At 47.1% G+C, this 72,089-nt stretch overlaps 1 protein-coding gene across 1 annotated transcript; it reads left to right on the top strand.

Annotated features, from left to right (window-relative positions):
• Positions 1-17,488: 17,488 nt before the first annotated feature.
• On the top strand, positions 17,489-48,852 carry PPID (peptidylprolyl isomerase D). Its single transcript, XM_063920471.1, has 10 exons — positions 17,489-18,023; positions 27,164-27,304; positions 27,458-27,564; positions 28,331-28,519; positions 29,870-29,992; positions 30,209-30,315; positions 46,032-46,173; positions 47,477-47,563; positions 47,651-47,693; positions 48,329-48,852. Exons 1-10 carry the CDS (start codon positions 17,939-17,941, stop codon positions 48,415-48,417), a joined length of 1,113 nt encoding a protein of 370 aa, XP_063776541.1. The 5' UTR covers positions 17,489-17,938; the 3' UTR covers positions 48,418-48,852.
• The last annotated feature ends 23,237 nt before the right edge of the window (positions 48,853-72,089 follow it).

Below are 72,089 nucleotides of genomic sequence, written 5' to 3' on the forward strand. Positions count from 1 at the left end.
TTCTTGGCCTCACACCACGCAACATATTTTCGCCAAATGCGGTGATAATGTTGTACAGTCACTTCCTTTCTAGCCTTAATCAAGGTAGGAATAACTTCCTCTGGAATGCCCTTTTCTTTTAGAATCCGGCGTTCAACCGCCATGCCGTCAAACGCAGACGCGGTAAGTCTTGGAACATACAAGGTCCCTGCTGAAGCAGATCCCTTCTTAGAGGTAGAGGCCACGGATCCTCCGTGAGCATCTCTTGAAGTTCCGGATACCAAGTTCTTCTTGGCCAGTCCGGAGCCACCAGTATTGTTCTTACTCCTCTTTTCCGTATAATTCTCAGTACCTTTGGTATGAGAGGCAGAGGAGGGAACACATACACTGACTGGTACACCCACGGTGTTACCAGAGCGTCCACAGCTATTGCCTGAGGGTCTCTTGACCTGGCGCAATATCTGTCCAATTTTTTGTTGAGGCGAGACGCCATCATGTCCACCTTTGGTCTTTCCCAACGGTTCACAATCATGTGGAAGACTTCTGGATGAAGTCCCCACTCTCCCGGGTGAAGGTCGTGTCTGCTGAGGAAGTCTGCTTCCCAGTTGTCCACTCCCGGGATGAACACTGCTGACAGTGCTATGACATGATTCTCCGCCCAGCGCAGAATCCTTGCAGCTTCTGTCATTGCTCTTCTGCTTCTCGTGCCGCCTTGTCGGTTTACGTGGGCGACTGCCGTGATGTTGTCCGACTGGATCAACACCGGCTGACCCTGAAGCAGCGATTTTGCCAGGCTTAGAGCATTGTAGATCGCTCTTAGCTCCAGTATATTTATGTGAAGGGACGTCTCCAGGTTTGACCACACGCCCTGGAAGTTTCTTCCCTGTGTGACTGCTCCCCAGCCTCGTAGGCTGGCATCCGTAGTCACCAGGACCCAGTCCTGTATGCCGAATCTGCGGCCCTCTAACAGATGGGCACTCTGCAACCACCACAGGAGAGACAACCTTGTTCTTGGTGACAGTGTTATCCGCTGATGCATGTCCAGATGCGATCCGGACCATTTGTCCAGCAGATCCCACTGAAATGTCCGTGCATGGAATCTGCCGAATGGAATCGCTTCGTAAGAAGCCACCATCTTTCCCAGGACTCTTGTGCATTGATGTACTGACACAGTTCCTGGTTTTAGGAGGTTCCTGACAAGTTCGGATAACTCCCTTGCTTTCTCCTCCGGGAGAAACACCTTTTTCTGAACCGTGTCCAGAATCATTCCCAGGAACAGCAGACGAGTTGTCGGGGTCAATTGAGATTTTGGAAGATTCAGAATCCACCCGTGTTGCTGAAGCACTACCTGGGTTAGTGCTACACCGACTTCCAGCTGTTCTCTGGACTTTGCCCTTATCAGGAGATCGTCCAAGTAAGGGATAATTAATACGCCTTTTCTTCGTAGAAGAACCATCATTTCGGTCATTACCTTGGTAAAGACCCGAGGGGCCGTGGACAAACCAAACGACAGCGTTTGAAACTGATAATGACAGTCTTGTATCACGAACCTGAGATACCCTTGGTGTGAGGGGTAAATTGGGACATGCAGATAAGCATCTTTTATGTCCAGGGACACCATGAAGTCCCCTTCTTCCAGATTCGCTATCACTGCTCTGAGTGACTCCATCTTGAACTTGAATTTCTGTATGTACAGGTTCAAGGATTTCAGGTTTAGAATAGGTCTTACCGAACCGTCCGGCTTCGGTACCACAAATAGTGTGGAATAATACCCCTTTCCCTGTTGTAGGAGGGGTACCTTGACTATCACCTGCTGAGAATACAGCTTGTGAATGGCTTCCAAAACCGACGTCCTTTCTGAGGGAGACGTTGGTAAAGCAGACTTTAGGAACCGGCGAGGGGGAGACCTTTCGAACTCCAACATGTAACCCTGAGATATTATCTGCAGGATCCATGGGTCCACTTGTGAGCGAGCCCACTGATTGCTGAAAATCTTGAGTCGACCCCCCACCGCTCCTGAGTCCGCTTGTAAAGCCCCAGCGTCATGCTGATGGCTTTGTAGAACCCGGGGCGGGCTTCTGGTCCTGGGCAGGGGCTGCTTGCTGCCCTCTCTTACCCTTTCCTCTGCCTCGCGGCAGATAAGACTGTCCTTTTGGTCGCTTGTTTTTATAGGAGCGAAAGGACTGCGGCTGAAAAGACGGTGTCTTTTTCTGTTGGGAGGGGGTCTGAGGTAAAAAAGTGGATTTGCCGGCAGTTGCCGTGGCCACCAGGTCCGAAAGACCGACCCCAAATAATTCCTCTCCTTTATATGGCAATACTTCCATATGCCTTTTGGAATCCGCATCACCTGACCACTGTCGCGTCCATAAACTTCTTCTGGCAGATATGGACATCGCGCTTACTCTTGATGCTAGAGTACAAATATCCCTCTGAGCATCTCGCATATAAAGAAAAGCATCCTTTAATTGCTCTAGAGTCAATAAAATACTGTCCCTATCCAGGGTATCAATATTTTCAGTCAGAGAATCCAACCACACTACCCCAGCACTGCACATCCAGGCTGAGGCTACTGCCGGTCGCAGTATAACACCAGTATGTGTGTATATACTCTTCAGTGTAGTTTCCAGCCTCCTATCTGCTGGATCCTTGAGGGCGGCCGTATCAGGAGACGGCAACGCCACTTGCTTTGATAAACGTGTGAGCGCCTTATCCACCCTAGGGGGTGTTTCCCAGCGCGCCCTAACCTCTGGTGGGAAAGGGTATAATGCCAATAACTTCTTGGAAATTAGCAGTTTTCTATCTGGGTTAACCCACGCTTCGTCACACACGTCATTCAATTCCTCTGATTCTGGAAAAGCTACAGGTAGTTTTTTCACCCCCCACATAATACCCCTTTTTGAGGTACCAGCAGTATCAGAGATCTGCAAAGCCTCCTTCATTGCCGTGATCATATAACGTGTGGCCCTATTGGAAAATACGTTTGTTTCTTCACCGTCGACACTAGATTCATCTGTGTCGGTACCCGTGTCGACTGACTGAGGTAAGGGACGTTTTACAGCCCCTGACGGTGTCTGAGACGCCTGAGCCGGTACTAACTGGTTTTCCGGCCGTCTCATTTCGTCAACTGACTTTTGTAATGTGCTAACATTATCACGTAATTCCATAACTAAAGCCATCCATTCCGGTGTCGACTCCCTAGGGGGTGACATCACCATTACCGGCAATTGCTCTGCCTCCACACCAACATCGTCCTCATACATGTCGACACACACGTACCGACACACAGCAGCCACACAGGGAATGCTCTAATCGAAGACAGGACCCTCTTAGCCCTTTGGGGAGACAGAGGGAGAGTTTGCCAGCACACACCAAAAGCGCTATAAATGTATATAAACAACCCTAGAAGGTGTTGTTTTTGATATAAGCGCTTTTAATATATCAATATCGCCAAATTATGCCCCCCTTCTCTTTGTTACCCTGTTTCTGTAGTGCAGTGCAGGGGAGAGTCCTGGGAGCCTTCCTCACCAGCGGAGCTGAGCAGGAAAATGGCGCTGAGTGCTGAGGAGAATAAGCTCCGCCCCTTTTTCGGCTGGCTTTTCTCCCGGGTTTTAAGAAAACTGGCCTGGGTTAAATACATACATATAGCCTTAATGGCTATATGTGATGTATTTATTTTGCCACTAAAGGTATTTAATATTGCTGCCCAGGGCGCCCCCAGCAGCGCCCTGCACCCTCCGTGACTGAATCAGTGAGACGTGTAGCAACAATGGCGCACAGCTGCAGTGCTGTGCGCTACCTTCATGAAGACTGAGGAGTCTTCTGCCGCCTGCTTTCCGGACCTCCGTCTTCAGCGTCTGTAAGGGGGATCGGCGGCGCGGCTCCGGGACGAACCCCAGGAGGACCTGTGTTCCGACTCCCTCTGGAGCTAAGTGTCCAGTAGCCTAAGACTCCAATCCATCCTGCACGCAGGTGAGTTGGAAATCTCTCCCCTAAGTCCCTCGATGCAGTGATCCTGTTGCCAGCAGGATTCACTGAGATTTAAACCTAAAAAAACTTTTTCTAAGCAGCTCTTTAGGAGAGCCACCTAGATTGCACCCTTCTCGGACGGGCACAAAAACCTAACTGAGGCTTGGAGGAGGGTCATAGGGGGAGGAGCCAGTACGCACCATGTGATCCTAAAAGCTTTATTTAGATGTGCCCTGTCTCCTGCGGAGCCCGCTATTCCCCATGGTCCTGACGGAGTCCCAGCATCCACTAGGACGTTAGAGAAAACTAGTCCTATAATAAGACTGCATAGGGGACCACAGATAGGTTGAACTCGATGGGCAATTGTCTTTTTTCAACCTTAGTTACTATGTTACTTTTATCCATTGTATCTAAATCCTCAAGTAACGTGCCTGACCACTTTATTATAGCTTTGGAAATTCATGCACAGGCAATAGTAGGACGTAGTATCGCCCCTGAAGCCGTGTATATGGATTTGAGCATAGTGTAAATTTTGCGATCAGCCGGTTCTTTTAAGGCGGTAGATCCTGGAACAGGTAAAACCACCTTTTTAGAAGTCTGGATACAGACGCGTCAACTATAGGTGGGTTTTCCCATTTTTTCCTATCCTCCTCAGGGAAGGGGAAAGCAACCAGAACCCTTCTAGGGATCTGGAATTTTTTTCTGGGTTTTCCCATGCTTTCTCAAATATAGCATTTAATTCTTTGGACGCAGGGAAGGTTAGCGAAGCTTTCTTATTGTCAGTGAAGTAAGCCTCCTCAACCTGCTCAGGTGTTGTATCAGCAATATTCAACACATCTCTAATAGCCTCTATCATCAACTTGCACCCCTTTTGCAAGAGATGCCGCCCCCCGCAGCACATCCCCGTCACCGCCTGCCGTGTCAGAATCGGTATCCGTGTCATCTTGCATAATCTGGGCAAGAGCACGTTTGTGGAAACATACAGTAGGGGGTCCTGAGGTAACAGAACCGGACCAAACTGCCATAGAGTTCTGTAAAACCTGAGTTGTAGATTCATTCTGTGCAACCCTAGTAGAAATCTGAGAAATCATAGTTTTTTTTTTTTTTTAAATATGTTTATTAGGAAAAAAATACAAGTGTAACACACACATTTTATACGATAACTGTATAGCAACAATAGCATCCATGACAATATCAGAGCTAAGGATGTATAGGAATGTATAACATTACATCTGCACAAAAGCAATCACATACAGTAGTAAGGGAATGATGGTAAAAGAAGATTGCGGATATCACAAAACATATAGCAGGGACTGGTCGTCTCGCGGTGCCATTAACAGTGTAAATACGCTAATTTAAGAGGGTGTTCCTGAAAACAATAAAGTTAAGGTTAGAAGGGTGGTGATCCCCTCGTAAGTATCTCTGTATTGTACCATGTAGTATATTTAACTACTTTACGCATGCTATCACGAATTGGTTGTGGCAGAGTTACCACATAGGGTAGCCATATTGTAAAGAACTTGGAAGAGTTGGATTCCGCTCTAAGAGAGCATTCAATCCAGTCCATTTGGTATAGATGTGTCAGTCTAGGAAGCAAGAGAGTTATGGGTATAGGGGTTTTGTGTATCCACTGAGACAGTATGGTCTTTTTCGAAGCTGCCGCTATCCGAGCTAATAATAATTTATTGCCTGTAGATACTGAACAACAATCAGAATCATACTGATTCCAAAAAGCCCAGAGTAAAGTAGGTGTGAGAGGAATATTTAAAGTCGTTGTAATGTAGTTACAGACATCTTTCCAAAATAGTTGTATTCAGGGCTTAAAGTGGTCCTGGAGAGGTGGGGGAACTCACCTCACCCGCAATGCCGCAGAAAGGGGTGTGGCCTCACACAGAAGGGGCGTGGCCACACAAAAGTAACACCAATTCAAAATAATGCTTCACAGTAGCACAATCTTATTCACATTGTCCGCCCCACATACTAATGCCCTTTACACACACAATAGCAGAGTCCCCCTTTTACACAGTACGGGAGGCGAAGCCCCCTTTTACACAGTACGGCAGACAGCTTCCCCTTTTACACAGTACGACAGGTAGAGCCCCTTCCAGCGCGCGCACACACACACTCTCTCTCTCTCTCTCTCTCTCTCTCTCTCTCAGAGTCTTGAAAGTGCAAAAAAAGACAAAAAGAGTGACATGGCAAGAGAGGGTGAGAGAGACATGGAGAGAGAGACATTGCAAGAGAGAGAGAGAGACATGGCAAAAGAGGGAGATGAGGGGGAGACATAGCAAAATAGAGTGACAGAGAGAGAGAGAGAGAGAGAAACATGGAGAGAGAGAGAGAGAGAATATCAGCAGCAGAAAGACTGGGCACCCAGAGCTGTGAATTGTGGCAGCAGTTACCTGGAGGTCTTCATGTGGAGGGCGAGTTGACTCTCCTGCCAGACGCCCAGGGGTGTGCCACGGTTAGGATAGGGCCTCGGACCATCATTCACTTGCAGACAGTGCTCCGGTGGAGGTGGGGAGGGCATTACAGGCCGCGGGTCACTAAGCTTAGGGGTAGGGTGGAATTTAAGCTGCTGCGCTGGCAGGGAGATGGGGAGTGGGCATGGGCATTACTGGCCGCTGCTCAGCGTCAGTTAAGTTAACTCCGGCGGCTGCGGGGGGTGGGGGGGTGGGATCGGGCGTTACAACCCGCGGCTCAGTCACACTCTGGCGGCTGTGGCAGCGGCGGAGGGGGGGAGAGACGGCACTTTGAACCTGGCGCCGGCTGTGCGTCATTCACGGCTCCTGGACCGCCAGCTAATGAGAAGCTGCCACTTGGCAGCTTCTCATTGGCTGGCGGTCTGCGAGCCGTGATTGGCTCACGCCAGATTTAAAAAAAAGCCTCATCTTCTTCTGATTGGTGCTGCAGCCGGTCCGCGAGCCGTGATTGGCTGGCGGCCGCTGCCACCTTTACTATGGAACAGTTAACTCCGGCGGCTGCGGGGGGATCGGGCGTTACAAACCGCGGCTCAGTCACACTCTGGCGGCTGTGGCAGCGGCGGAGGGGGGGAGAGACGGCACTTTGAACCTGGCGCCGGCTGTGCGCCATTCACGGCTCCTGGACCGCCAGCTAATGAGAAGCTGCCACTTGGCAGCTTCTCATTGGCTGGCGGTCTGCGAGCCGTGATTGGCTCACGCCAAAAAAGCCTCATCTTCTTCTGATTGGTGCTGCAGCCGGTCCGCGAGCCATGATTGGCTGGCGGCCGCTGCCACCTTTACTATGGAACAGGGACATGATGCTGTGGCCGGGCGGAGGCGGAACTGGTTCCGCCTGCAATTAGAGGTGACGGAACGCAGTTCCGCCCCGTTCCGGCCCACTTTAACCACTGGTTGTATTATAGGGCATGACCAAAGGCAAAGGATGATGTCTGCATCAGGTGAGGAGCACTTGAAGCAATGGGAATTATCAGAGATGCCCGTGAGATATCTGAGACGAGGAGTATAATATGCCCTATGTAAAATTTTTAAATGCATTTCAGCATAGGAAGAAGATACCAGATATTTATTAAGTAACAAGTGCCAGCGTATTATGGTCTGTAAAGGGATGCCTGGTAGAGTGGTCGTCCATTTAGCTAGGCCTGTGGTTTGACAATCTAAGTCAATCTGGCGTCTGGTGTGTGCATAAATAAACGATATAGGATAGGGAGACTGAGGGTTTAAGCGCAGTTGGACGTCTAGGAGAAAGTTATAGTCTGCTGGCCGTAGGCGTGTTATCAATTGTGTTGCAAAGCTGCGGATTTGAAAATATGCGAATAGTGGTATATGTAAGTTCGGAAATTTAAGTTTTAATTGAGACAGGGTGAGCACTTCGGTACAGGTGACATTTAAGAATTGATACACTAAACGTAAACCGTGAGAATACCAAGTCTTGATAATTACATCTGTGTCCCCGCCTTGAAAGTCTGGGTTATGCAGGAGTGGTTGGAATAGGGAGCAGGTAGTTGTCAGCCCTATGCGTTTTCGAAGGTGTTGCCACGCTTTGCACGGAGCGAGCAGCAAGGGGTTCGAGCGGATGGATGTCAGCGTGGAGGGATCTGGAGAATGTAATATGGTAGACAGAGTACCGTGGGGTAGCATAAGCTGTTCCAGAGATACATTAGTGTAGCTAGAGAAACCTCTCACCCAGTCAAGGGCATATCTATAGTTAGCGGCTAAAGAGTAGTCTTCTGGGCACGGTAAATTCACGCCACCCAACGTAGTCTGTTGTTTTAATTTAAAAAGGGCTATACGTGGACGCTTATTTGTCCAGTTGAAAGTATTAAGGGCCTTATTAATTGTTTGAACATCTCGTTTGGTCAGAAGAAATGGGAGCATTTGGATCGGATATAATAAACGGGGGAAGGAGATCATTTTGTACAAGTGGCATCTACCTAAATATGAGATTGGTACGCTTTGCCAGCGTGTAAAATCTTCAATCATTTTATTAATGGCGCGTGAAAAGTTCAGTGTATATAGTTCGGCTAGGGTAGGTGAAAAGCGTAAGCCCAAGTAGGTTATAAAACCAGTCGCCCATTTAAAGGGAAACCCGGAGCCCCAATTTCGTGCGGCTTTGGGGCCAAGAGCCAAAGCTTCTGTTTTATCAAAATTGATCAAAAAGCCCGATATCAAGTGGAAATCATGGAGCGTGGCCAGTAAAGAAGGGAACGCCTTTATGGGATCATTAAAATATAATAATAGGTCATCAGCAAAGGCTGAAACCTTCACTGGTTGTGTGCCAATTTTTATTCCTTCCCAGGCAACATTTTGCACGCAAGTGCGTATCAGTGGGTCTAGAGCTAGGTTAAAAAGTAAGGGAGATAGGGGGCATCCCTGGCGCGTACCTCTATGTAAAGAGAAGGCCGGTGTGTTCAATCCATTAATAGTTAGGTGAGCTTGTGGATTAGAGTAAAGCATACTGAAGACTTTAGTGAATCCTTCACCAAATTGTTGAGTGTGGAAAATTCTAAGTAGGTGCGTCCATGATACACGGTCAAACGCTTTGTCGGCATCACAGCTGACCACAAGTGCTTTAGATGTTGTGGAGTCTTTGACACTATGTATTGCTGCTATCAGGGTTCGTACATTATGTACTGACTTTCTAGTTTTAACAAACCCCGTTTGGGCAGGATGTAGAATACGTATTAGTATCGGTTGGAGGCGAGTGGCCAGTAATTTGGTGAATAGTTTTAGGTCCTGGTTGAGAAGGGATATGGGTCGATAAGACTGGACATATGAAGGGTCTTTACCCGGTTTAGGGAATACTACTATTCTAGCTTCGGTGAATCTCGGGGGCGGAGGGGATCCGTTCAGCAGTGAATTAAACAACGTCAATAAATATGGTATTATGTGAGGAGCTAGCATTTTATAGTACACTGCCCCAAACCCATCCGGGCCTGGTGATTTCCCATTATGAAGTGACTTAATCAAGAACAGCAGCTCTGTGTCTGTTACGGGGCACGTTAATGATTCCCGTTCTTCCTCTGTTAATGTGGGCAAGTCAGCTTTTTCCAGAAATTTCATACCCTCTGTGGGGCTATCCAAAGGTGCCGCGTATAAGTTTGTATAATATTGTAGGAAGGTGTTTGACATAATTTGTGAAGTTGGGTCGGTTTGTAAGCTAGTTATGCGAGAAGGGACAGTAGATGATCTCACTAAGTTGGCCAATAGTTTACCCGACTTATTACCCCCTCGGAAGAATTTATTCCGTTGGACATCATAGGAGAAACTAGCTCGCTCGGTGCAAAGCGCGTCATAAAGATGTTTCGCATCTGTGTAATTTTGTCTGTTGTCTGGGGAATCATTTAATGTCATTGCATTATACGCTGCAGTTAAAGCCTTGCTCAGATCACACAACTGGGTATTCAATTGTTTGCGTTTTCTGGAAACGTATTCTAATATTTGTCCACGGACAACTGGTTTAGAAGCCGACCACAACAAATTAATGTCGTTCTCATGAATCTTATTATCCTCAGTATAGTTAAGGAAGGCTCTAGTAAGAAATTGATTAAAGTCCTCGGAAGTTTCCAGATAAGCGGGGAAACGCCAATTATAGGATCTAGGCAAGGGGGTATCTAGGGTGATTGACATCCAAATCGGGGCATGATCTGAGAGTGAGATTGGTTCAATTTTAGTATCCACTATATGATGCAAAAGAGAATCAGTGATTAACCAATAGTCTAATCTAGAGGAGGAATGGTGTGGGTGGGAGTAGAAGGTATATTCGCGAGCGTCTGGGTTGCGAATTCTCCAAGGGTCGGACAGTCGTAGAGAAGAGGTGAGTAGTGTGAGGGTGGAGTGGTAATTGTAGGTGTACTGGACATAGATGTTTTATCAAGACCAGCTGACTGTACACAGTTAAAGTTTCCTCCCATGATAATTTCTCCCTCTGCCCAACCTTGCAAATTCTTGTAGATATCAGAGAAAAAAGATGCGTTAGGGCCATTAGGGGCATATATATTGGCTACCGTATAAAGCGTATTTAATATTTTTATTTTCAAGAACAGGAATCTACCCTCTTGGTCGACCAAACTATCTAAGATAGTGGCAGGGAGTGATTTATTGAGAATAGTTAGGACGCCTCTGCGTTTGGATGTGAAGGAGGCTGTTCTATACTCTCCCACCCACGTATCTCGTAGTACATTAGGATCTGAAATCCGCCAATGAGTTTCCTGCAATAACACTATATCAGGCTTTAGTCGTTTCAAATAGGTAAGGACCTTTTTCCGTTTAATGGGAGTATTAAGCCCATCTACGTTCCAGGACACTAACCGAAATCGTGACTGCACTATTGTGGGAGGATCATGGGTCGACGGCATTCAGCCGATACCAACCCTAGGCCAACATCGGGGAACAATATACCATAACAGTCGATCCCAGTCCGTCCCAGCGAGCGGACCGTTATGGATCAATAATGAGAAATAATAAATGTAAAACATCAGATACATTCCTATCACTATACGTAAACTATGTGTGTGTATAGTATCAATATTATGAACCAAGTTACAGAACCATTTTAACATTTTGCGAACCCATATGGGCGCCCTATTAAGCAATGTCAACCTCCAAATGGAGATCAATAAGACATTTGAGGAGGGTATCCTCCAACCTGGTAACCAGGGACACCATATTCCAAAACAGTATGACAAAAGATGAGAAAAGAGGGTGAGGGGAAAGGAAGATAACAAGAAAAAGAGTATCAGAGACAATTGCAAGGGGGAAAAGATGCACAAATAGAAAAATAGAAGAACATAACCAATATGGTACTGTCGCATCGTAGCCCTCTTCAAGCTCCAGCAGCGACAGCAAGCCATCTCCACAGTGCAGAGATACATTCTATTCAGCTTATCAAACAAAAAAGTATTACTTAAGAAGGATATATAGAGTCAATCAGCATCATCTGTACCCGATAGAAGAGCTGCATCCAAAGAGTTCACGAAATTTCTGGCCTCTTGTGCGGTCTCAAAAAAGTGGGTTTTTCCACCATAGGTGATTCTCAGCTTGGCCGGATACAACAACGCAAATCTGTGGCCCATCTCGAAGAGACGTTTGCAAACAGGTGAGAACTCTCGTCTTCTTGCAGCAACCAGATATGAGAAGTCTTGAAACAATAGAATCCTGGAGTCCTGGTATCGAAGATCTGTGTACTTCCTATAGGCCTCCAGCAAACTGACTTTATCGGCATAGTTGAGAATTCTCATGATGACCGGCCTGGGTCTATCTCTGCCGCACTGACGATCAGGACCAATCCGATGGACACGTTCCACTAGGATGGAACCCGTGGCAGGGACGCATCCCAGCTCTCTAGGCAACCACTGGGAGACCAGGGCCATGAGTTCGGAGAATTTCACAGATTCTGGCAAGCCCACCAGACGTATATTATTTCTTCTATTCCGATTTTCTAAATCTTCTAATTTGTCTTGCAGAGACACCATCAGCTTGTCGTGTTCCATCTGGGTTGTTTAGCTGCTGATAGATCATCCTCTAGATCAGAAATTCGTTGCTCTGCCTCGGAGATACGTTGATCATGGGCTGTGAGTTGTGCAAGCGCTGAATCCAGAGAGGTTTTTAGGGGTGCCAGTTTTTGATCTAGCAGAGATGAGAGTATATTCGTAATTTCACTCGTGGTGCAGGATTTGGATTGTTCCATAATTGGTGCGGGTTGGGGTTGCCCCCTAGGACTAGAGCCTTGACTATACGTCGGGGAAACAGGGGCACTGCTAGCGGGATTTTCACGATTTTTGCCTTTACCCGACTGAGCACCCCGTGGGTTACGTAATGATTTAGACATGAATTTGTCCATAGCAATAACAGACTCACTCCAATCCGCACTTCTAGCCTGCAGGGGATGTCAGGCTTATGCTTCCTCTGTGCGTTCCCTTTTTCCCCTCTCTGTTTCTCTCCTCCCCTATTTTTTTTTTTTTTGATGTATGTGGATATGGGAATGTATAGTATCCGGGGTGGGGGGGTCAGGTGGGGGAAGATATATTTAGTTGCTGGTGCTCCCGTAGCTGGCTAACCAGCATACAAACAAATAAGGCCCCAGGGTGAAAGGCCCTCCAGTGGGTGAATTGCAGGCCTAGGCTGAGGCTCCAACCACTACTGACCAACGCACCCCCAATTCAGGATACAGCCCTTATAGTCGCCCTCCCCCGCTGGGGCCCCTCAGATTGCAGATCTGGAAAGTGTACTCACTCCGGGGCCCAGCGGGAGAGATGCAGTAGAGATGCAGCAGCAGGGAGCCGTGGACGCACAGTTAGTATAGCCGCCGGTCGTCCCGCGGCCTCGTCCCGCGTCAGAAGCTCCAGCGTCCCCGGGCAGCAGAGGCAGGCAGCGGGTGGCGAGGTGGGTCTCCCAGCCGCGGCCAGCGGCAGCGCGGGTGTCTGATGTCCCGGAGAGGTTCACGGCCTGGTCCGGAAGTCCCCGAAGCCACCACCGGTACGGGGTTAAATCGAGGCCCCGGCTTATGGATGTCCCCTAGGCCGCAATCCGCGGGAGTAGTAATAACCACTCCGCGATTCCCCGGCTCGGACAGGGGTGCTGCAGGGGGGATAAGGGAGACAGGAGGGCTGCTAAGGGTTACATTGGAGCCCAGAGGTGGGCTATTTGAAGGTATAAGAGCCCCGTTTTGCAGGAGCTCTTGTGAAGAGTGTCAGTCTCCTTCAGCAGCCAGGCCACACCCCCGAGAAATCATAGTTTTAATAGAGGATAACCATTCAGGCTCCCTTGCTGGTATCTGCGCTAAGACAGTGCAATCCTGATTACATGGAATGGGATCATCCTGAGAGGACATATCCTCTGCAGCATATGACACAGAGTCCATGGACATAGCTTAATGGAGACCACAGACAGACACACACACACACACACACACACACACACACACACACACACACACACACACACACACGGGAGGACAGAGTTTCACCCCCCAAGAATGGCAAGAGAGACACAGAGATTGGAGCCAACCCACACACAGCGCTTTTAAGGTATAGGGAGACCCCCCGACCAGCGCTGATTGTGCACCTTAATAGGTTACACAGTCTTTACACAGCCTCCCCCCCCTTTTACAACCCCCTGGTACCGTAAGAGATAGCTGGAGCTGAATTGGAGGGACAGCTCTCACTGACAGCGCTTCTGCAGGCAGGAAAATGGTGCTGAACGCTGCTGGGTCCGCTCTGAGAAGCTCCGCCCTTCATGGCGCTGTCTTCCCGCTCTTCTGAAGATTATACTGGCCTGAGGAATTGTGCTGGCAGCGATCCTGGGACCCTGACAGGCTTGGAGGTCAGATTAGGGCACAGGTTCTCAGTTTGCAGAGTCCTGAATGTGATGCAAGAGCAAATCAATCTCACTTCTATGCATAGAATCTAAATCAGAGGTTCTCAAACTCGGTCCTCAGGACCCCACACGGTGCATGTTTTGCAGGTCTCCTCACAGAATCACAAGTGACATAATTAGCTCCACCTGTGGACCTTTTAAAATGTGTCAGTGAGTAATTAATACACCTGTGTACTTGCTGGGTTACCTGCAAAACATGCACTGTGTGGGGTCCTGAAGACCGAGTTTGAGAACCACTGGATTAGGGTGTAGGCGCTGGTTCAGGCCACCCCTCACAGCGCCGTACTATGGCCCTCATTCCGAGTTGTTCGCTCGCTAGCTGCTTTTAGCAGCGTTGCACACGCTAAGCCGCCGCCTACTGGGAGTAAATTTTAGCTTAGCAGAATTGCGAACGAAAGATTCGCATAATTGCGAATAGAAATTTCTTTGCAGTTTCTGAGTAGCTCGGGACTTACTCTGCCACTGCGATCAGTTCAGTCAGTTTCGTTCCTGGTTTGACGTCACAAACACACCCAGCGTTCGCCCAGACACTCCCTCGTTTCTCCAGCCACTCCCGCGTTTTTCCCAGAAACGGCAGCGTTTTTCCGCACACACCCATAAAACGGCCAGTTTCCGCCCAGAAACACCCACTTCCTGTCAATCACAGTACGATCACCAGAACGATGAAAAATCCTCGTAATGCCGTGAGTAAAATACCTAACTTTTGTGTAAAATAACTAAGCGCATGCGCTCTGCGAACCTTGCGCATGCGCAGTAAGCGACTAATCGCAATATAGCGAAACTCGGCAACGAGCGAACAACTCGGAATGAGGACCTATGTACCGTGGAGCCCCGGAGCGCAGTTAGTACTGCGCTCCATACCCTGTTGCCGCCATCTTCACACCGGCCCCCCGCTTGCTTGGGGGGCTGGTGACTAACTCGTCACCGATCTTCTGGCTCTGTAAGGGGTTGGCGGCATGCTGCAGGGGTGAGCGATCCCCTGTGGCGGGGAACGTTCGATCCCTTCAGGAGCTGTGTCCTGTCAGCGGAGATAGTGGCTCAGACCCCGCAGGGCGGACACTACTCCCCCCCTTAGTCCCACGAAGCAGGGAGGCTGTTGCCAGCAGCCTCCATGTAAAGTAATAAACTCTAAAAAACACTTTTTCTAAAGAAGCTCTGTAGAGCTTCCCTAGCTGTGACCGGCTCCTTCTGGCACATTTTCTAAACGGAGTCTGGTAGGAGGGGCATAGAGGGAGGAGCCAGCCCACACTCTCAAACTCTTAAAGTGCCAATGGCTCCTAGTGGACCCGTCTATACCCCATGGTACTAATGTGGACCCCAGCATCCTCTAGGACGTAAAAGAAAATAAAAAACAAAATAAATGCAGAAAACTCTCTAGGACCTTCCCAAGCGTGTCCGGGTCCTCTGGGCACATTTTCTAAACTGAGTCTGGTAGGAGGGGCATAGAGGGAGCAGCCAGCCCACACTATCAAATTCTTAAAGTGCCCATGGCTCCTGGTGGACTCATCTATACCCTATGGTACTATTATGGACCCCAGTATCCTCTAGGACGGGATCCGGTCTGAAGATCGACAGTGTTTAGGTCGACAATGTGTAGGTCGACCACTATAGGTCGACAGTCACTAGGTCGACATGGATGGAAGGTCGACAGGGTTTCTAGGTCGACATGAGTTTTTCACATTTTTTTGGGGGGGGGATTTTTTCATACTTAACGATTCACGTGGACTACGATTGGAACGGTAAAGTGTGCCGAGCGAAGCGAAGGCACCATGCGAGGGGACGCGGTGCACTAATTTGGGATCCCGGTCACTCTACGAAAAAAACAACACCAAAAAAATAAAAATCCTCATGTCGACCTTTAGACCTGTCGACCTAGCACATGTCGACCTAGAAACCCTGTCGACCTTCCATCCATGTCGAACAGAGATAGAAACCCTCCACATAGAATGGCGCACACATAAAATACTTATTAGTTTGATGGGTCTTTCAAGGGTCTTGTGTAACCTCAAAAAAACAACAAAAAATGCATATAGTGTTATATCTTTATAGCATTTCTACTAGGTCTTTATGAGGAAACTCGTACCCTTAAATTTGCCTATCAGATTAATGATAGACAAAGAAGCGTCTGAAACTCCAACTGATCACACGGGGTTCCTCCTCTTAATGGATCCTCCTTCTAAGCCTTCCAACAGTGACTCCTCAGGATATCACATGTGAAAACAGAAATTCACCACCATAGTGTAAAACCATAGATTTAGACAAAAACAGTTTAAAAGTGGCCAAGTTGTAAAATCTAGGTGAGGACCACTACCCAGGACGAAGGACTGTTTCCAGGGACGCCTGAGGTTTCTTCATTAATCCTGTGAAAAAGTCTATTTTTCAGAATAGACCATTCCATCTGGTAGGAGTCCAATATTTGCAGATTTTACAACTTGGCCACTTTTAAACTGTTTTTGTCTACCTGTCGATTAGTAGACCACCTATAAGGGTGGGAGGCTAATTTTTAATATTGTTTGTGAAAATAAATCTATGGTTTTACACTATGGTGGTGAATTTCTGTTTTCACATGTGATATCCTGAGGAGTCACTGTTGGAAGGCTCAGAAGGAGGATCCATTAAGAGGAGGAACCCCGTGTGATCAGTTGGAGTTTCAGACGCTTCTTTGTCTATCATTAATCTGATAGGCAAATTTAAGGGTACGAGTTTCCTCATAAAGACCTAGTAGAAATGCTATAAAGATATAACACTATATGCATTTTTTTTGTTTTTTTGAGGTTACACAAGACCCTTGAAAGACCCATCAAACTAATAAGTATTTTATGTGTGCGCCATTCTATGTGGAGGGTTTCTATCTCTGTTCGTCTATATCTGTGAAGTGTTGGTGGAACTTCATTCCCTCTACTAAGAAAAGCAGCCACGCGTGCGCAATTGTGACTGTCTATCAATTATTTGTCTAGTTTCCATCCATGTCGACCTAAACATTGTCGACCTAGACACTGTCGATTTGATGAACCACACCCCTCTAGGACGTAAGAGATTTTTTTTTAAAAACTCACGCTATAGCAAAGTGATGTTTAGTGATGACTAAACCCTAAATAATAAATTCTTTCTTGAACAGACCACTAACTGTAGCAGCGGGTGCGCCGCAGAGCTCCATTGGAAAAGCAGTAGTTACACTTGGATCCCGTTACTTATGTATTAACAGTTTCTTATATAATGCAGCAAATTCCGTTGTGCTTTACAATTGGAAACAATGATAAAATAAAACTGGGTAATAACAGTCACAGAGGTAGGAAGGCCCTGCTCGTTGTGACCAAACTGGTGCTGCAGCTGCTGTACATGCAGGTGCCCCTTCAGGGCTTGGAGCCCAGAGGTAGGCGTCTCCATCACCTCTCGGGGTTACACCCCTGCTTGTTATTTAAAAAAAGATTTAAAAATTTTTTTTGAATAAATGGATATGGAGCAATTGTTCACAAAAACTCTCCAAAAGCCATACATTCAGGTGATACTAAAATACTGTGAAAATAGTGTGATAACGCCCTTTTTCACATTATTATTATATTAAAAATAGTGTTCATCTGTCCCTAGAATAGAGGGACCACGGAGCAAGAGAGCAAGGGACGCGTGCCCGTCACGCGGACACTGTCTGACGAAAACGGGGAGGGGTGGCTCGCGGGAACGGTACTACCCACGAAACCACGCACCCTGCACGGCCACGCGCAAAGGTCCCGATCTGAACTACCAAAAGGCCGGGTCTATAAGATAAGTTGTGAATGCAGTGAGCGCAGGGCGACCCTTCCCCATCACGCACTGACTGCACTGCTGCGGGACACATGGTGACAACACAGCACACTGCTGCGGTACATGGGCGTGGTTCTCGCCGCCTGATCACAGATGGCTGCAGCAGGGCGCAGGCGTCCAGTAGGCGGCAGGTGACCCGGCGGCGGGTGTGCGGCTAGCTGGATGTACGTTTAGTGTGTATAGGAGGCTCAGGCCTCAGGCAGCTCAGCAGCGTCCCAGCCAGGGGGGGCGGGGGCCTGTAGCCGGATGTCCCGCCCCCGCCGCAGCGGAAGTGTGCTCAGGTGCCGAGAAGCCGGTTATCATCAGCAGCAGAGCACACCGCACGCCTGGGAGCCATGTCCCATCCTGCCCCCAGCCACAGGCCGTCCAGCTCCGTCAACCCTCTGGTGTTCTTCGATGTAGAGGTGGGAGGCGAGCAAGGTGAGCAGCGGCCGGAGCGGCGCGTGCATAGTAAGCGCGTACAGTCATGTGAGCAGTGAGCGTGCTGTATGGGGGCAGCTGGGCTGCTGCTGTCTGCGGGAGTCACTCCCGGGAGTGGCAGTGTGCATTGCAGCAGCTCACTGACAACTTTATAGACTCTGCATCATTGGTGGCAGCTACTGGCTCATGGGGGTGGCGGTGGTCAGGCACTGGTTTGCGTGGTGGCAAGTGGTGGGCTGCTGATAGGCGCTGGGGTGGCAGTGGGCATGTTTCTGGCCTGTTATTAGCATCAGGCACCATATGTCAGGTAGGTAGGCAGGAAGATAATGATGCTGTGGCAGGTGGCCTGGTACTGGACCTTGAATGGCGGGGGCATGCTTTAGCTTGTGGTTAGTGGTAGGCATGCACTGGCTCTAGTTGGTGGTCTGGCAAGCACCGCCTCAGTGGCTGGTAGGTGGGTATCCCCTGACATGTTTTTAGAGTGCAGTCTGTGTGTATTGGGAAGAGCGCGGTACGCTAAGTGTATGATTCTCATACAATATGTGTAAAACAGATGTACTACGATATACTGGCACTTGGGATCCCGGTGCCGGTATCCTGACCGCCGGAATGGCGGCAGGGGGGCAAGCACGAAAGAGCCCCTTGTGGGCACTGTGGCATGTTAGTCTCCCTCCAGGGGTGTCGTGGACACCCCAAGAGGGAGAATTGTTATGGGGATCCTGACAGCTGGGGTATCGAGTGCCTCCCATGTGAAAATGAGAATGTTTAGTTTAGATGTGAAGAGCCCCAGACATTGGCCTATTTGTGGTGAATCCTCCTCATGCGAGGGGTACGCACTGACTTTGGAGTAGGCAGTGGGCATGCTCTGGCTCTTGGGATAGCGGGCAGTCACGCTCTGGCCTGCAGATGGGCACTGGCTCACTAGTGGACATGCACACTATGGCTTAGGCTGTGAGCAGGGGAAGGTAGGTGGGCATTCTTTGGCATGTTGACTGAATTATTACATGCATTATGTATCTTTTAAAGGATGGGGTGAGTACATCCCCCATTATCCTACTACTAAAATAGCCTATGTGAGATGAGAATATTTAGTTGCTACTTAAAGATCTTCAGACACCCTAGCATTTTGTGGACTTGTTTCTTTGTGAATTGCCATGGTTTTAATGGTGTTACATATGTTCTTAAAATGTGTATTACATGAACTGTCATTCTCTTCCGGGGTAAGAAATGGAATTTTATATATCTGGTTGAATTGCTTATTTAACTGTATGTATGTGTATGTATATATATATATATATATATATATATATATATATATATATATATATATATATATATATATATAGTCCCGGCACTCCTCTGTAAAAGTGATAAAGCTGCGGTGCCCTCCCAAAGGTGTTGACCTCATAAACATGTAGAAAGAATGGAGGCCGCACTCACGCAGACTTTTGCAGGTGTAGAAAGGTCAGTTTAATGTACCGACATGTTTCGGGGACTAGCCCCGTCCTGGTTAAGGCCCTGAGGACGGGGCTAGTCCCCGAAACATTTCGGTACATTAAACTGACCTTTCTACACCTGCAAAAGTCTGCGTGAGTGCCGCCTCCATTCCTTCTACATATATGTATATATATATATATATATATATATATATATATATATATATATATATATATATATATATATATATATATATATATATATATTCTCAAAAAAATAAAGGGAACACTAAAATAACACACCCTAGATCTGAATGAATGAAATATTCTTATTAAATACTTTGTTCTTTACATAGTTGAATGTGCTGACAACAAAATCACACACAAATTATCAATGGAAATAAAATTTATTAACCCATGGAGGTCTGGATTTGAAGTGGAAAAACACACTACAGGCTGATCCAACTTTGATGTAATGTCCTTAAAACAAGTCAAAATGAGGCTCTAGTGTGTGTGGCCTCCATGTGCCTCTATGACCTCCCTACAACGCCTGGGCATGCTCCTGATGAAGTGGCGGATGGTCTCCTGAGGGATCTCCTCCCAGACCTGGACTAAAGCATCCGCCAACTCCTGGACAGTCTGTGTGTTGGTGGATGGAGCGAGACATGATGTCCCAGATGTGCTCAATTGGATTCAGATCTGGGGAACGGGCGGGCCAGTCCATAGCATCCAAGCCTTCATCTTGCAGGAACTGCTGACACACTCCAGCCACATGAGGTCTAGCATTAGGAGGAACCCAGGGCCAACCGCACCAGCATATGGTCTCACAAGGGGTCTGAGGATCTCATCTCGGTACCTAATGGCAGTCAGGCTACCTCTGGCGAGCACATGGAGGGCTGTGCGGCCCCCCAAAGAAATGCCACCCCACACCATTACTGACCCACTGCCAAACCGGTCATGCTGGAGGATGTTGCAGGCAGCAGAACGTTCTTCTTGGCGTCTCCAGACTCTGTCACACGTGCTCAGTGAGAACCTGCTTTCATCTGTGAAGAGCACAGGGCGCCAGTGGCGAATTTGCCAATCTTGGTGTTCTCTAGCCCAAACGTTCTGCACGGTGTTGGGCTGTAAGCACAACCCCCACCTGTGGACGTCAGGCCCTCATACCACCCTCATGGAGTCTGTTTCTGATCGTTTGAGTAGACACGTGCACATTTGTGGCTTGTTGGAGGTCATTTTGCAGGGCTCTGGCAGTGCTCCTCCTGTTCCTCCTTGCACAAAGGCGGAGGTAGCGGTCCTGCTGCTAGGTTGTTGCCCTCCTACGGCCTCCTCCACATCTCCTGATGTACTGGCCTGTCTCCTGGTAGCGCCTCCATGCTCTGGACACTACGCTGACAGACACCGCAAACCTTCTTGCCACAGCTCGCATTGATGTGCCATCCTGGATGAGCTGCACTACCTGAGCCACTTGTGTGGGTTGTAGGGAGGTCATACAGGCACGTGGAGGCCACACACACTACTGAGCCTCATTTTGACTTGTTTTAAGGACATTACATCAAAGTTGGATCAGCCTGTAGTGTGTTTTTCCACTTTAATTTGTGTGACTTCAAATCCAGACCTCCATGGGTTAATACATTTGATTTCCATTGATAATTTTTGAGTGGTTTTGTCAGCACATTCAACTATGTAAAGAACAAAGTATTTAATAAGAATATTTCATTCATTGAGATCTAGGATGTTATTTTAGTGTTCCCTTTTTTTTTTTTTGAGCAAAATATATATATATATATGTGTGTGTGTGTGTGTGTGTGTGTAGTGATGATAGTGTTTATTACACTGAAACGTTGCTGAAAGCGTGGTTTGGTTGTCTTTGTATTCAAGTTGAGTGCCGCACCTTCTCTGGGTATGTCTTTTTCTCTGACGTCCTAGTGGATGCTGGGTACTCCGTAAGGACCATGGGGAATAGACTGGCTCCGCAGGAGACTGGGCACTCTTTAAAGAAAGATTAGGTACTACATCTGGTGTGCACTGGCTCCTCCCTCTATACCCCTCCTCCAGACCTCAGTTGGAATCTGTGCCCGGCCAGAGCTGGATGCACTTAGTGGGCTCTCCTGAGTTCACTATAAAGAAAGTATTTGTTAGGTTTTTTATTTTCAGTGAGATCTGCTGGCAACAGACTCACTGCTACGTGGGACTTAGGGGAGAGAAGCAAACCTACCTGCTTGCAGCTAGCTTGTGCTTCTAAGGCTACTGGACACCATTAGCTCCAGAGGGATCGAACACAGGGCCCGACCTCGATCGTCCGTTCCCGGAGCCGCGCCGCCGTCCCCCTTGCAGAGCCAGAAGACGGAAGAAACCGGAGAAAATCGGCGGCTGAAGACTCCGGTCTTCAATAAGGTAGCGCACAGCACTGCAGCTGTGCGCCATTGCTCCCACAGCACTCCACACGCTCCGGTCACTGATGGGTGCAGGGCACTGGGGGGGGGGGGGGGCTGCAATTAGTATACCTTAATGGCAAACTGCACATAATGCAGTTCTAAACTGTATATGTGCCTAATCCCCCGCCATAATTTTCATTAAAAAAGCGGGAGAAGCCCGCCGCTGAAGGGGCGGGGCTATCTTCCTCAGCACAGCCAGCTCCATTTTTTCTTCACAGCTCCGCTGGAATGACGCTCCCCAGGCTCTCCCCTGCAGTATACACTACATAAAGGGTAAAAAAGAGGGGGGCACATAAATGTAGGCGCAAATTGTGATATAAGCAGCTATTGGGGGAAAATTCACTTTGTGTATAGTGTATATCCCTCTGTTATATAGCGCTCTGGTGTGTGCTGGCATACTCTCTCTCGGTCTCCCCAAAGGACTTTGTGGGGTCCTGTCCTCAGTCAGAGCATTCCCTGTGTGTGTGTGCGGTGTGTCGGTACGGCTGTGTCGACATGTTTGATGAGGACGCTTACGTGGAGGCGGAGCAGGTGCCGATAAGTGTGATGTCGCCCCCTGCGGGGCCGACACCTGAGTGGATGGATATGTGGAAGGTATTAACCAACAGTGTCAACTCCTTGCATAAAAGGTTCGATGACGCAGCTTTGGGACAGCCGGCATCTCAGCCCGCGCCTGCCCAGGCATCTCAGAGGCCATCAGGGGCTCAAAAACGCCCGCTACCTCAGATGGCAGACACAGATGTCGACACGGAGTCTGACTCCAGTGTCGACGAGGATGAGACAAATGTACAATCCACTAGGGCCATCCGATGCATGATTACGGCAATGAAAAATGTGTTGCACATTTCTGACATCAACCCGGTTACCACAAAAAAGGGTATTATGTTTGGGGAGAAAAAGCAGCCAGTGACTTTTCCCCCATCTGATGAGTTAAATGAATTGTGTGAAGAAGCGTGGGGTTCCCCAGATAAGAAACTAGTAATTTCTAAGCGGTTACTAATGGCGTACCCTTTCCCGCCAACGGATAGGTTACGCTGGGAGACATCCCCTAAGGTGGACAAGGCGCTCACACGCTTATCAAAAAAGGTGGCACTGCCTTAAAGGAGCCTGCAGATAGAAAGCAGGAGGCTATCCTGAAGTCTGTGTATACACACTCGGGTACTATACTGAGACCTGCTATTGCTTCAGCATGGATGTGTAGTGCTGCAGCAGCGTGGTCTGATTCCCTGTCTGATAACATTGATTCCCTTGACAGGGACACTATATTGCTAACCATAGAGCATATTAAAGACGTAGTCTTATATATGAGAGATGCACAGAGGGACATTTGCCGGCTGGCATCTAGAATTAATGCAATGTCCATTTCTGCCAGGAGAGTATTATGGACTCGGCAGTGGACAGGTGATGCTGATTCTAAAAGACACATGGAAATTTTGCCTTATAAGGGTGAGGAATTGTTTGGGGACGGTCTCTCGGACCTCGTATCCACAGCAAGAGCTGGGAAGTCGACTTTTTTACCTCAGGTTCCCTCACAGCCTAAGAAAGCACCGTATTATCAAGTACAGTCCTTACGGCCTCAGAAAGGCAAGCGGGTTAGAGGCGCCTCCTTTCTGCCCAGAGGCAGGGGTAGAGGGGAAAAGCTGCACCAGGCAGCCAGTTCCCAGGAACAAAAATCCTCCCCTGCTTCCACTAAGTCCACCGCATGACGCTGGGGCTCCACATGTGGAGCCAGGTGCGGTGGGGGCCCGTCTCCGGAACTTCAGCGACCAGTGGGTTCGCTCACAGGTGGATCTCTGGGTTCTACAAGTGGTATCTCAGGGATACAAGCTGGAGTTCGAGACGTCTCCCCCTCGCCGTTACCTCAAATCAGCCTTGCCAGCTACTCCCCAGGACAGGGAGGTAGTACTGGCGGCAATTCACAAGCTGTACCTCCAGTAGGTGATAATCAAAGTTCCCCTCCTTCAACAGGGACGGGGTTACTATTCCACAATGTTTGTGGTACCGAAACCAGACGGTTCGGTGAGACCCATTCTAAATTTGAAATCCTTGAACACTTATATAAGGAAGTTCAAGTTCAAAATGGAATAGCTCAGGGCGGTTATTGCAAGCCTGGAAGAGGGGGATTACATGGTATCACTGGACATCAAGGATGCTTACCTACATGTCCCCATTTACCCACCTCACTAGGTGTACCTCCGTTTTGTGGTACAGGACTGCCATTACCAATTCCAGACGTTGCCGTTTGGTCTGTCCACGGCACCGAGGGTATTTACCAAAGTAATGGCCGAAATGATGATACTCCTTCGAAAGAAGGGAGTTATAATTATCCCGTACTTGGACGATCTCCTTATAAAGGCGAGGTCCATGGAGCAGTTGTTGGTCGGAGTAGCACTATCTCAGGAAGTGCTACAACAGCACGGCTGGATTCTGAATATCCCAAAGTCGCAGCTGGTTCCTACGACGCGTCTGCTGTTCTTGGGTATGATTCTGGACACAGAACAGAAGAAGGTGTTTCACCCGGAGGAGAAGGCCAAGGAGTTGTCATCTCTGGTCAGAGACCTCCTGAAACCAAAACAGGTGTCGGTGCATCACTGCACGCGAGTCCTGGGAAAGATGGTAGCTTCTTACGAAGCGATTCCCTTCGGCAGGTTCCATGCAAGGATCTTTCAGTGGGATCTGTTGGACAAGTGGTCCAGATCGCATCTTCAGATGCATCGGCTGATCACCCTGTCCCCGAGGGCCAGGGTGTCTCTGCTGTGGTGGCTGCAGAGTGCTCATCTTCTCGAGGGCCGCAGATTTGGCATACAGGACTGGGTCCTGGTGACCACGGATGCAAGCCTCCGAGGTTGGGGGGCAGTCACTCAGGGAAGAAACTTCCAAGGACAATGGTCGAGTCAGGAGGCTTCCCTACACATAAATATTCTGGAACTAAGGGCCATTTACAATGCCCTAAGTCAAGCAAAACCCCTGCTTCAAAACCATCCGGTGCTGATTCAGTCAGACAACAACACGGCGGTCGCCCATGTAAACCGACAGGGCGGCACAAGAAGCAGGATGGCGATGGCAGAAGCCACAAGGATTCTCCGATGGGCGGAAAATCACGTGATAGCACTGTCAGCAGTGTTCATTCCGGGAGTGGACAACTGGGAAGCAGACTTCCTCAGCAGGCACGACCTCCACCCGGGAGAGTGGTGACTTCATCCAAAAGTCTTCCAGCTGATTGTAAATCGTTGGGAAAGGCCACAGGTGGACATGATGGCGTCCCGCCTCAACAAAAAGCTAAAAAGATATTGCGCCAGGTCAAGGGACCCTCAGGCGATAGCTGTGGACGCTCTAGTGACACCGTGGGTGTACCAGTCGGTTTGTGTTCCCTCCTCTTCCTCTCATACCAAAGGTACTGAGGATAATAAGAAAGAGAGGAGTAAGAACTATACTCATCGTTCCGGATTGGCCAAGAAGGACTTGGTACCCGGAACTACAAGAAATGATCTCAGAGGACCCTTGGCCTCTGCCGCTCCGACAGGACCTGCTACAGCAAAGGCCCTGTCTGTTCCAAGACTTACCGCGGCTGCGTTTGACGGCATGGCGGTTGAACGCCGGATCCTAATGGAAAAGGGCATTCCGGTTGAAGTCATTCCTACGCTGATAAAAGCTAGGAAGGATGTGACAGCAAAACATTATCACCGCATATGGCGAAAATATGTTGCTTGGTGTGAGGCTATGAAGGCCCCAACAGAAGAATTTCAGCTGGGTCGATTTCTGCACTTCCTACAGTCAGGTGTGACTATGGGCCTAAAATTGGGATCCATTAAAGTCCAGATTTCGGCCCTGTCTATTTTCTTTCAAAAAGAACTGGCTTCACTGCCTGAAGTTCAGACGTTTGTTAAGGGAGTGCTGCACATTCAGCCCCCTTTTGTGCCCCCGGTGGCACCGTGGGATCTCAACGTTGTGTTGGATTTCCTAAAATCGCATTGGTTTGAGCCACTTCAGACCGTGGCATTAAAATATCTCACGTGGAAAGTGGTCATGCTTTTGGCCTTGGCTTCGGCTAGGCGGGTGTCAGAATTGGCGGCTTTGTCCTGTAAAAGCCCCTATCTGATCTTCCATATGGACAGAGCAGAATTGAGGACGTGTCCCCAATTCCTCCCTAAGGTGGTATCAGCATTTCATTTGAACCAACCTATTGTGGTGCCTGCGGCTACTGGGGACTTGGAGGCCTCCAAGTTGCTGGTTGTAGTCCGGCCCCTGAAAATCTATGTTTCCAGGACGGCTAGAGTCAGAAAGACTGACTCGCTGTTTATCCTTCATGCACCCAACAAGCTGGGTGCTCCTGCTTCTAAGCAGACTATTGCTCGCTGGATCTGCTCCACGATTCAACTTGCACATTCTGCGGATGGACTGCCGCATCCTAAATCTGTGAAGGCCCATTCCACGAGGAAGGTGGGCTCTTCTTGGGCGGCTGCCCGAGGGGTCTCTGCTTTACAACTTTGCCGAGCTGCTACCTGGTCGGGATCAAACACATTTGCAAAATTCTACAAGTTTGATACCCTGGCTGAGGAGGACCTCGAGTTTGCTCATTCGGTGTTGCAGTGTCATCCACACTCTCCTGCCCGTTTGGGAGCTTTGGTATAATCCCCATGGTCCTTACGGAGTTCCCAGCATCCACTAGGACGTCAGAGAAAATAAGAATTTACTCACCGGTAATTCTATTTCTCGTAGTCCGTAGTGGATGCTGGGCGCCCATCCCAGGTGCGGATTGTCTGCAATACTTGTATATAGTTATTGCCTAACTAAAGGGTTATCGTTATGAGCCATCTGTTCAGTGAGGCTCAGTTGTTATTCATACTGTTAACTGAGTATAGTTATCACGAGTTGTACGGTGTGATTGGTGTGGCTGGTATGAGTCTTACCCGGGATTCCAAATCCTTTCCTTATTGTGTCAGCTCTTCCGGGCACAGTTTCCCTAACTGAGGTCTGGAGGAGGGGCATAGAGGGAGGAGCCAGTGCACACCAGTAGTCCTAATTCTTTCTTTAGAGTGCCCAGTCTCCTGCGGAGCCCGTCTATTCCCCATGGTCCTTACAGAGTACCCAGCATCCACTACGGACTACGAGAAATAGATTTACCGGTGAGTAAAATCTTATTACTGTGAGGGCACAGGCTGAAGTTTATTAACGGATTATTGGAGTGCCGGACCTTGGAGCTTTTATATTTATTTATTATTATTTTATTTATTTTTTCTTCTAATCTATCTATCTTTTATTCTTTTAGTTGGTCGCATTGTGTTGGAGTTATTTGCGGATGTGGTCCCCAAAACAGCAGAGAATTTCCGAGCGCTGTGCACTGGTGAAAAAGGTGTTGGACAGACAACCGGAAAGCCTCTACATTTTAAAGGATGTCCTTTCCATAGAAGTAAGCAGCCTTTCTGTGCTACTTTTTAAAAGCTTGTTATTTTTTAATTCATAGTCTAACGTAACTTGACGTTTATTTAGAAATCAAATAATTACGTTGAATTCTTTGGAACGATGGATAAAAGGCTTACATTTAACTTTGTTTTCTTTTTAGTAATCAAGAAATTCATGATCCAGGGTGGAGATTTCTCAAACCAAGATGGAACTGGGGGTGAAAGTATATATGGAGAGAAATTTGAGGATGAAAACTTCCATTACAAGGTATTTATGATTATAGTGGGTCTTTACTCATACTATATTATATATACCGTATATACTCGATTATAAGCCGACTTTTTCAGCACGTTTTCTTGTGCTGAAAAAGCCACCTCGGCTTATAATCGAGTCAGCGTTAGGAGGATCACGGAGAGCGCAGCGCGCGGCTCTCCTGTGTCCCTCCTGCATCTCCGGCGGTGTGTGTGTTAAAGGAAGTGCACTAACCGGCACTTCCTTTAACACACGCCGCGGACACAGGAGAGCTGCGCACTGCGCTCTCCGTGTCCCTCCTTCAGAAGACAGCGCGGGAGCGACGGAGGGTAAGTATCTGGCACTGTGGGGGCACATCTGGCACTGTGGGGGCACATCTGGCAGTATGAGGGCATATCTGGCACTGAGGGCTGTGTACGGCTAGAGCTGCATTTCCCACCATAGGCTTATACTCGAGTCAATAAGTTTTCCCAGGTTTTTGGGGTTAAATTAGGTGCCTCGGCTTATATTCGGGTCGACTTATACTCGAGTATATACGGTAATATAAATTTTTATTTTTTTTATTTTTATGATTCGTTAATGCTGCGCCCAGCTATATTTGGGAAGACAGGTGGTTTCATCCAAAGGATTCAGCAAACTTGATTTTGCCTCTTTAGTTGTATGAGTGTATATTATATATTCTGGAGCCTATACTGAAATGTTTTGTTTTCCCCCTAGGTTATACTGGCAGGAATGTTTTGTAATATTGTCTTCTGACTTATGTTTTGTTATCTTTTTGCAGCATGATAAGGAAGGTCTACTCAGTATGGCCAATGCGGGCCCAAACACTAATGGATCTCAGTTTTTCATCACAACAGTGCCCACACCCCATTTAGATGGGAAACATGTGGTATTTGGGATGGTTCTCAAAGGCTTTGGCATTGTTAAAATGTTGGAAAATGTCGAAATTAAGGGAGAAAAGCCTATAAAGGTAAGCTGCATGTCTACTTAAAAAAAAAAAAAAAAAAAAAAAAAATTGTATATATTTTTTTTTATTTTTTTTAAATTGGTCTGCTTAATTTGTGCTCTATAGAAAGAGCTGCCCGCTTTACATTACTTTAATATAGCAGCCGACAATCTGATATTTGAAAAGGTGCCCTGCAGGTAAGTGGATAAATGTCCATAATATACACATTTAAAAGTCGTGTAAAAACATAAGAGGAGGACTTTATATAAGTTGGAGCTTGGTTCATATTGATAATGCCAGGGGAACTTTTCACAGATATATTGGGTGGTATCAATTGTTAGTGCTACCAGCAGATTGCACCCAATGGAGCTATTCAATTGTAGCTCCATTTGCATGCCGGAGTCTGCATTTCAGCTCTCACCCCCCGGGGTTGGCAAGCTGAAATGCACAAAAGATGACCCGTTTGAGTGCTCAAACAGGACTGTTCACGTAGAGTGCTTGGAGGATTGCATTTTGAGAGCCTCTGATATAGCATAATAACATTAGCATTAGTAGTGTGTAACAGTATCAGCATAAGTGGTAGGGATAGGAACACATTCAGCCAATCAGAAGCGGCCATCATCATAGGACATATTTTATAACCTGGCTTAAGCATTAATAAGTGATCTCTTGTCCACATTTAAATGCCTCTAAAATCCTTGTCCTATTCCCCTTGGTGCAAGGGGTCGTATGCTTTTAAATGCTTCTCAGATGGCATAGCTATGTATGCCTATGAATTTTTGGTGCGTATGTGCAGTAAAATAATTTGCAGGGAAAAAGGAGCAAATAGTGTTTTGAGTCTTGCTACATGAGCCCCACAGTGTTTTTTTTTTGTGTTTTTTTTAACTATAAATAATGAGCACATTTTATGTATATGAAATGTGATCGCTCTCTCTCTCGCATTTTGCCCACAGAACTGCCACTCGCTTGTTTTGTGTACTAGTATTTAGTGACTATTCAATGAAAATCCAAGGAAATTCTCATTTTCTAAGATTCTAAACCCCTCCCTATCTTGCACCAATACCAACAGTCACTGAGATCCCCATTCTGCTTTGGTTAGAACAACTGAAACACTAAGAGTATATGCATATTTGTATTATGCTGTGTTGCTACACCATTTTTCATTTGAATATTTGCATTAATGGACAGGTGTACCTAATGTGACCATTCAGTGTATGTAATAACTGTGAGCAGCTGTGACATAACCATCCACGTGACTACACATGCTGTTTTGAATTAAGTTTTATAATATTTCTCTGCATTGGGGAATGAATAACATGCCATTATCCATGAACATTGAGTTCTCAGTATAACGCACTTTCGTTTTCTATGTAGCTGTGTGTAATAGCAGACTGCGGAGAGCTGAAAGATGGCGATGAGTGGGTCGTGGCGCCATTGGATGGCTCTGGCGACACCCACCCTGACTTCCCAGAGGACTCGGATGTTGAATTAAATGATGTAAGTAAGCCAGACACTTCTATATTCATTATAATTCTCCCTTTATAAAAACTATATACACTTGTGATCATTTTTTTCATTCCAAAGAATTTTTAAAACAACAAAGTGTACCCATTTCGCTCACCTAATGGATTTTAATGTGTATTATGTTCATGAATAGACTAGCTAGACTTGCCTGTATTATGAAATGTGTACTTCACTATGTCTGCTTAACAGGTTGAAAAAATTGTCGGTATAGCAGAAGATGTCAAAAACATTGGCAATACCTTCTTCAAATCTCAGAACTGGGAGATGGCTACAAAGAAGTACAACAAAGCTCTCAGGTGCGGTGCAATATGTAACATTGACATTCTGCATAATCTTGTCCATAAATGTCATCTGCTCTCGCTTTCTGAGTTGAGGGAACACCAAACACATAGTGACCATTGTTCATCTTCTAAAGAGGACACCATCGATATGAGGCAGCATTGTGGGCAGGTTTAAACAGCTAGAGGGGGACGTGTTGGACCTTACTGAGAGAGATAAAGGGGGTATTCAATTAAGTGCGCTTTGTCGACTAGTCGATAAAACTGCATTTTCGCCCATTTTTTTTAATCCATTTCCGCCCATGCCTTTTCACTTTTTTTTTTTTTTCTATTGAATCGGCATGGGTGATAACTGACCCAAAAATGGGCGAAAATGCCTGCAATTTTAACAAAACACTTGTATCGGCGGCAAATTCTCCAATCTATGTGGTTTTCGACAGAAATCGGCACGGACATTGAATAGGGCGAAGGTTTGATTAATTTCCTCTCATGTTTTCTAAAAGTCAAACCAGACTACAGGTTTAATACTAAGCAATGTTTGTCTTATGCTGTAGCTTTAAATCAAATATATTTTATCAATAAACAACTAAAATATTGACTGTTTCATGATCCTCTGAGACCAAAAGGAATTGGTAATAGTTTTTATCATTAAGTTACAGATTACCTTTTATCTCTGGCAGTCATTCTTGTTTGTTGCTGCCTAATCAGACTAGTAAAAATAAAACATGCTACTTGTATCCACTGTCCATGCTCTAGAACAGTGAGAAACCCTTGCATCTTTAAGATACAAGAGGCGCAGGGACCTTTTTGTTGCTGCTTGGCACGTCTGTAAGGGAAAACTGAGTGAAGTATGGGAATTAACTGCATCTGTTTCTCTTTCATCCACTAGGGGACACTGGAACAGTCTTATACAATAGGGGTGTGAAGCTTGCAACCGGAGGTGTGGCACAATCTAAAATTAGCATTGTCTGCACAGCCGGCTCCTCCCCCTTCACAGCCCTCCTCCCTCAGTTTGAAAAATTGTGCTAGGAGGAAAGAAGCACAATATGGGAGCTCTGCTCCATAAAGAAATTTCTTTTTATTTTTTGTCATTTATGACCAGCCCAATCCCTCCTAACTAAAATTAGGGTGCAGGTTTTTTTTCTTTAAAAAGAAGATGGTGCCCAATCCCTCCTAAATGAAAGGAGGGTGCAGGCGTTGCTACATGAAGATAAGTTCAACCCAATAAAATGGGGACAAATGTCTTCAGAATAGAGAGACAAGGACCCCAACTAAAGGGATCTACATCTCTCTCTCCAGGAAAATCCGAAGCATCAGGGCAACTGTGAGTACTGGTTGTAGTGTCACCATTTGATACTGGTGGCCGGGCAGACCCGCTCTCCCTCCCTCCACCGACTTCTTAAGCATGGCTCCGATCTCCCCTGCTGACAGCCGCAGCGCCCCTGCACTCCCTGAGCCGCTAGGTTATGACAGCGGCAGAGTCCTTCCAAGCACTCCCCCACACCGGGTTTGTCTTTCTACATTCGCGGCTGACAGCCGCAGCATCACCCGCTCCCCCTGCGCTGGCTCCGTGTTTCCGCGGCTAACAGCCGCAGCGTCCCTGCACTCCCTGAACCCACTGGGTTACTTAATAACAGCGCTAGTGGGAGACCTGAGCTGCGCTTACATAGTACGCGGCTCCTATCTCCCACACGCACCAGACAGTAGCGAGGGAAGCGGCAGGGGGACCCGGCGTGCGGGGGAAATGTAAAGAGACTAGTTAAGAGGGCTGCTTAACATAAGGGAGCTAGATGACTGAGGCGCTAGGGGAACATTAATGAAGTGTACTAAAATATCCAGTGGCGGCCATCTTTAAGATACAAGAGGCGCCAAGATGCTGTTCAGGGGAAACTATACGCCCCCTAGAGTGGAGCCATAAGTCCTCACCAGTTAGAACAGGGGGAGGTGTTTTAGTGTAGAGTATACTCCCTCTGCTGGTTGCTTGTAGATCTCTGATGCAGAGGATTTTCCATGTGTTATTAAACATAGTAGATGTACGCTTTATATTTTCAAAGGACATCTAATACAAAGATCCTGTGGAAATAAAGGGAATGGCTGGATATCAACCCCAACCTCACAACTGAATCACAGTGAGGCGTTGCAGGAGGCTGTTGTTTAGAAAAAATTTTCTTTTTCTTTCTCTAACGTCCTAGTGGATGCTGGGGACTCCGTAAGGACCATGGGGAATAGACGGGCTCCGCAGGAGACAGGGCACTCTAAGAAAGAATTAGGACTACTGGTGTGCACTGGCTCCTCCCTCTATGTCCCTCCTCCAGACCTCAGTGAGAATCTGTGCCCGGACAGAGTTGGGTGCACTTTAGTGAGCTTTCCTGAGCTTGCTGATGATAAAGTATTTTATTAGGATTTTTTATTTTCAGAGAGATCTGCTGGCAACAGACTCTCTGCTACGTGGGACTGAGGGGAGAGAAGCAAACCTACTAACTGCAGATAGGTAGCGCTTCTTAGGCTACTGGACACCATTAGCTCCAGAGGGATCGAACACAAGAACTCACCCTTGGTCGTCCGTTCCCGGAGCCGCGCCGCCGTCCCCCTCGCAGAGCCAGAAGACAGAAGCCGGAGAGAGAAGCAAGAAGACTTCAAAATCGGCGGCAGAAGACTCCTGTCTTCATATGAGGTAGCGCACAGCACTGCAGCTGTGCGCCATTGCTCCCACATTTAACCCGCACACTCCGGTCACTGCAGGGCGCAGGGGGGGGCGCCCTGGGCAGCAATTGAGTACCTCCTGGCATAATAGAGCATATATACAGCTGGGCACTGTATATATGCATGAGCCCCCGCCATTATTTTACACAAAATCGCGGGACAGAAGCCCGCTGCTGAGGGGGCGGGGCTTCTTCCTCAGCACTCACCAGCGCCATTTTCTCTCCAAAGCTCTGCTGAGAGGAAGCTCCCCAGGCTCTCCCCTGCAGAATCACGGTAGAAAGAGGGTAAAAAGAGAGGGGGGGCACATAAATTTAGCGCAAAATCACTAATACAGCAGCTACTGGGTAAACACTAAGTTACTGTGTAATTCCTGCGTTATATAGCGCTCTGGTGTGTGCTGGCATACTCTCTCTCTGTCTCTCCAAAAGGCCTTGTGGGGGTTCTGTCCTCAAATAGAGCATCCTCTGTGTGTGTGGTGTGTCGGTACGATTGTGTCGACATGTTTGACGAGGAAGGCTATGTGGAAGCAGAGCAGGTGCAGATGAATGTGGGGTCGCCGCCGACGGCGCCGACACCTGATTGGATGGATATGTGGAAGGTGTTAAATGATAATGTAAACTCCTTGCATAAAAGGTTGGATAAAGCTGAAGCCTTGGGACAGTCAGGGTCTCAACCCATGCCTGATCCTACAGCGCAGAGGCCGTCAGGGTCTCAGAAGCGCCCACTATCCCAGATTGTTGACACAGATATCGACACGGATTCTGACTCCAGTGTCGATGGCGATGATGCAAAGTTGCAGCCTAAAATGGCTAAAGCCATCCGCTACATGATTATAGCAATGAAGGATGTATTGCACATTTCAGAGGTAAACCCGGTCCCTGACAAGAGGGTTTATGGGGTATATGCAATTGCGGTCGAATTCCCGAAATTGTCGAATTTCGGGTCATTTTCGCCAAAAAAAAAAAAAAATCGTCAATGCAATTCAGTGCTTTCCGTCAAAAAAACGGACTTTCAAAATTCGACTTTTTGAAATTCGACTTTTTGCAAATTCGAATTTTCAGCAATGATACAAGTGCTGCAATTCGACAAAAGCATATTCAATTCAAGTTTGGAAATTCGACAGTAGTGCTTTTAGACAGTAAATTCGTCATTTTCAATCCGCCACACTTTGGAGGGTGAAAACAATAAAAAAAAATTTAAACATATTTTTTTTGGTGTGTTTTTTTTTTTTGGGGAATAGCATATCTATTTATATTAGAAGGGATTAGGTACTTTTTTTTTTTTTTTTTTTTTGGAGGCACAAGTATTATTTATATATTTTTTGAAATATATATATATATATATATATTTTTTTTTTTTTTTTTTTTTTTAGAGTGCTGGAACGGGAAAAATTTTTAAAAAAATGGCGTGGGGTCCCCCCTCCAAAGCATAACCAGCCTCGGGCTCTTCGAGCTGGTCCTGGTTCTAAAAATGCGGGGAAAAATTGGGCAGGGATCCCCCGTATTTTTAAAACCAGCACCGGGCTCTGCGCCTGGTGCGGGTGCAAAAAATACGGGGGACAAAACGAGCAGGGGTCCCCCGTATTTTTCACACCAGCATCGGGCTCCACTAGCTGGACAGATAATGCCACAGCCGGGGGTCACTTTTATACAGTGCCCTGCGGCCGTGGCATTAAATATCCAACTAGTCACCCCTGGCCGGGGTACCCTGGGGGAGTGGGGACCCCTTCAATCAAGGGGTCGTCCCCCCCCAGCCACCCAAGGGCCAGGGGTGAAGCCCGAGGCTGGTCCCCCCCCATCCAAGGGCTGCGGATGGGAGGCTGATAGCCTTGAGTAAAATGACAAGAATATTTGTTTTTTCCAGTAGTACTACAAGTCCCAGCAAGCCTCCCCCGCAAGCTGGTACTTGGAGAACCACAAGTACCAGCATGCGGGAGAAAAACGGGCCCGCTGGTACCTGTAGTTCTACTGGAAAAAAAATACCCAAATAAAAACAGGACACAGACACCGTGACAGTAAAACTTTATTACACACTGCCGACACACACATACTTACCTATGTTGACACGCCGACTGCCACGGTCTCCGACGATCCGAGGGTACCTGTGAAAAAAAATTATACTCACCTTCCAGCGTCCAGAGGTACATCCACGTCCAGAGATACAGCCACGTACTTGGCAAAAAAAGAAAACGGACACACGGACCACCGGACTGAAAGGGGTCCCATATTGACACATGAGACCCCTTACCCCGAATGCCGGGACACCACGTGACTCCTGTCACTGAAGTCCCTTCAGCCAATCAGGAAGCGCTACTTCCGTGGCGCTCACCTGATTGGCTGTTCGCTGTCTGTGCTGTGACAGCGCATCGCACATCTCCGTCCATTATATTCAATGGTGGGAACTTAGCGGCTAGCGGTGAGGTCACCCGCCGGTCAGCGGCTGACCGCGGGTAACCCCACCGCTGACTGCAAAGTTCCCACCATTGAAACTAATGGACCGAGCTGTGCGATACGCTGTCACAGCACAGACAGCGCACAGCCAATCAGGTGAGCGCCACGGAAGTAGCGCTTCCTGATTGGCTGAAGGGACTTCAGTGACAGGAGTCACGTGGTGTCCCGGCATTCGGGGTAAGGGGTCTCATGTGTCAATATGGGACCCCTTTCAGTCCGGCATGGTCGGTTATGCGGTTTGTTTTTTTAACAAGTACGTGGATTATACTCTGGACGTGGATTTATCTCTGGACGCTGGAAGGTGAGTATAATTTTTTTCACAGGTACCCTCGGATCGTCGGAGACCGTGGCAGTCGGTGTGTCAACATAGGTAAGTATGTGTGTGTCGGCAGTGTGTAATAAAGTTTTACTGTCACGGTGTCTGTGTCCTGTTTTTATTTGGGTATTTTTTTTCCAGTAGAACTACAGGTACCAGCGGGCCCGTTTTTCTCCCGCATGCTGGTACTTGTGGTTCTCCAAGTACCAGCTTGCGGGGGAGGCTTGCTGGGACTTGTAGTTCTTCTGGAAAAAACAATATTCTTGTCATTTTACTCTAGGCTATCAGCCTCCCATCCGCAGCCATTGGATGGGGGGGACAGCCTCGGGCTTCACCCCTGGCCCTTGGGTGGCTGGGGGGGGGGGGTGGACCCCTTGATTGAAGGGGTCCCCACTCCCCCAGGGTACCCCGGCCAGGGGTGACTAGTTGGATATTTAATGCCACGGCCGCAGGGCACTGTATAAAAGTGACCCCCGGCTGTGGCATTATCTGTCCAGCTAGTGGAGCCCGATGCTGGTGTAAAAAATACGGGGGACCCCTACTCTTTTTGTCCCCCGTATTTTTTGCACCAGCACCAGGCGCAGAGCCCGGTGCTGGTTTTAAAAAATACGGGGGATCCCTGCCCAATTTTTCCCCCGCATTTTTGGAACCAGGACCAGCTCGAAGAGCCCGAGGCTGGTTATGCTTTGGAGGGGGGACCCCACGCCATTTTTTTTTTCCGTTTTTTTTTTCCCGTTTTTTTAAATCGCGCCAAAATCCGGCAAATCGGCCGTTTTTCGCCCGCGGGACTGTCGAATCCGTTTTTCATTGAATATGGTGAATTCCGGCAGCCACCTGCCGGAATTCACCTGTCGAATTGTGTCGAATTTAAAAACGGCGATAATTTGCCGCGATTCGCCGTGAATTGCATATACCCCTATATGTTTGGGGAAAAAAGGCAAGAAGTGACTTTTCCCCCTTCACATGAGTTAAATGAGTTATGTGAAAAAGCTTGGGATTCTCCTGATAGGAAAGTGCAGATTTCCAAACTGTTACTTATGGCGTATCCTTTCCCGCCAACGAACAGGTTACGCTGGTAATCCTCCCCTAGGGTAGACAAAGCTTTGACACGCTTATCTAAGAAGGTGGCCCTGCCGTCACAGGATACGGCCTCCCTAAAAGATCCTGCGGATAGGAAGCAGGAAGGTATCCTGAAGTCCGTTTATACACATTCAGGTACCCTACTGAGGCCGGCAATTGCGTCGGCCTGGATGTGTAGTGCTGTAGCAGCATGGACAGATACTCTGTCTGAGGAACTTGATACCTTGGACAAGGATACTATATTACTGACCCTAGGGCATATAAAAGACGCTGTCCTATATATGAGGGATGCCCAGAGAGACATTTGCCTACTGGGCTGTAGAATAAATGAAATGTCAATTTCTGCCAGCAGGGTCCTGTGGACTCGGCAATGGACAGGTGATGCCGACTCAAAAAAGCACATGGAGGTTTTACCTTATAAGGGTGAGGAATTGTTTGGGGATGGTCTCTCGGACCTAGTTTCCACAGCTACGGCTGGGAAGTCAAATTTTTTGCCATATATTCCCTCACAACCTAAGAAAGCACCATATTACCAAATGCAGTCCTTTCGATCGCACAGAGTCAAAGTCCGAGGTGCGTCTTTTCTTGCCAGAGGCAGGGGTAGAGGAAAGAAGCTGCACAATACAGCTAGTTCCCAGGAACAGAAGTCCTCCCCGGCTTCCACAAAATCCACCGCATGACGCTGGGGCTCCACAGGTGGAGCCAGGAGCGGTGGGGGCGCGTCTCCGAAATTTCAGCCACCAGTGGGTTCGCTCACAGGTGGATCCCTGGGCTATACAGATTGTGTCTCAGGGATACAAGCTGGAATTCGAAGTGATGCCCCCTCACCGTTACCTCAAATCGGCCCTGCCAGCTTCCCCCATAGAAAGGGAAGTAGTGTTAGCGGCAATTCACAAATTATATCTCCAGCAGGTGGTGGTACAGGTTCCCCTCCCTCAACAGGGAAGGGGTTACTATTCCACAATGTTTGTGGTTGCAAAACCGGACGGTTCGGTCAGACCCATATTGAATTTAAAATCCCTGAACATTTACCTGAAAAGGTTCAAGTTCAAGATGGAATCGCTGAGAGCGGTCATCGCAAGCCTGGAAAAGGGGGATTTTATGGTGTCTCTGGACATAAAGGATGCTTACCTGCATGTCCCCATTTATCCACCTCATCAGGAGTACCTCAGATTTGTGGTACAGGACTGTCATTACCAATTCCAGACGTTGCCGTTTGGTCTGTCCACGGCACCGAGAATATTTACCAAGGTAATGGCGGAAATGATGGTGCTCCTGCGAAAGCAAGGAGTCACAATTATCCCATACTTGGACGATCTCCTCATAAAGGCGAAGTCCAGAGAGCAGTTGCTGATCAGCGTAGCACACTCTCGGGAGGTGTTACAACAGCACGGCTGGATTCTGAATATTCCAAAGTCGCAGCTGATTCCTACGACGAGACTGCCCTTCCTGGGCATGATTCTGGACACAGACCAGAAGAAGGTGTTTCTCCCGGAGAAGGCCCAGGAGCTCGTGACTCTGGTCAGAGACCTCTTAAAACTAAAACCGGTGTCGGTGCATCAATGCACGCGAGTCCTGGGAAAGATGGTGGCGTCATACGAAGCCATTCCCTTCGGCAGGTTCCATGCAAGGAACTTTCAGTGGGATCTGTTGGACAAGTGGTCCGGATCGCATCTTCAGATGCATCGGCTGATCACCCTATCCCCCAGGGCCAGGGTGTCTCTTCTGTGGTGGCTGCAGAGTGCTCACCTTCTCGAGGGCCGCAGGTTCGGCATACAGGACTGGGTCCTGGTGACCACGGATGCAAGCCTCCGAGGGTGGGGGGCAGTCACTCAGGGAAGAAACTTCAAAGGGCTGTGGTCAAGTCAGGAGGCTTGTCTGCACATCAATATCCTGGAACTAAGGGCCATATACAACGCCCTGAGTCAAGCGGAGCCTCTGCTTCGCAACCAACCGGTGCTGATTCAATCAGACAACATCACCGCAGTGGCTCATGTAAACCGCCAGGGCGGCACAAGAAGCAGGGTGGCGATGGCAGAAGCCACCAGGATTCTTCGTTGGGCGGAGAATCACGTGCAAGCACTGTCAGCAGTGTTCATTCCGGGAGTGGACAACTGGGAAGCAGACTTCCTCAGCAGGCACGACCTCCACCCGGGAGAGTGGGGACTTCATCAAGAAGTCTTTACACAGATAACATATCGATGGGAACTGCCACAGGTGGACATGATGGCATCCCGCCTCAACAAAAAGCTACAAAAGTATTGCGCCAGGTCAAGAGACCCTCAGGCGATAGCTGTGGACGCACTAGTAACACCGTGGTTGTTCCAGTCGGTCTATGTGTTTCCTCCTCTTCCTCTCATACCCAAGGTGCTGAGAATCGTAAGAAAAAGAGGAGTGAGAACAATACTCATTGTTCCGGATTGGCCAAGAAGGACTTTGTACCCGGAACTGCAAGAAATGCTCACAGAGGACCAATGGCCTCTGCCTTTCAGACAGGATCTGTTGCAACAGGGGCCCTGTCTGTTCCAAGACTTACCGCGGCATTCCGGATGAAGTTTATTCCTACGCTGATAAAGGCTAGGAAGGACGTGACCGCAAAACATTATCACCGTATATGGCGAAAATATGTTGCTTGGTGTGAGGCCAGGAAGGCCCCTACAGAGGAATTCCAGCTGGGCCGGTTCCTTCACTTCCTACAGTCGGGAGTGACTATGGGCTTAAAATTAGGGTCCATAAAGGTCCAGAATTCGGCCCTATCCATTTTCTTTCAAAAGGAACTGGCTTCTCTTCCTGAGGTTGACGTTTGTAAAGGGAGTGCGGCATATTCAGCCCCCTTTTGTGCTACCAGTGGCACCTTGGGATCTTACCGTGGTGTTGAGTTTCCTGAAATCTCACTGGTGTGAGCCACTTAAGACCATGGAGTTAAAGTATCTCACGTGGAAAGTGGTCATGCTATTGGCCTTAGCTGCGGCTAGGCGTGTGTCAGAATTGGCGGCTTTGTCATGTAAAAGCCCCTATCTGGTTTTCCATATGGACAGGGCAGAATTACGGACTCGTCCGCAATTTCTGCCGAAGGTGGTGTCATCTTTTCATTTGAACCAACCTATTGTGCCTGCGGCTACTCGTGACTTGGAGGATTCCAAGTTACTAGATGTAGTCAGGGCTTTGAAGATTTATGTAGCCAGAACGGCTGGAGTCAGGAAAACTGACTCGCTGTTTATCCTGTATGCTTCCAACAAGCTGGGTGCTCCTGCTTCAAAGCAAACTATTGCTCGCTGGATCTGTAACACGATTCAGCAGGCTCATTCTGCGGCTGGATTGCCGCCTCCAAAATCGGTAAAAGCCCATTCCACAAGGAAGGTGGGCTCTTCTTGGGCGGCTGCCCGAGGGGTCTCGGCATTACAGCTTTGCCGAGCAGCTACCTGGTCGGGTTCAAACACGTTTGCAAAATTCTACAAGTTTGATACCCTGGCTGAGGAGGACCTTGTGTTTGCTCATTCGGTGCTGCAGAGTCATCCGCACTCTCCCGCCCGTTTGGGAGCTTTGGTATAATCCCCATGGTCCTTACGGAGTCCCCAGCATCCACTAGGACGTTGGAGAAAATAAGATTTTACTTACCGGTAAATCTATTTCTCGTAGTCCGTAGTGGATGCTGGGCGCCCGTCCCAAGTGCGGACTTCTTCTGCAATACTTGTATATAGTTATTGCTTAAATAAGGGTTATGTTATGTTATGTTATGTTTGCGTCAGGTTGTCTGATGCTCTGTTGTTGTTCATACTGTTAACTGGGTAAGTTATCACAAGTTATACGGTGTGGCTGGTATGAGTCTTACCCTGGATTCCAAAATCCTTTCCTTGTACTGTCCGCTCTACCGGGCACAGTTTCCTTAACTGAGGTCTGGAGGAGGTGCATAGAGGGAGGAGCCAGTGCACACCAGTAGTCCTAATTCTTTCTTAGAGTGCCCTGTCTCCTGCGGAGCCAGTCTATTCCCCATGGTCCTTACAGAGTCCCCAGCATCCACTACGGACTACGAGAAATAGATTTACCGGTAAGTAAAATCTTATTATTTTTATCAGTGAATCCAGCCAGGTGAATCCAGTGTACATTTGTTCCCGTCATCCGCTGCGGTATGCCGTTGTCTATTATAAAATGTATTCTGTGGGGGTGCATTTTCATCATCACATGCACAAGACAAGAATACTAAGACTTATTACCAGCACAGTAACTCCAGTGTACATCTACTTATATATTTATATACGCATAATTCTTTCAACAGACGCTGCTGACAGGTCGGCGGAGGAGGGAGCATCAGATATGGTCTCCCAATTCACTTCTATCTGTGTCAACAGTTGGTGGTCTGGTGGGTGTTGGTTGAAGGAGTATTTATATTAATTATATATTTTCTTCTAGAAAGAAAGATTTCCAGCTATTTCAAAATACTCTTCCGAGCTCCAAATATGTCTACGGCCTTTTTCCTTCTATGCTAATAGGTGAAAGTCCGGCTGAGTAGTATGTACATATTTATCTAAGGTAAATGGTTGCTCAAATAAATGGGCACTAAGGTTAACAGCCCTGGGGTGTGCGACTGTTGAGAACGGGCACACTACCAGGGGACAGTGTCTGTCAAGGTTCGGAAGGCATAACCTGACATATATTTCAACAATTGAGGGTGGGCTGCAAACCCATCCGAAATAGGGAGAAATTCATAGTTAAAATGACTCCATCCACAAGAGTATAACATAATAGCCTAAAACGGAAATGTGATCCCTGATGCTGACTCTCGAAACGGTGGCGAACTACCTAGAAGTGATCATTACATACTTCCAAAATTCCCAAATCAAAATTTTGACTAGCGGGGCATATCCGAGAGTTAACCACATGTTTTATCACGCTGCTATGGAAGTTAGCTTCCAGATCTCAACTATATCTCTCAATGTTTTCTGTGACAACAGAATCTCGGATCCCACAGAAGGGGAAAGGATCCCATAACGATGGTGGCTCATCCCTGCCTAGTCTGTTAAAGAAGATTCTTACTTATTACAGTCCCACTGCAAAACAGGGGTCACATGTAGGTTGGAATTGACAGGGAAATCCAAACCTCTAGTGGCAAGACCATCTCAAACGGACATGGGAGGTTCTTGTGTCAATAAAGAGCAGTCACCGGGTTGGAGGGCTATTTCCCTTGGAAGCACAGCCTTCCTTGGTCCAATAAATTTAAAAATGGTAATCAATTTGAAGTGTTTGACCCAGTTTCTACCGGCCTAAAGATTCAAGAGGGAATCAATCCGACCGGTCACTGCAGGCCTAGACCCGGGGGAATTCATAGTGTCTTGGGACATAAGGGATACATTCCTTCATAACCCGATTTGGACTCCTCATCAAGCAAACTTTGAATTCATACTGATCAAAGATCAGTACCAGTTGGGACCTTACCATTCCGTCTATCATCAGCCACGAGAATTTTATAAAAAGATAAGGGTCACCAGTTTGAGACTGTTAAGGGTCACGATCATGCCTTATATAAATGATCTGCTGATCTAGGCCACCTTCCGGGAACAGCTGATCGAAGAGAACGACTCCTCAAATTCTCACACATCTTCTGCCTACCTGGTATTATAGAACTAGACCAATAGGCAGTAGCCGTTACTCTGGTCCATTATCCAACTAGTTTGGTTCTCAGTCTCGTACTGAAGAAGCCTCGGGTAACAGGGACTATTCCCACTAGCCACTAATCCGGTCTCTACACAGATTTACTGTGGCCCTCCTATGGGGGGTAAGGGTTGGAAAGGTCTAGAGAGACCGGGTCCGAGACTTGAGAATTATATATCAACAGGGTTTGTCTCTCTATATTGAATATAGATGTTGACAATGCCTAAGCTGTCATTCCGTTCTAAGGCGTAGACATTACTGACGACAATTCGGAAATTGATACACATATCCCTACTCTTCAGAAGAAATGGGGTTCTTTTCGAATCCTTTTTTGTCATGCCCACAGACGGTCACACTTAACATAGGTGAATTGTGATTACAGAAATCCAACCTAATGCCAATTCAAGGGATTCCATTTCTAGGTATCCTCTTCGACACTGTACAATTGAGGATAGTCCTACTAGAGACATACAGAGGCTGGTGACTCGGGTGCTACAGGCACAGACGGTTTCTCTACACCTCGGTGTACATCTATTCGGCATTTGGGATTGGAGGATCCTCCCAACGGATGCCAGTCTCAAAGGTTGGAGTGCCGTCCTCGAGGAAAGACGGACGTCACGAGAGAACGGTATACCCATAAACATTCTCAAGCGGAGTGCAGTTACAATATAACTTCTCTTAGCCGAAGACCTAGTAATGGGCCAACACATGATGATGCAGTTGGACAATATCACAATGACATTATGCATAGACCGTCAAGTAGGGGCAAGATAACATTAAAAGTTCGTCCTTTTCGGTGTAGTTCATTCCAAGACTGGAAAACTGAGAAGCAATTATCTCAGTCGCCAGGACATGCATCCGGGAATGGAGATGGTAGTAAGGAGATGGGGCCGACCTCAAGTAGACCTGATGGCCTTTAAAAAAAAAAAAAAAAAAAGAGAGATTCAGCTGTCCAGGTAGTGGCAAGCACGAGAGATACAGCAGCGAACGGAGTGGACGCATTGACACTTCCTTGGTCTTACAGAAGTGTTTAATTTTACTGCCGTTTCTTCTCCTACCCTTGGTACTAAAGAAGGCAAAACGGAACAGAGTGTTGGCAATTCTCATTACACCAGCCTGGTCCCACAGAAATAGGCACTCGGACTTGAGTGGGCTCGTTGCGAAAGATCCCTAGTGGCCACCTTTCAGAGAGACTGCCTGTGATCACAGGGACAGTTCCGCCTCCCAGACCTGAACAGGTTTGGTTAACTGCGTGGCTACTCACACCAGGATCGTGAGAAGGAGAGGGATACCATAGGCGGCTGTTCATACAATGAAAGCGGCTAGAAAGCCGGTCACGGCCATGCACTACTAAAGAATATGGAAGAAAACATGGACTAGTGTCTGGAACGGAGGTTGGATTCCAGGAGCTTCCACCTGTCTAGGTTTTTTCGTTTTCTCCAGGCCGTTTTACATAGAAGCCTAAGTTTAGACTCCTTGAAGGTACAGATTTCGTCTCTCTCCATCCTCTGTCAGCAGCGCTTAGCATCTTTACAGGCAGTTCAGATTTTCTTCCGGGAAGTTCTGAGGATACAACCTTCTTTTCCGTCCTCCCACAGAGTCGTGGGACCTAAAGTTGATGTTGGAGTATTTAAATTCAACCACCTTTGAGCCTTTAGAGGGAGCAGGATTGAAATATATCTCCAGGAAAGTCACGCTGGTCCTTAACTTAGCTTCTACCTGATGGGTCTCTGATTGGGGAGCCTTATTGTGTCAGTCCTTTTTTTCTAATTTTCCAGGAAAATAGGGCAGTCCTCCGTACGGGGGCAGAGATTCTCCCAAGTGTATTTTCTGGGTTTCACGTAAACCAGCCAATTCTAGTTCAGTCTTTTCAAGAATATAGAGATGGTGTCTTTGGAGGTTGTCAGCACTTTACGGATATACGTGCAGGTTCCGTCGTTCTATAGAGAGTAGGACCATTTGTTCATTGTGATAGTCCAAAGAAGGGTTGGCCAGCAGCTAAACAAGGTCTGGCGGTTTTGGGGTTTCACGTTAACCAGCCAGTTGTGGTCCCATCTTTCCAGGGTTTCGCTGATGGGGACATGTCCTTGGATGGTGTCCGAGCTTTACGAGTAAGCGTACAAGTTACGTCGTCCTTCAGAAAGTCGGACCATTTGTTTGCAAGAGAAGGGTTGGCCAACATCTAAGCAGTATTTGTCTAGATGGATTAGCCTTGCCATTCGGCAAGCTTATCTTTCCTGTGGTAAACAGGTTCTGGTTCAGACGGGTGCTCATACCACCCGATCAGTGGGTGCCTCATGGGCGGCTGCCAGAGGTGCTTCCACTACTCAACTTTGCAGAGCGGCGACGTGGTCCTCAGCCCACACATTCGCGTAACTTTACAAGTTTGATACCTTTTGCGTCCGGAGACTCTACGTTCGGACGTTTGGTTTTGCAGGCCACCGACAGCACTCCCTCCCTGGGGGATAACTTTGGGACGTCCCCTATTGTATAAGACTGTTCCAGTGTCCCCTAGTGGATGAAAGAGAAAAGAGGATTTTGGTACTTACCGATAAATCCATTTCTCTGAATCCTCTAGGGGACACTGGACGCCCGCCTCGGTGCTGTCAACCTGCTGTGTTCAAAGTTCTTGTTAGAACAATTCGTGCAAACAGCGTTGGTTTTCGGATAAGAATTCTTGGATGCTGTTCGATATGTTGTACGGTTCGGTTCCTCGCCAAGTGCTATAGTATCATGTCCTATTCTCTCAGTCAAATTTTTCAAATTGAGGGAGGAGGGCTGTGAAGGGGGAGGAGCCGGCTGTGCAGACAATGCTAATTTTAGATTGTGCCACACCTCCGGTTGCAAGCTTCACACACCTATTGTATAAGACTGTTCCAGTGTCCCCTAGAGGATTCAGAGAAATGGATTTATCGGTAAGTACCAAAATCCTCTTATTTCTGCTGCAAACTTTGAATAACCAGGAAAAAAAAAAAACACCTGTCATAAACAAATATGTAGCTTTCAAGTGTTGTAATCTAAGAATTTTGTATGAGACTCTCGTTCTGTATAGCAGAGGCTCTCAAGCGGTACTCAAGGCATCCCAACGGTCCAAGTGTTACATTTGTCCATGCTTGGCCAAAGGTTACTTAATTAGCAACTCGGTCTTTTTGATTTAACCATCTGTGCTGAGCCATGGATATATGTAAACCCTGGTCCTCTGAGGGGTCTTGATCACCGTGTTTGAGAACCTCTGCTGTATAGTTTGTAAAAGATCTGGTTGCTTAAACCAGGGGTTGCCATCATGATCCTCATGGCACCATAACAGTCCAGGTTTAAAAGATATCCATGATTAAGCACAGGTGATGTAATTAGTACCTCAATCAGTTTGATTATACCAACTGTACAAGCATGGATGTAGGTAAACCCTGGACTGTTAGGGTACCTTGTAGGCAGAGTTTGGGAACCTCTGGCTTAGACCATGTATGAGATTAAGCAGGAATGCCAGTTGAACCAATAACTTGTTTTATTACTGTGAACTCTTTCATGTTTTCCAGATATGCAGAAAGCTGCAAAGATGTCACTGGAGATGACAACATATCAAAGTTAAATCCTATTGCTGTTAGCTGTAATCTGAATATTGCTGCATGTAAACTGAAAATGTGTGACTTCAGAGCAGCCATTGAGAGCTGTCATGAGGTAAAGCTACTGAACTTTCCTGGCAAAAACAAGTCCTTAAAAATTAGATCTGATTTAGGTACTTCCATATCCAAATTATATTCTGTCTGTCTAAATGATTCCAAGTACAGTGCCCTCCAAAATCACCTTAAGCTGTGTACACACGGTGAGATCCTTGATATGCCCGATTTTGAGACTGATTTCCTTTGAACTCCCCCAGAGCCCAGATAGTACAGATTTTGTCTATGTACAATATTGACTATACTTTGTACTAGATAATCAAGATTGACTTGCCGTAACAGCCCATCTAGCCTTGCGATACCGACCCCACGGGAGTGCTCATTGGGATCGAATCTGTATTGCAAGCTGCTTGACACCATGAGATGTGCACTAACTTTCCTTAAGATTTATCTCACCGTGTGTGTGTATGTACAGGTTGAGTATCCCATATCCAAATATTCCGAAATACGGAATATTCCGAAATACGGACTTTTTTGAGTGAGATAGTGAAACCTTTGTTTTTTGATGGCTCAATGTACACAAACTTTGTTTAATACACAGTTATTAATAATATTGTATTAAATTACCTTCAGGCTGTGTATATAAGGTGTATATGAAACATAAATGAAATGTGTGAATGTAGACACACTTTGTTTAATGCACAAAGTTATAAAAAATATTGGCTAAAATTACCTTCAGGCTGTGTGTATAAGGTGTATATGTAACATAAATGCATTCTGTGCTTAGATTTAGGTCCCATCATCATAAGATCTCATTATGGTATGCAATTATTCCAAAATACGGAAAAATCCGATATCCAAAATACCTCCGGTCCCAAGCATTTTGGATAAGGGATACTCAACCTGTATAACTAGTAGTAAATGTGACCTTTCTCTCTGTTTCCAACAACATTTTGCATTTAACAAAAAAAAATTGTGTAAAGCCACAACGGCTGAGTTATTGGATCATTTTATATAAAAGTACCTAGAGATTATAACTACTCTTCTGTACTCGGTAAAGAGCAGGGTGCACTCAGTATATGAGGTGTTTGGTACTTAAGACGCTGCTTACTGTGTTTATTAATGATTATTAACTACATTGTAATCCACTAAAAGCAGTGGAGGTAAAAACCCCATCTGGTTGCCCAGTTTGTACATAACCTAGTGTGTCTAAGAACAGGGAGCAGAAGAAGCTGGAAGGGACTAGCTCCTAAATAACACAGCTGTTATTTTGACTTCACTTCTAGTAGTACAAAAGAAATGGTGAATTATTTAGATGAGTGTGTGGTGCTCAGTAACTAAACCTTTTTTCCTTTTCCTGATAGGCTCTGGAAATTGATCCGTCTAACACAAAAGCACTTTACAGACGGGCCCAGGGCTGGCAGGGTTTGAAAGATTATGAACAAGCATTGGTAAATTACTTTTCAGAGCTCATATTGCATTTTTCTTACGGGTTTACTTTGTGTATAGTGAGTAATTGTTTTCTGTTTTTATGGTAGGAGGATCTTAAAAAGGCTCATGAGTTAGCGCCTGAGGAAAAAGGTAAGTCTGTCTACTGAGAAGAAGGTAGTGGACTGTTGTGTAGATAAATCTGTGGCAAAGCATGTGGATGGCCATATTACAAGGACTGCCAAATGCACATCTTGAATGGGGCACAATATCTTTCCACCCGATTATAGTACATGATCCAGTTCATTTTTAAACCGATTGATCATCAAAATCGCGTGCATCTGCTTTAGGGTTCCTGCTAACATCTGATAACAATCCTAATGGTATGGATTATGTTGGACAGTTACAGGATTTATTGGTAACGACAGCATATTTCCTCAGATACATGAAATTAGCGAGGAAGCGGCATAGTGTGCATGTGGTACGTACATCTTGACATCTGCAGAATGTATTTAAGAGCTCCCTTTTCCATCTACTACATCAATAATTTGATCCCATAGTCTTAGTTCGTTGCTTAATATAGCACAAACGGACGTCTCAAACTACTTACAGTTTTAAACAATTGCTAAGAACACAGTTGCACACTTACATAAATGAGTGATTCACTGTTCATCACTATAACATAATCTGGTTGGGAAATGTTGTTGTGCTCCATAATGGATTGCTGCAATCATCCTGGGGGTAACAGTATGTCCTGTCCATTTACCTGATCATCTTACTGATTGCAGCTATCAGCAGTGAAATCCTTCGAGTCAAGCACAGAATTAAAGAACAGAAGGAAAAGGAGAAAGCTGTATATGCAAAAATGTTTGCATAAGTGTTTACAATGAAATGGGCATGCAGTGTATGGAGAACTACGACATCTGGGCGCAAAGGATCTGCAAGAAGACTTGCTTACAGATATTAAACCAAAAAGATTTTCGTAGGTTTCAACCCAGGTGTCTCATGTTTACAATTTTTTTTTTTTTTTTTTAGTTATGACCTCCTTTCTTTTATTGTCCTTTGTGACACTGCATGAACTATGCAACAAGTGGAATGTGCAGTGTGTTTGTTTTTGTTTTTTTCATATGCGAGTTAGCTTCTGTTAGTTTCCAGCAGTGAAGCCACTAATGCTTGCTTGTTTTATTCTCTGTAACCGCGAAAGGATGGTGCTTATTGCTTCCTGTGTAACATTTTGGAGAACATAGCGGTTCTGTTTTATTGTGTGTTCTTTCTTAAACCTGAGAGAATAAACGGTTTACTGTCCTTCCTACTTAAGTCTGTTACTGTGGAAAGTGCTTTGTGTGTTGTGTACTAAAGTCTCTGAGCATAATGGTTCACAAAATATTGTTAATGTTCAGGTTTGGAGTAATCCCCGCTGTCATGCTATTTGAGCGGTAGCTGCTAAACCATGCACTAGAAGCAGGGGTTGTCCAGAGAAGTGAATTCTCCAGTCTGACAACTGAGGATCCTAATGGATATCTAGAGCTTCTAGGCTCTACACCGCAGGGATGGGGAACCTTCGGCCCTCCAGCTGTTGTTGAACTACACATCCCAGCATGCCCTGCAACAGTTTTAGCATGGCCAAGTAGCAAAACTGTAGCATGGCATGCTGGTATGTGTAGTTCAACAACAGCTGGAGGGCCAAAGGTTCCCCATCCCCTGCTCTACAGCATTTCTTTGGACACCTCTGCTCATTATGGAGACGCATGGCTGGTGTGCTATGTTTGGGAAAATAGCTTGTATCCTATGGGTATTAGGACCTATGGCCTGTATGACATATTGGTCATTTTGGCTGCCTGATCTAATTTTTCAAATTTATGGGAAGTGTATACTGCTAGGTTAGTCTGCTATCCAATAGACCAGTGGTTCCCAGCTTCGGTCCTCAAATACCCCCAACAGTTCATGTTTTGCAGGTCACCAAGCAGTTGAACAGGTGTATTCATTACCCACTGACACATTTTTAAAGACCCACAGGTGGAGCAAATTACTTAAATTACAAATTATGTCACATACAAGGCCATCTCTAATTGCTCCCTACATCTCCAACCTCCTCTCCCTTCATACTCTCTCCCGCCCCCTACGGTCAACCAATGACCGTCGCCTCTCCACCGCCCTGGTCACTGCTTCCCAAGCTCGAGTTCAAGACTGCCCGTGCTGCACCCCTTTAATGGAGCGGGAGAGTGCGTTCCACTGGACTCTCCCCGACCTTGCAAAGCTTCAAACGGGCACTGAAAACCCAACTATTCATCAAAGCATACCCTCCCGACGCATAACCTAGTCCTGAGGCCTCATGCCTTGAACATCTTAGCTTTGCTTAAATACTGCCATCAGGCTACCTCCCGCTTGCACCTCATGTCGTCTGTCGACCCTTCCCACTAGATTGTTAGCTCTTCACAGCAGCTCTCCCCTACTCAGCGACCATCTTTACCCGTTTTTTCTCCTGCTGGTAAAGGCTCATCTCCATTTATGGCCACCAGCCCCTAGTAGTACAATGATCACTCCCTCACTACTTACATCTTAGCTGTATTATGTCTTGAATTGTGGTGTTCTTTGTTACCTGTACTCTATTTCTGTTATTTATTTACTGTAATGCTAAGTTTTGTCTCCCTGTACTGTCCTTTGTACAATGCTGCAAAACCTTTGTGGCGCCTTATAAATAAAATGTAATACAGGTTGAGTATCCCATATCCAAATATTCCGAAATACGGAATTTTCCGAAATACGGACTTTTTTGAGTGCGAGTGAGATAGTGAAACCTTTGTTTTTTGATGACTCAATGTACACAAACTTTGTTTAATACACAAAGTTATTAAAAATATTGTATTAAATGACCTTCAGGCTGTGTGTATAAGGTGTATATGAAACATAAATGAATCGTGTGAATGTACACACACTTTGTTTAATGCACAAAGTTATAAAAAATATTGGCTAAAATGACCTTCAGGCTGTGTGTATAAGGTGCATATAAAACATAAATGCAGTCTGTGCTTAGACTTAGGACCCGTCACCATAATATCTCATTATGGTATGCAATTATTCCAAAATACGGAAACCTCCGATATCCAAAATACCTCTGGTCCCAAGCATTTTGGATAAGGGATACTCAACCTGTAATAATAATCCTGTGCGGAGACCTGGAAAATATGAACTGTTGTGGGTACTTGAGGACCGTGGTTGGAAACCACTGCAATAGACTATTACTTGCTGCAGCATTTGAGTGTGTAAAGCCATCACCTCTGTGACCTGTACAATTTTGCTCATGTTCTTTAAAGAATGGTGCAAGTGCTCACCCCCTGTAAACCACATTAATAGACAATTTAGGTAATATGCCAATGTAACAAATTTTAACTACTATTGCATTAACAAGTAAATATCCAAATCAGGTTTATCCAAACACTCTGCAGCAGATGGCCTCATTGTATCAACGAGTCTTGGAAATAATCCTCCATTATAAAGGTAGCTCTGAGATAACAAACTTTGACCATGGAACTATTTTCAATGGAGGAAAAAAGTTCTTGCACATCAATAATGCAATAGCAATGTATATTGAAACAAGATTGCACTGCAGGTCACCAAGCAGTACAACTCTACTATTTAACCCAAGCAGGCATAAACAGATTGTGTACAGACATTTGTGGTCACCTGGGCGCCTACGTAATGCTTGGATAGTCTTAAGGGGAAGGGGGCAATTAATGCTTAGAACTTTTTGTCAATTGAAGGGCTCGGTCAGGGTATAGGTTTTGCCGTGTGGTGTATTTATAAATCACCTAGTCATCTACAGAAACTATAATATATACATTCTTGGAAGACCTGCTTTTTGCCATGAAATATGTGGGCAAGATCCTCTGATGCAAGCCTTAATTCTGACCGCACACTATTGTACATACATGTCACTATGTACAAGTTTGCTTTCAATTCAAGTATTTCACTGCAACAATGAATGCTTCTACTTCTCTCCCCTTTTTTGTTTTTCATTTAGAAAATAACACTTGCAGTTAAGTGATGGTTTTCCGAGACAATATACATGTGAAGCTTGTATATTTAATCTGATCCAGCAATAATAGGATTTTGGTACTTACCAGATAAATCCTTTTCTTTGAATCCACAGGGGGCACTGGAGTACTCTTGGGATATGGACGGGGCGTTAGCAGGGATAGGCATATTTAAATTAGTAACCCTCCACCCCCTCCATACTCCCTAGGTACCTCTGTGTTTCTCTTTCATCCATCTGGGGGACGCTGCGCACTTACAAATGGGGTTAGAGTGTGTGGGATGGGAGTTTGGCACAGAGACTATAAAAACTAAATCCTCCCCCCTCTAACCCCTCCCATCTCCAGCCTGACCAGCAGATTACCTCAGTTTTAGTTTTGTGCCTTGGAGGACAGGCACAGTTTCCTTTGCTCTTAGATTTTAGTAGGTTTTTGTTTCCTATCTGTTTTGATTTTATGCTTAGTCCCTGTATACAGGCGACAAGCATATTGTGAGTGGGGTTAGGTTATATAGAAGGCGGCTGTGTGCCTTATTTCTCACTCACCCAGCCTCTAGAAAGTCACCATGCCAGAGGTCTCTGGGGCTTTCTGTTACCGGACACAGCACCGAGGAGGCACTGTATCAGGTAGGACAGGCAACTTGCCCTGGCAGTGTTGGACAGTGTCCCATTATTGCTATTTCCCATTTTACTACCCACTCCCTCTGTATCAGCGCTGTCTGAACTGGGAACGCTGCACAACACACTGAGGAGATTATCTGACAGAAACCTGACTCTTAGCACTGTCGCAGTGTTCATTCCGGGAGTGGACAACTGGGAAGCAGACTTCCTCAGCAAACACGACCTACACCCGGGAGAGTGGGGACTTCATCCAGAAGTCTTCCAACTGTTGGAAAACCGTTGGGAAAGGCCACAGGTGGACATGATGGCGTCCCGCCTAAACAAAAAACTAGATATTGCGCCAGGTCAAGGGACCCTCAGGCAATAGCTGTGGACGCTCTAGTGACACCGTGGGTGTACCAGTCGGTTTATGTATTCCCTCCTCTGCCTCTCATACCAAAGGTACTGAGAATAATAAGAAAACGAGGAGTAAGAACGATACTCGTGGTTCCGGATGGGCCAAGAAGAGCTTGGTACCCAGAACTTCAAGAAATGATATCAGAGGACCCATGGCCTCTACCGCTCAGACAGGATCTGCTACAGCAGGGGCCCTGTCTGTTCCAAGACTTGCTGCGTTTGACGGCATGGCGGTTGAATTCCGGATCCTAAAGGAAAAGGTCATTCCTACGCTGATAAAAGCCAGGAAAGAAGTAACTGCAAACCATTATCACCGTACTTGGCGAAAATATGTTGCGTGGTGTGAGGCCAGGAAGGCCCCAACAGAGGAATTTCAGCTGGGTCGTTTTCTGCACTTCCTACAGTCAGGAGTGACTATGGGCCTAAACTTGGGTTCCATTAAGGTCCAGATTTCGGCTCTGTAGATTTTCTTCCAGAAAGAACTGGCTTCACTGCCTGGAGTTCAGACATTTGTAAAGGGAGTGCTATATATTCAGCCCCCTTTTGTGCCTCCTGTGGCACCTTGGGATCTCAACGTGGTGTTGAGTTTCTTAAAATCACATTGGTTTGAGCCACTTAAAACTGTGGATTTGAAATATCTCACGTGGAAAGTGGTCATGTTATTGGCCTTGGCTTCGGCCAGGCGTGTGTCAGAATTGGCGGCTTTGTCATGTAAAAGCCCTTATCTGATTTTCCATATGGATAGGGCAGAATTGAGGACTCTTCCCCAGTTTCTCCCTAAGGTGGTATCAGCTTTTCACTTGAACCAACCTATTGTAGTGCCTGCGGCTACTAGGGACTTGGAAGATTCCAAGTTACTGGACGTAGTCAGGGCCTTAAAAATTTATATTTCCAGGACGGCTGGAGTCAGGAAAACTGACTCGCTTTTTATCCTGTAGGCACCCAACAAAATAGGTGCTCCTGCTTCTAAGCAGACTATTGCTCGCTGAATTTGTAGCACAATTCAGCTGGAGCATTCTGCGGCTGGATTGCCGCATCCTAAATCAGTAAAAGCCCATTCCACGAGGAAAGTGGGCTCATCTTGGGCGGCTGCCCGAGGGGTCTCGGCTTTACAACTTTGCCAAGCTGCAACTTGGTCAGGGGCAAACACGTTTGCTAAATTCTACAAATTTGATACCCTGGCTGAGGAGGACCTTGTGTTCTCTCATTCGGTGCTGCAGAGTCATCCGCACTCTCCCGCCTGTTTGGGAGCTTTGGTATAATCCCCATGGTCCTTACGGAGTTCCCAGCATCCACTAGGACGTCAGAGAAAAAAAGATTTTACTCACCGCTAAATCTATTTCTCGTAGTCCGTAGTGGATGCTGGGCGCCCATCCCAAGTGCGGATTGTCTGCAATACTTGTTTGTAGTTATTGCCTAACTAAGGGTTATTGTTGAGCCATCTGTTGGGAGGCTCAGTTATATTTCATACTGTTAACTGGGTATAGTATCACGAGTTATACGGTGTGATTGGTGTGGCTGGTATGAGTCTTACCCGGGATTCAAAATCCTTCCTTATTGTGTCAGCTCTTCCGGGCACAGTATCCTAACTGAGGTCTGGAGGAGGGTCATGGTGGGAGGAGCCAGTGCACACCAGATAGTACCTAATCTTTCTTTTAGAGTGCCCAGTCTCCTGCGGAGCCCGTCTATTCCCCATGGTCCTTACGGAGTTCCCAGCATCCACTAAGGACTACGAGAAATAGATTTACCGGTGAGTAAAATCTTATTTTTACTACCCACTCCCTCTGTATCAGCGCTGTCTGAACAGAGAACGCTGCACAACACACTGAGGAGATTATCTGACAGAAACCTGACTCACCCTGTTATTATACAGGCGGGGATCAGAAAATACAAGTGTTAGTGGGTTAAATCAGAAATCTGCATCACCCAATTTTATTTCTTGTCTGCCTATATATCGGTAGTTTCACTGTAATAAAGTTATTTTTATCTCACCCTGTTTATTACACAGGCGGGGATCATTTCTTAACTAGTGTTGTACTATTCTAACATAAACAGTTGTTTACCTGTTTACAAACATCATGTTTATAAAAGGAACTGTTATAGCTCAACCGGTAGAGCTGGACCACAGCACACAGAGTCAAGACATTATTGTGTGCTTTGGTTGTGGCATTGTATATTCCATGGTCTGTAAACCAGCAAATCTCCTAAAGGAACGGCAAGTTCAGTAGTTTACCACACAGGAGCTCCAATAGCTTTGTGGGCTAGTGCTGTGTATTGGTAAGATAGAGTACACAGGTTTGATTCCCATATACATTTAATTGCATGTTTCCAATGTGGCTCCAGACTTCCTAAAGGTAGCAAGGACCCAGGTACCCCATGCTCCAGGACACCAGTTGCGGAGCAGCCGGGAGGTTCCAGGGATCAGTTTATGCCTCTGTGGGCCAGACACACCCCAATCCAGAATAATACGGATGGTGTAGTGGTTAGCATAGCTGCCTCACAGCACTGAGGCCATGAGTTTGTTTACATAGAAGTTTATGCATATACCAAGCAGGTTTTAAATTGCTCTACAGTCTTAGCCTCTACCACCTCTCATGGGAGGCTATTCCACTTATCCACTACCCCTTCTGTGAAGAAATTTTTCCTTAAAATTCCCCTGAACCTGCTTCCCTCCAGTTCAGTGTATGCCCCTAACTGTGTGAAGATAGATAGATTATATATATATATATATATATATATATATATATATATATATATAAATATAAAATCTATTTCTCTAACGTCCTAAGTGGATGCTGGGGACTCCGTAAGGACCATGGGGAATAGCGGCTCTGCAGGAGACTGGGCACATCTAAAGAAAGCTTTAGGACTATCTGGTGTGCACTGGCTCCTCCCCCCATGATCCTCCTCCAAGCCTCAGATCTCTGTGCCCGAACGAGAAGGGTGCACACTAGGGGCTCTCCTGCGCTTCTTAGTGAAAGTTTTAGTTTAGGTTTTTTATTTTCAGTGAGACCTGCTGGCAACAGGCTCACTGCATCGAGGGACTAAGGGGAGAAGAAGCGAACTCACCTGCGTGCAGAGTGGATTGGGCTTCTTAGGCTACTGGACATTAGCTCCAGAGGGACGATCACAGGCCCAGCTTGGATGGGTCCCAGAGCCGCGCCGCCGGCCCCCTTACAGAGCCAGAAGGCAGAAGAGGTCCGGAAAATCGGCGGCAGAAGACGTCCTGTCTTCAACAAGGTAGCGCACAGCACTGCAGCTGTGCGCCATTGCTCTCAGCACACTTCACACTCCGGTCACTGAGTGTGCAGGGCGCTGGGGGGGGCGCCCTGAGACGCAATAATAAACACCTTGGATGGCAAAAAATGCATCACATATAGCTCCTGGGCTATATGGATGCATTTAACCCCTGCCAAAATACATAAAAAAACGGGAGATAGGCTCCGCCCCCTTATCGGCGGCCTTATCTCCTCAGCAACCTGGCGCCATTTTCCCTCACCGCTCCGTTGGAGGGAAGCTCCCTGGCTCTCCCCTGCAGTCACTACACTACAGAAAGGGTTAAAAAAGAGAGGGGGGCACAAATTAGGCGCAGTATTAACTATACAGCAGCTATAAGGGGAAAAACACTTATATAAGGTTATCCCTGTATATATATATATATATATATATATATATAGCGCTCTGGTGTGTGCTGGCAAACTCTCCCTCTGTCTCCCCAAAGGGCTAGTGGGGTCCTGTCCTCTATCAGAGCATTCCCTGTGTGTGTGCTGTATGTCGGTACTTTTGTGTCGACATGTATGAGGAGAAAAATGATGTGGAGACGGAGCAGATTGCCTGTAATAGTGATGTCACCCCCTAGGGGGTCGACACCTGAGTGGATGAACTGTTGGAAGAAATTACGTGACAGTGTCAGCTCTGTATAAAAGACAGTAGTTGACATGAGACAGCCGGCTACTCAGCTTGTGCCTGTCCAGACGTCTCATAGGCCGTCAGGGGCTCTAAAGCGCCCGTTACCTCAGATGGCAGATATAGACGCCGACACGGATACTGACTCCAGTGTTGACGGTGAAGAGACAAATGTGACTTCCAGTAGGGCCACACGTTACATGATTGAGGCAATGAAAAATGTTTTACACATTTCTGATAATACGAGTACCACCAAAAAGGGGTATTATGTTCGGTGAGGAAAAACTACCTGTAGTTTTCCTGAATCTGAGAAATTAAATGAGGTGTGTGATGATGCGTGGGTTTCCCCCGATAACAACTGATAATTTCTAAAATGTTATTGGCATTATATCCTTTCCCGCCAGAGGTTAGGGTGCGTTGGGAAACACCCCCTAGGGTGGATAAAGCGCTCACACGCTTGTAAGGGCTCTATCCTCTCCTGAGATGGCCGCCCTTAAGGATCCTGCTGATAGAAAGCAGGAGGGTATCCTAAAATGTATTTACACACATACTGGTGTTATACTGCGACCAGCAATCGCCTCAGCCTGGATGTGCAGTGCTGGGTTGGCGTGGTCGGATTCCCTGACTGAAAATATTGATACCCTAGATAGGGACAGTATATTTTTGCCTATAAAGCATTTGAAAGATGCATTTCTATATATGCGTGATGCACAGCGGAATATTTGCCGACTGGCATCAAGTCTAAGTGCGTTGTCCATTTCTACCAGTAGAGGGTTATGGACACGTCAGTGGTCAGGTGATGCGTATTCCAAACGGCATTTGGAAGTATTGCCTTATTAAGGGGAGGAGTTATTTGGGGTCGGTCTTTCAGACCTGGTGGCCACGGCAACAGCTGGGAAATCCACGTTTGTACCCCAGGTCGCCTCTCAACATGAGAAGACGCCGTATTATCAGGCGCAGTCTTTTCGTGTATAAGCGGGCAAAAGGTTCCTCATTTCTGCCCCGTGACAGAGGGAGAGGAAAAAGGCTGCAGAAATCAGCCAGTTCCCAGGAACAGAAACCCTCTCCCGCCTCTGCCAAGCCCTCAGTATACGCTGGGGCTTTACAAGCAGAATCAGGCACGGTGGGGGGCCCGTCTCAATGAATTTCAGCGCGCAGTGGGCTCACTTGCAAGTAGACCCCTGGATCCTTCAGGTGATATCTCAGGGGTACAAATTAGAATTCGAGACGTCTCCCCCTCGCCGTTTCCTAAAGTCGGCTTTACTGATGTCTCCTGACAGGGAGACAGTTTTGGAAGCCATTCACAAGCTGTATTCCCAGCAGGTGATAATCAAGATACCCCTCCTGCAACAGGGAACGGGGTATTATTCCACACTGTTGTGGTACCGAAGCCGGACGGCTCGGTGAGACCGATTCTAAATCTAAAATCTTTGAACACTTACATACAGAGGTTCAAATTCAAGATTGAGTCACTCAGAGCAGTGATTGCGAACCTGGAAGAATGGGACTACATGATGTCTCGGGACATCAAGGATGCTTACCTTCATGTCAAAATTTACCCTTCTCACCAAGGGTACCTCAGGTTTATGGTACAGAACTGTCACTATCAGTTCAGACGCTGCCGTATGGATGGTCCACGGCACCCCGGGTCTTTACCAAGGTAATGGCCGAAATGATGATATTCCTTCAAAGGAAGGGAATTTTAGTTATCCCTTACTTGGACAATTCCCTGATAAGGGTAAGATCCAGGGAACAGTTGGAGGTCGGTGTAGCACTATCTCAGGTAGTGTTGCTGCAGCACGGTTGGATTCTCAATATTCCAAAATCGCAGCTGGTTCCGACGACTTGTCTTCTGTTCCAAGGGATGATCCTGGACACAGTCCAGAAAAAGGTGTTTCTCCCGGAGGAGAAAGCCAGGGAGTTATCCGAGCTAGTCGGGAACCTCCTAAAACCGAGCCAAGTCTCAGTGCATCAATGCACAAGGGTTCTGGGTAAAATGGTGGCTTCCTACGAAGCAATCCCATTCGGCAGATTCCACGCAAGAACTTTCCAGTGGGACCTGCTGGACAAATGGTCCGGGTCGCATCTTCAGATGCATCAGCGGATAACCCTGTCACCAAGGACAAGGGGTCCCTCCTGTGGTGGTTGCAGAGTGCTCATCTTCTAGAGGGCCGCAGATTCGGCATTCAGGACTGGGTCCTGGTAACCACGGATGCCAGCCTGCGAGGCTGGGGAGCAGTCACACAGGGAAGGAATATCCAGGACTTATGGTCAAGCCTGGAGACATCACTTCACATACATATACTGAAGCTAAGGGACATTTACAATGCTCTAAGCTTAGCAAGACCTCTGCTTCAAGGTCAGCTGGTGTTGATCCAGTCGGACAACATCACGGCAGTCACCCACGTAAACAGACAGGGTGGCACAAGAAGCAGGAGGGCAATGGCAGAAGCTGCAAGGATTCTTCGCTGGGCGGAAAATCATGTGATAGCACTGTCAGCAGTATTCATTCCGGGAGTGGACAACTGGGAAGCAGACTTCCTCAGCACGACCTCCACCCGGGAGAGTGGGGAGTTCACCCAGAAGTCTTCCACATGATTATAAACCGTTGGGAAAAACTCGACAGGTATTGCGCCAGGTCCAGGGACCCTCAGGCAATAGCTGTAGACGCTCTGGTAACACCGTGGGTGTACCAGTCAGGGTATGTGTTCCCTCCTCTGCCTCTCATACCCAAGGTACTGAGATTGATAAGATGGAGAGGAGTAAGCACTATATTCGTGGCTCCGGATTGGCCAAGAAGGACTTGGTAACCGGAACTTCAAGAGATGCTCACGGAGGATCCGTGGCCTCTACCTCTAAGAAGGGACCTGCTCCAGCAAGGACCCTGTCTGTTCCAAGACTTACCGTGGCTGCGTTTGACGGCATGGCGGTTGAACGCCGGATCCTGAAGGAAAAAAGGCATTCCGGATGAAGTCATCCCTATCCTGATCAAAGCCAGGAAGGATGTAACCGCAAAAACATTATCACCGCAATTGGCGAAAATATGTTGCGTGGTGCGAGGCCAGTAAGGCCCGACGGTGGAAATTCAACTGGGTCGATTCCTACATTTCCTGCAAACAGGAGTGTCTATGGGCCTGAAATTGGGGTCCATTAAGGTTCAAATTTCAGCCCTGTCAATTTTCTTCCAAAAAGAACTAGCTTCAGTCCCTGAAGTTCAGACGTTTGTAAAAGGGGTACTGCATATACAGCCTCCTTTTGTGCCTCCAGTGGCACTTTGGGATCTCAATGTAGTTTTGGGTTCCAAAAGTCACATTGGTTTGAACCACTTAAATCTGTGGAGTTAAAATATCTCACATGGAAAGTGGTCATGCTGTTGGCCCTGGCCTGGGCCAGGCGCGTGTCAGAATTGGCGGCTTTATCCTGAAATAGCCCTTATCTGATGTTCCATTCGGACAGGGCGGAATTGAGGACTCGTCCTCAGTTTCTCCCTAAGGTGGTTTCAGCGTTTCACCTGAACCAACCTATTTGTGGTGCCTGCGGCTACTAGGGACTTGGAGGACTCCAAGTTGCTTGACGTTGTCAGGGCCCTGAAAATATATGTTTCCAGGAGGGCTGGAGTCAGGAAATCTGACTCGCTGTTTATCCTGTATGCACCCAACAAGCTGGGTGCTCCTGCTTCTAAGCAGACTATTGCTCGTTGGATTTGTAGTACAATTCAGCTTGCACATTCTGTGGCAGGCCTGCCACAGCCAAAAATCTGTAAATGCCCACTCCACAAGGAAGGTGGGCTCATCTTGGGCGGCTGCCCGAGGGGCCTCGGCTTTACAACTTTGCCGAGCAGCTACTTGGTCAGGAGCAAATACGTTTGTAAAATTCTACAAAATTGATATCCTGGCTGAGGAGGACCTGGAGTTCTCTCATTTGGTGCTGCAGAGTCATCCGCACTCTCCCGCCCGTTTGGGAGCTTTGGTATAATCCCCATGGTCCTTACGGAGTCCCCAGCATCCACTTAGGACGTTAGAGAAAATAAGAATTTACTTACCGATAATTCTATTTCTCATAGTCCGTAGTGGATGCTGGGCGCCCATCCCAAGTGCGGATTGTCTGCAATATTTGTACATAGTTATTGTTACAAAAATCGGGTTATTATTGTTGTGAGCCATCTTTCAGAGGCTCCTCTGTTATCATGCTGTTAACTGGGTTCAGATCACAGGTTATACGGTGTGATTGGTGTGGCTTGTATGAGTCTTACCCGGGATTCAAAATCCTTCCTTATTGTGTACGCTCGTCCGGGCACAGTATCCTAACTGAGGCTTGGAGGAGGGTCATGGGGGGAGGAGCCAGTGCACACTAGATAGTCCTAAAGCTTTCTTTAGATGTGCCCAGTCTCCTGCGCAGCCGCTATTCCCCATGGTCCTTACGGAGTCCCCAGCATCCACTACGGACTATGAGAAATAGAATTATCGGTAAGTAAATTCTTATTATATATATATATATATTTCTCTGACGTCCTAGTGGATGCTGGGAACTCCGTAAGGACCATGGGGAATAGTGGGCTCCTCTCTAAGAGAATTTGGACTACCTGGTGTGCACTGGCTCCTCCCTCTATGCCCCTCCTCCAGACCTCAGTTAGAATCTGTGCCCGGCTTGAGCTGGATGCACACTAGGGGCTCTCCTGAGCTTCTACAAAAGAAAGTATATTTCGGTTTTTTTATTTTCAGTGAGATCTGCTGGCAACAGACTCACTGCTACGAGGGACTTAGGGGGAGAGAAGCGAACCTACCTGCTTGCAGCTAGCTTAGGCTTCTAGGCTACTGGACACCATTAGCTCCAGAGGGATCGAACACAGGCCCAGCCTCGGTCGTCCGGTCCCGGAGCCGCGCCGCCGTCCCCCTTGCAGAGCCAGAAGCAAGAAGAACGTCCAGGAAATCGGCGGCTGAAGACTCCGGTCTTCATTAAGGTAGCGCACAGCACTGCAGCTGTGCGCCATTGCTCCCCATGCACACCTCACACTCCGGTCACTGATGGGTGCTGGGGGGGCTGCTGCTGCAGCTGCAATAAGATTACCTTACATTGGCAATAAAATACACATAATATAGTGAAGGTGGCGGGGCTATCTCCCTCAGCACACTGGCGCCATTTCCTCTCACAGTTCCGCTGGAAGGACGCTCCCCAGGCTCTCCCCTGCAGTTTCCAGGCTCAATAGGGTAAAAAAGAGAGGGGGGGCACTAAATTTAGGCGCAAATACTAATATAATCTGCTATAGAGTAAAATCATTCATTATAGTGTACATCCCTGTGATTTATAGCGCTGTGGTGTGTGCTGGCATATTCTCGCTTTGTCTCCCCAAAGGACTTTGTGGGGTCCTGTCCTCAGTCAGAGCATTCCCTGTCTGTGTGCGCGGACTGACGGTGCGGCTGTGTCGACATGTTTGATGAGGAGGCTTATGTGGAGGCGGAGCAGGTGCTGATAAATGTGATGTTACCCCCTGCGGGGTCGACACCTGCGTGGATGGATATGTGGAAGGAATTACGTGACAGTGTCAACTCCTTACATAAGAGGTTTGATGACATAGCAGATGTGGGACAGCCGGCTTCTCAGTCCGTGCCTGCCCAGGCGTCTCAAAAGCCATCAGGGGCTCAAAAACGCCCGCTACCTCAGATGGCAGACACAGATGTCGACACGGATACTGACTCCAGTGTCGACGATGATGAGACTAGTGTACATTCCAATAGGGCCACCCGTTACATGATTTCGGCAATGAAAAATGTGTTGCACATTTCTGACATTAACCCTGGTACCTCAAAAAAGGGTATTATGTTTGGGGAGAAAAAGCAACCTGTGGTTTTTCCCCCTTCTGAAGAATTAAATGAAGTGTGTGAAGAAGCGTGGGCTTCCCCCGATAAGAAACTGGTAATTTCTAAAAGGTTACTAATGACGTTCCCTTTCCCGCCAGAGGATAGGTCACGTTGGGAAACATCCCCTAGGGTGGATAAAGCGCTCACACGCTTGTCAAAGAAGGTGGCACTACCGTCTCCGGATACGGCCGCCCTAAAGGAGCCTGCTGATAGAAAGCAGGAGGCTATCCTGAAGCCTGTATATACACACTCAGGTATTATACTGAGACCGGCTATTGCTTCAGCATGGATGTGCAGTGCTGAAGCTGCGTGGTCAGATTCCCTGTCTGATAACATTGATACCCTTGACAGGGACACTATATTGCTAACTGTAGAGCATATTAAAGACGTCTTATACATGAGAGATGCACAGAGGGATATTTGCCAACTGGCATCTAGAATAAATGCAATGTCCATTTCTGCCAGGAGAGTATTATGGACTCGGCAGTGGACAGGTGATGCGGATTCTAAAAGGCACATGGAGGTTTTGCCTTACAAAGGTGAGGAATTGTTTGGGGATGGTCTCTCGGACCTCGTTTCCACAGCGACTGCTGGGAAGTCGACATTTCTCTGACGTCCTAGTGGATGCTGGGAACTCCGTAAGGACCATGGGGGGATAGCGGCTCCGCAGGAGACTGGGCACAAAAGTAAAAGCTTTATGACTAGCTGGTGTGCACTGGCTCCTCCCCCTATGACCCTCCTCCAAGCCTCAGTTAGATTTTTGTGCCCGGCCGAGAAGGGTGCATGCTAGGTAGCTCTCCTGAGCTGCTTAGAGTAAAAGTTTAAATAGGTTTTTTATTTTCAGTGAGACCTGCTGGCAACAGGCTCACTGCATCGTGGGACTAAGGGGAGAAGAAGCAAACTCACCTGCATGCAGAGTGGATTGGGCTTCTTGGCTACTGGACATTAGCTCCAGAGGGACGATCACAGGCTCAGCTTGGATGGGTCCCGGAGCCGCGCCGCCGGCCCCCTTACAGAGCCAGAAGAGCGAAGAGGTCCGGAAAAATCGGCGGCAGAAGACGTTCCTGTCTTCAATAAGGTAGCGCACAGCACTGCAGCTGTGCGCCATTGCTCTCAGCACACTTCACACTCCGGTCACTGAGGGTGCAGGGCGCTGGGGGGGAGCGCCCTGAGACGCAATAAAACACGTTTTAAACCTTATATGGCTAAAGAAATGCATCACATATAGCTCCTGGGCTATATGGATGCATTTAACCCCTGCCAGTTTTTCTAAAAAAAGCGGGAGAAAAGGCAGCCGAAAAGGGGGCGGAGCCTATCTCCTCAGCACACAAGCGCCATTTTCCCTCACAGCTCCGCTGGAAGGACGGCTCCCTGACTCTCCCCTGCAGTCCTGCTACAGAATCAGGGTAAAACAAGAGAGGGGGGGCACTAATTGGCAGATAATACAAATACAGCAGCTATAGAAGGGAGAAACACTTATATAAGGTTATCCCTGTATATATATAGCGCTCTGGTGTGTGCTGGCAAACTCTCCCTCTCCCCAAAGGGCTCGTGGGGTCCTGTCCTCTATCAGAGCATTCCCTGTGTGTGTGCTGTGTGTCGGTACGATTGTGTCGACATGTATGAGGAGGAAAATGATGTGGAGGCGGAGCAATTGCCTGTAATAGTGATGTCACCCCCTAGGGAGTCGACACCTGACTGGATGGTCGTATGGAAGGAATTACGTGACAATGTCAGCACTTTGCAAAAAACTGTTGACGACATGAGACAGCCGGCAAATCAGTTAGTGCCTGTCCAGGCGTCTCAAACACCGTCAGGGGCTCTAAAGCGCCCGTTACCTCAGATGGTCGCCACAGACCCAGACACTCCAGCGTCGACGGTGACGAGACAAACGTAATGTCCAGTAGGGCCACACGTTACATGATCACGGCAATGAAGGAGGCTTTGAACATTTCTGATACTACAAGTACCACAAAAAGGGGTATTATGTGGGGTGTGAAAAAACTACCCATAGTTTTTCCTGAATCAGATGAATTAAATGAGGTGTGTGACAAAGCGTGGGTTTCCCCTGATAAAAAACTGCTGATTTCTAAAAAATTATTGGCATTATACCCTTTCCCGCCAGAGGTTAGGGCGCGTTGGGAAACACCCCCTAGGGTAGATAAGGCGCTCACACGCTTATCAAAACAAGTGGCGTTGCCGTCTCCTGATACGGCCGCCCTCAAGGAACCAGCTGATAGAAAGCTGGAAAATATCCTAAAGGGTATATACACACATACTGGTGTTATACTACGACCAGCAATCGCCTCAGCCTGGATGTGCAGCGCTGGAGTGGCTTGGTCGGATTCCCTGACTGAAAATATTGATACCCTGGATAGGGACAGTATATTATTGACTATAGAGCATTTAAAGGATGCATTACTATATATGCGAGATGCACAGAGGGATATTTGCACCCTGGCATCAAGAGTAAGTGCGCTGTCCATTTCTGCCAGAAGAAGTTTATGGACACGACAGTGGTCAGGTGATGCGGATTCCAAACAGCATATGGAAGTTTTGCCGTATAAAGGGGAGGAGTTATTTGGGGTCGGTCTATCGGACCTGGTGGCCACGGCGACGGCTGGGAAATCCACCTTTTTACCCCAGGTCACCTCTCAGCAGAAAAAGACACCGTCTTTTCAAACTCAGTCCTTTCGTCCCCATAAGGGCAAGCGGGCAAAAGGCCACTCATTTCTGCCCCGGGGCAGAGGAAGGGGAAAAAGACTGCAGCAGGCAGCCTCTTCCCAGGATCAGAAGCCCTCCCCCGCTTCTGCCAAGTCTTCAGCATGACGCTGGGGCTTTACAAGCGGACTCAGGCACGGTGGGGGCCCGTCTCAAAAATTTCAACGCGCAGTGGGCTCACTCGCAAGTGGACCCCTGGATCCTGCAGGTAGTATCACAGGGGTACAAATTGGAATTCGAGACGTCTCCCCCTCGCCGGTTCCTGAAGTCTGCTCTACCAACGTCTCCCCCCGACAGGGAGGCAGTATTGGAAGCTATTCACAAGCTGTATTCCCAGCAGGTGATAATCAAGGTACCCCTCCTACAACAGGGAAAGGGGTATTACTCCACGCTGTTTGTGGTACCGAAGCTGGACGGCTCGGTGAGACCGATTTTAAATCTGAAATCATTGAACACTTACATAAAAAGGTTCAAATTCAAGATGGAGTCACTCAGAGCAGTGATAGCGAACCTGGAAGAAGGGGACTATATGGTGTCTCTGGACATCAAAGATGCTTATCTCCATGTCCCAATCTACCCTTCTCACCAAGGGTACCTCAGGTTTGTGGTACAAAACTGTCATTATCAGTTTCAGACGCTGCCGTTTGGATTGTCCACGGCACCACGGGTCTTTACCAAGGTAATGGCCGAAATGATGATTCTTCTTCGAAGAAAAGGCGTCTTAATTATCCCTTACTTGGACGATCTCCTGATAAGGGCAAGGTCCAGGGAACAGTTAGAGGTCGGAGTAGCACTATCTCAGGTAGTGCTACGTCAGCACGGGTGGATTCTAAATATTCCAAAATCGCAGCTGATTCCAACAACACGTCTACTGTTCCTAGGGATGATTCTGGACACAGTCCAGAAAAAGGTGTTTCTCCCGGAGGAGAAGGCCAGGGAGTTATCCGAGCTAGTCAGGAACCTCCTGAAACCAGGACAAGTGTCAGTGCATCAATGCACAAGGGTCCTGGGAAAGATGGTGGCTTCTTACGAAGCGATTCCATTCGGAAGATTCCATGCAAGAACTTTTCAGTGGGATCTGCTGGACAAATGGTCCGGATCGCATCTTCAGATGCATCAGCGGATAACCCTATCTCCAAGGACAAGGGTGTCTCTCCTGTGGTGGTTGCAGAGTGCTCATCTTCTAGAGGGCCGCAGATTCGGCATTCAGGACTGGATTCTGGTGACCACGGATGCCAGCCTGAGAGGCTGGGGAGCAGTCACACAGGGAAGAAATTTCCAGGGCTTGTGGTCAAGCATAAAAACGTCTCTTCACATAAATATCCTGGAACTAAGGGCAATTTACAATGCCCTAAGTCAAGCAAGGCCTCTGCTTCAGGGTCAGTCGGTATTGATCCAATCGGACAACATCACGGCAGTCGCCCACGTAAACAGACAGGGCGGCACAAGAAGCAGGAGGGCAATGGCAGAAGCTGCAAGAATTCTTCGCTGGGCGGAAAATTATGTGACAGCACTGTCAGCGGTGTTCATTCCGGGAGTGGACAACTGGGAAGCAGACTTCCTCAGCAGACACGACCTCCACCCGGGGGAGTGGGGACTTCACCCAGAAGTCTTCCACGTGATTGTAAACCGTTGGGAAAAACCAAAGGTGGACATGATGGCGTCTCGTCTCAACAAGAAACTAGACAGATATTGCGCCAGGTCAAGGGACCCTCAGGCGATAGCGGTGGACGCTCTGGTAACACCGTGGGTGTACCAGTCAGTGTATGTGTTCCCTCCTCTGCCTCTCATACCCAAAGTATTGAGAATCATAAGAAGGAGAGGAGTAAGAACTATACTTGTGGCTCCGGATTGGCCAAGGAGGACTTGGTACCCGGAACTTCAAGAGATGCTCACGGAGGACCCGTGGCCTCTACCTCTAAGAAAGGACCTGCTCCAGCAGGGACCTTGTCTGTTCCAAGACTTACCGCGGCTGCGTTTGACGGCATGGAGGTTGAACGCCGGATCCTGAAGGAAAAAGGCATTCCAGATGAAGTCATCCCTACCCTGATCAAGGCCAGGAAGGATGTAACCGCGAAACATTATCACCGCATTTGGCGAAAATATGTTGCGTGGTGTGAGGCCAAGAAGGGCCCTACAGAGGAATTTCAACTGGGTCGTTTCCTGCATTTCCTGCAAACAGGACTATCTATGGGCCTAAAATTAGGGTCCATTAAGGTTCAAATTTCGGCCCTGTCAATATTCTTCTGATAAAGCTAGATATTTATCGTATATAAAACCCTTTATGAGGTCTAAGAACACTGTACGCTAATTACGTATGAAGTACCGTAAGGGTACGCTCGCTGCGTAACAATCGCTTAGCCGTAGTCGAGACGCTCAAGCGTCACGTTCGCTCACGGCCAAGAGATCACAGGCAGGCACGCTATTGGCTGCTGACTAACGTAATGGTTCACTATAGCGTAACGGACGCTGTATCGGGAGCGGGCTGCTCGAGCGATACAGACGCTCACGAGAATACGCTGTTGGTATCGGGCACACTTATAGGTGAGCGACTACCGTAATGCTACGCTATCAGCGTAGCGGACGCTCGAGACCACAAGGAGATCACGAGCGGCGCTGACGCTCACAATGTTAAACCTTTATATCTAAACCATAAACAATGAAATATGCTGTAAAACCTTAGTGTAGAGATAGGGTGTAGATGCAACCTAGTGTAACCTTATTAACTCAAAAGCTGAATGAGCGTCACCGACGCTCTGAGAATACTTAACACTATAAGAATTACACAGATACCGTGCTTAGGGTCCAACGCCTAATATATATATATATTATGAATGTTATACTTGCAAAAGAATTAATACAAATACAAATCATACACTACAATATAACATAGACTACCTAACCAGATAACTACACAGGAAATATAATACAATTACTATTTAAGGGAAAATAAGAGAAAAAGAGGAGGAGAGAGAGAAATTGGCCCACAATAACAAGAAGATCAATATAGTTGCGGAGAAACACTTACGCACAAAGGGAAACGATCGCATGCGCCTCGATATCCAGCTCCCGATTATCAGCAATGAGAACCGTTGAAGAGAGTGACCTGGATATGGTCGGCCTGCCTATTTATGCCCCACACACAATACAATTCAATGGTCCCTACAATCTCATTGTTCATTGGACACAGGAATTCGGCTTCGCATTATAACAAAAGGTCATAGGTTGATTCATACAGGTGGGCTGTGACTGCTTCCAACTGTTCAGGTGGGTGGGATACTGGGTTTCCCGCCGCATGACTAAATAAGAACAAATAATAGTAAATGGACATAAACTTCTTATGTCCATAACTATTCGCACGAGCGATTAATCCGCTCCAAACCAACACCGGAATATTGCTATTTAAATACTCTTCCGATGGGTACCAAACACCACTGTATGACCCCTGTTAGACCCTTCGTACAATACAAAGAGGGATCTCTCTGTTCAGGAACATGCTATGTTAACTAAACTTTCAGAATCTATCAAAGGGACCATGATCTACAAAATACATTATATAGTGAAAATATGTAACGATTGAGTCGCACGCTACGATCACATAAACTCTACCGTAAATACGCATACCATGCGCCTGCGGGTGCCCGCGACTGTGAGTATGCGCACGTACGGGAGAGCGCACGCATGTGCAGCACGGACCTGTGTGAGGTGCAAATATGGTAGTGTGCATAGAGATATTTTTCTGACTTTGACACTTCCAAAAAGAACTGGCTTCAGTGCCTGAAGTTCAGACGTTTGTCAAAGGGGTACTGCATATACAGCCTCCTTTTGTGCCTCCAGTGGCACCTTGGGATCTCAATGTAGTGTTGAGTCTCCTAAAGTCACATTGGTTTGAACCACTCACCACTGTGGAATTAAAATATCTCACATGGAAAGTGGTCATGCTGTTAGCCCTGGCTTCAGCCAGGCGTGTCTCAGAATTGGCGGCTTTATCATATAAAAGCCCTTACCTAATTTTTCATTCAGACAGGGCAGAACTGAGGACTCGCCCTCAATTTCTCCCTAAGGTGGTTTCAGCGTTTCACATGAACCAGCCTATTGTGGTGCCTGCGGCTACTAGGGACTTGGAGGACTCCAAGTTGCTGGACGTAGTCAGGGCCCTGAAAATATATGTTTCCGGGACGGCTGGAGTCAGAAAATCTGACTCTCTGTTTATCCTGTATGCACCCAACAAGCTGGGTGCTCCTGCTTCTAAGCAGACGATTGCTCGTTGGATTTGTAGTACGATTCAGCTTGCACATTCTGTGGCAGGCCTGCCACAGCCAAAATCTGTAAAAGCCCATTCCACAAGGAAGGTGGGCTCATCTTGGGCGGCTGCCCGAGGGGTCTCGGCTTTACAACTTTGCCGAGCAGCTACTTGGTCAGGGGCAAACACGTTTGCTAAATTTTACAAATTCGATACCCAGGCTGAGGAGGACCTGGAGTTCTCTCATTCGGTGCTGCAGAGTCATCCGCACTCTCCCGCCCGCGACTGTGAGTATGCGCACGTACGGGAGAGCGCACGCATGCGCAGCACGGACCTGTGTTAGGTGCAAATATGGTAGTGTGCATAGAGATATTTTTCTGACTTTGACAGTCCACCCTTTGGCAGTCAACAATAACTGCCACCTTCTAAAACATTTCAAAAAGAGAAAAATATATGTCAGGGGTTAATACATTTACATGGTTGGGTAGGGGAGGAGAGGATAAGGTAGGAAAAGGGTATGACCTAGTGAGATAGCAGAAGCATGTGTGTATGAATCCGTGCTTGGGGGTCATGTATCATCGTGCCGTACGTGTTTTAAATCAAGCTTCGAGGTATTGCGAAGTATACATTTGAATTCCTTCTTATCCCGTGGTACGGGTCTGTGGATGGGCTGTCAAACTTTACCGAGCTCTTTTCGGCTTTGGTTGTAACAAAATGGGGGAGCACATTTTAGTTGATGATACATGAATGGGGGAGATATGTGATTGCTGATATCTGTGCCTGTATTCCCTATCGACTATGTGTGTCATTACCTGAGGGTTGTAGAAATGAAGAAAAGACATAATTACGGTAAATGCGGTGGTATTCTATGTCAGGTAAATGTACATTCGTCGATTGAGGTCTTGTTTGGTGTCTGTTGAATGCAGTCTTCTTTGTGCTTTTGCCCATAAGGTGCGAGCAAAAGCTGTCAATGTCCATAGATTTACAAAAGTGTTGGGCTAGCGTAATTTTAAAATTTCTAGGGAAACTGGGGATACATGGCATAGTTCATCAAAAATCTGTGTATCAGGTTGTCAAAACTTCTTCTTTAATCCCTCTGTTGTCTGTATATCGGCTCATCAAATTCCTCGTCCAAGTGGGTCTTTTTACCTTGGAGGAAACGGAAAAACAGGTGAAAGAAACGGACCGTAGAAATCGCATTTTCATCACATCATTGTTTCTACATTTGGGTCATAAATCAAGTCCATTGGAATTACAGTTTCCTCGCTCCTTAAACTCATTACCTTAGTACGACGATTGCACCTCATTAAAGCCTGACCGCATCTAAATATCAAACCAATCGTTATGATAACACCTAAGATACATAGGAGAAACTTCCCAACATCCATTATGACTCCTTGAGCCCAGTCTCCTAAACCAGAGAACCAATTTCGCGGGTTCAACCTTGACACCCAACCAGTCAGCTCATTACCTACAGCAGCAAGAGTGAGATTGTGTCTCCTGCGAAATTCCCACTTCAGTTGGAGAATATCGTCCATCTTTTGGTCTATGACCTCGACCGGGTCCTCGGTGCTATTCGTAATATATGTGCAACATTTCACGCCGTATTGTGTTGCCAGTGTGACACAATATCCGCCTGTCACTGCTGTGAGGTAATTAAGAACCATTCTATGCTGTACCAGTTCTGTTTTATAAGCTTGAAGTTCCCTTCCAGTATACCTAAACGTGTCATCATACATTTCAGTGATATTATCTAACAAATTGGCGAGCGCAGATATGTATTTATAATTCAACACTCCTCTAGCGGTGCGAGTGATATCTAACGCGATTAGAAACTGAATCCCGGTGGATTCATGGATCATGTCAGAGGCCGGATGCTCTGTTCTTTCTATCAGGTGTCGTTTAACTACGTGCTCGTAATGGGTGTGAGTATAAGGAGTTTGGGCAACACGGTGTATGTCTTTCATTTTGTCATGTGATACAGTCATTACTTCAGGCAGTACTTTTCCAATATAACACAATCCTTCAGAGTTTGGGGCAAGCCACTTATACGCCTTTCTCCCGCATATGAAATATGCATCATCGGGGAGAACATATGGGACGGAGTAGGACATAACCATATTACACACCTTCCATGTGAAATCTCCTAACCCTAATTCTTCCATCTGCTTAGTACACGTATCAGGTTGTACGATATGTGCACAGTATCCTGGTGATACCTCTCCAACTCTCGTAATCCTATTTCCTAAGGTATACCTATACCGGAAAGATTTTCCTCTACTGGCTATGTGGCGTATAAGCTCTGTATCTGTAGGCATTCTATCTGCTCTATGCGAAAAGGTCATGGTCTGATTACTCCATGACACTTCCCAATTTCCTGGCTTTCGGGGATTGGAGATGTTAAAACATAATAGGGACCTATCCACATGGTATTGGTGGAGCTTCAAACTAGGAGGGCTGGAGATATTAAACCTCCTGTCCACCGGTCTCCCACCACTTAACTCAAGTACCTCCCCTAACGTTAAAGGAAATGGTACTAGCCCTGATTTGCTATGACCTTGAGGTACTTGAGAGCATACCCAACAATCTGTTTTATTTAACACACTACCCACTAAGGAGTGATAGTCACTCAATGGATGCCGGTCCATATGGATATTAAAACTGGATTGGCATTTCTTTATGCACCCATCCTCAATGACATTGTTACAGAGCCGACAGATACAGTTTTCTTCAGCTAACAATCCTTCACAATTCCTTCTATGGTCAATGCTATC

This window comes from Pseudophryne corroboree, chromosome 1 (assembly GCF_028390025.1).
Source record: "Pseudophryne corroboree isolate aPseCor3 chromosome 1, aPseCor3.hap2, whole genome shotgun sequence".
Taxonomy (NCBI): domain Eukaryota; kingdom Metazoa; phylum Chordata; class Amphibia; order Anura; family Myobatrachidae; genus Pseudophryne; species Pseudophryne corroboree.

What these genes read in the sequence shown, in the direction of transcription:
- PPID (XM_063920471.1), top strand. Translation starts at nt 17,939, where the DNA reads ATGTCCCATCCTGCCCCCAGCCACAGGCCGTCCAGCTCCGTCAACCCT. An exon ending in ATGAAAACTTCCATTACAAG is followed by an intron (nt 27,565 to 28,330) that starts GTATTTATGATT and finishes ATCTTTTTGCAG; the next exon opens with CATGATAAGGAAGGTCTACT. An exon ending in GTTAGCGCCTGAGGAAAAAG is followed by an intron (nt 47,694 to 48,328) that starts GTAAGTCTGTCT and finishes TACTGATTGCAG; the next exon opens with CTATCAGCAGTGAAATCCTT.